A 60,948-nucleotide genomic window follows, 5' to 3' on the forward strand; every position below is an offset into this window, starting at 1 on the left:
GGGCTAGGTTGGGGACACCTCTGGTATAGAAGAGCATCCCTACTGTAATGGCCAGTGTAGACATGCTGGGGCGCTTAAGCCTTGCTGGGGGGCCCCTGATCTCCACTTCTTCCCCCACTTGCCGGGCCAAGGCTTGGGGGTAGCCACCGGGAGATGCTCCGGCAGTGGCAGTGCCAAGGGCCTGCCCGGACCCCCAGAGAAATGTGCAAACCTGCCAGCTCAGGGGGGGGACAGCTGCACACGCCTCCTCCAGCCCTCCTTCACTTCCTTCTTCAGGGGCCTGACCTCCGGGGTTCCCGCTGGCATAGTAGGGAATTCTGACACAAGGACTCGATGCAGTCCCCTAAATGGGTTCATCAGGCACATCAGAATCCTTGAGTTGTGCCATCGGAAAGTCCCCTTGATGCAAGCAACACAAACATGGTCTCAACAGGTGGCTAGCCTGGCCTTGCTTGAACACCTCCCACGACGGGGAGCTCACTACGTTTAAGGAAGCCCCTTCCAGTTCTCAATGGCTCTTATCAGAAACATGTTCAATTTTCCCCCATAGCGGTTTACACATCCTTAGCACAGCCCACACCAACCTTTAGGTTTTTCCACGAAACATTTCAGCTGCTAGAGAACAGGATGCACATGGACCCACCGAAGCTGCAGTCACATCTACATGGGATATCGCTCATGCCCCGCCACCCGCATGGGCATGGGACCCAGCATTTACTCCTGTCCCTTCCACCGAGCGGGCCCAGCCCCTCGCTCCAGCCTCCAGGCCTCCTGGGCTCATGGACCCACTTGCTGTCCCCCAAGAGCACTTCTGTCTCCTTTTTAAGTCCAGAGACATCTGTCTCAGTTGGTAGAGTCTGCCAGAGAGTCCTTGAAGGTGACCACCACCACAAGTCCTTTGGCAGCAGGATGTTGGGGGCCCGGGCTATAGAGCCCACTGGCCAAGGGATGTTGGGGCCAGAGCTGGAGGCTCCTGGCTAAGGGGTCTACTCGCCAAGCCCCGTGCCTGGGGGTGCTCCCTTCTAGAGCACAGGCATTCGGCTCTCAGCACCAGCTCCAGCCCTGCCTGGGGAGTCAGAGCATCTCTGAGCCTCAGTTTCCTTACCCGTAAAACCACGTGAGTGGTGACACCTAGGAGGTGCTCAGAAATATTTGAGTAAATAATGAACCAGCCGAAGGAAACCAGCTCACTGGGCAGCTGTGAAGCCTTGGTGGGCTAACACGGGTGCTGACACCACACTTGGCACCCAGGAGGTACCTGACACATGATCATTTCCTTATTGCACCTCCTTCTCGAGGTCAGAAGCAGAAAGTCCTGCTGCAGACCCACTCCTTTACGCACAGATGCCCCGCTTTGGGGGTCGGCCTCGCATTTCTTCCTCTTTCTACATGGTGCTCTGAGCCAGGGCCGACCAGCGGGGCACCTGGTCCAGGGCTGAGCTGAGCCACGGCTGCTCGCGGAGGCTGATCCGTGTGCGGTTGGTGTTCCGTGTCCGGCTGGCTGTCCTGGCAATGGGCCCCGCCACACCCACCCCATCTCTCAGTGGAGGCGATTACAGGCCGTTGATAGAGGAGGCAAGTTAGTCAGTGGCCCTGCCAGCCGGCAGCGGCAGCAGCCTGTTACATCACAGCCCGCACGCCCGGCCGCCTGTCACCCACCCAGCACGCTGGCCAACGCCCCAGCCCGGTCCCGGCCAGTGATGCATCATGACGGTAACTCCCTGCTGCCTCCCTAAACAGCTGGCGGGCCCCGTCTTGCCTTGGCACCATTGGCTCCTGTTCTTACCCAGATCATTATGGGGAGTGTGGCGTGAGCAGCCTCTCTGTCTCCTGGGGTGAGGTGGCTCAGAATGCTTGCACAGGCTCCGTGGGATCTGGGGTTCTCCCAGCAGGCCTCTGGGACCAGCCACCGGCGGCCCAGGAGACAGCTTCGGATGGTCTTTGGCTTAAGTGATGCAAAGGGACCGGGTAGGGGGTGCATGCCAGCTTGGGAGTTAGCGTCGCCACTAATGAGCTGTAACTCTGGGTGTGTTTCTAGCATCTCTGAGCTGTTCCGTCAGCTGTAGAACTGGGAGGATGATGGCAACTACTTCACACAGCATCTCAAGTTAAATGAGATACTGCTAGGGAGCCCTCGCACCACGTGCCCGATGCAGAACGAGAGCTCATTCATGAGATCACTAGCACCAATTGCCGTCGTGACGCTCAACCATTCTTTCCCTTTGCGATCGGTCAGATGGCCAAATGCAAATGTTCTTTTCAGTGACCTATAGTCATGTGGGGAAGAGAAAGAAAAAATCAGCTTCATTTTGAATTATTAAAAAGTCCTCAGGTTGGGGGGCCATGGGTAGCAGAAGGAGGGAAGCGGAAGGAGGGAACAAAGATGATACCTGTGCGAGCGAGGCAAGGGGCACACAGGGTCCTCTCACCATTCTGTCGACTCTGTGTATGTCTGATATTTTTCATAGCAAAATGGTTAAATGAATGAAAATCACAGCGTGTGAGTCAGGCCGACACTGGGGTTGGTTCGGGATGCTCATGCTGACCGACGTGGGACAGATTTTCTGAGGACTGATGCCGTGGCAGGCTGCGGAGATGGAGATGAGCATTTCCAGTGTAATAGAGGAGAGACACGTCCACAGGCCATTTATTAGGGATGAGCACAGAAGGGGGGCCTTCCTAAGGAGATGAGGTCTGCTCTAGGTCTGAAGCCACGCTCAAGGCAGGGAAGAGCATTTCAGCAGTGAGCACAGCCTGTACGAATATGCAGGGTGCACGGTGGGCCCCAAGGAGTTCTGGAAGAGGGTGACCTGTGACACCATGTGTGGCAGATGACAAAGCCGGGCAGGTGGCAGGCAGCGGGCGACAGCTGTGGCTGCCTGTGTCGCTGGGCATTTATCTGGATACAGGAGGAGCCCCGGGGCTCCCATCATCTAGGAGAAGGACTTGCAGTGAGATGTTTTTCAGAAAGTTCATTTCACAGCCATGGCCAGAAGATTCGAGGGAGCCAAAGACCAGCTGGAAAGGTAACATTCGGGAGAAAAATCAGCAGGACGAGGCTTGGATCAGATGGAGGTGGGGGCCAGGCTCTGGGCACCCCCAACCTTGATTCTTGCCTGGGATGATTTGTGGAATCTGAATAGCAGGGAGGAGGGCATGTGGGATGAACCCCAAGGCCAAGTTTGGCTCCCAAAGGACCTGCTATTGAAACTTTCCAGGAGATGGGTGCATCAAGCTCAGTGTTGGCAATGTGAGTGGAGAGGTGATAGCCAAAGCTGATGGGTCACTCAAGTGGAACCTCCAAAGTGAGAAGAGTGGGGGTCAAGTCAAGGGCTCCAGAACATAAAGTGTGAGTGGGGCAGTAGTGGGAAGGATGTCATGGAAACTAAGATGGAAAGAGGGTCTGGGAGCAGTCTCCACGTCAGATGGGGGCTGGCAAGACGTGAAATTTGCTCAACAGATTGACAACACCACCATTGCTGGAGACTTCTGCCTGGATGGAGAAGGCACTACAGCTGAAACACCATGTAGCACACAGGAGGCCAGGTCATGGACCTCATGATGGTGTAGGTGAATCCCGCAAAGAAGGAGGAAGGGGAGAGGGAGGTGGAGCAGGTGGGGCCACAGTGGGGTTTATTTGGGGTGGGCTAAGTTTCTCAGAGAAAGCCTCACCCTTCTGCAGGGGACTCTAAGCCTCTCGTCCTAACCACAGGCACACCCACGAGGCCAACGCCAGCCTGGACCCAATCACAACATTGGGCTGTTCACTGGATGCCCAGTGACTCAAAGGAGGAGCAACAAGTCATCGAAGGAGGTCACAAAAAGTGTCTAGAGACCTGGATCCTTGACACAGCTCCACCAAGCCTCAATTTTCTCAACAGTGAAATGGGCAGTAAGCGCATTGGGTCATTACCAGGCTTGGGCAAGGTCTCACAGGTGGACGTTCTCCACGTGTGGTAAAGTCCATATATGTGTAAGGGAAGCCTGAGTCTCGCTAGGCCGTGCTGGCCTCATTTCCATGGGGTGCTCTGCAGGGCTCCATCCCTTGAATAAATCTCAGTGTGTCAAGGGTCAGTCTCCATGATCCCACTGTGAAGGGCTACAGTGGTCTTCTTTGGGCTGTGGTGAGCCACCAGCTTCAGGGACCTCAGCTGCCACACGGGCGTCTCCAGGACTCACCCGAGTCCACAACACTGTCCCACATTCTGCAGAAAGTAAACACTGCTAATCCCGATGGCTCCCTGAATGGTTTCCAGGTGAATCAATGAGACAGTGTACACATCCTGTTAAGTAATCATCCTCGTTCCTGGGGGTTCCCCTCTTTCCAGGATGTCTCTGCTCCCTCTGCATGTGCCCCATCCCAGCGTCATTGCCTGGGTTGCGCAAATAGCCCGTGAGGAGTGCAAACAAAGGCCAGCTGCTGAGGTAGGCACTTCCAGTGAAAGGTTACGTAGGGCCCAGCCCAGGTAGGACACAAGTTCCTGAAACTGCCACTGGTGGTTCTGGCCCATGTGCTTTATGGTTATCTGGGTCTCAAAGAGCCAGCCCCCAAGGGAAAGACAGACACTGCCTCTGAACCTACAAAGTCGAGTCATTTCCAGGATGAGACATCTGTTCCTTGCAGTTCAAGGGTTCAGTACCTTGAAGACAGCACAAGCTTTAGGGCCTAGAGGGGGAAATTCACGAGCAGCTGGACGCAGCAAACATTGGACGAAACACCTGCTATATGCTCATAAGAGCTTCTCTTACCCTGTCATGAAATTGTAGTGTTTTGTGGTCAGAAAGGACTTGTACGGTCGTCTGGTCCAACCCTGCCTTCCAAACCTGTGCGCGAATTATCTCTCTAGTGGCTCAGCCAGAAAGTGGATTGACCCCTGCCTTGTTAAATCCCTGAGTGCCAGGGATCCCTGGGTGGCTCAGCGGTTTAGCGCCTGCCTTCGGCCCAGGGTATGATCCTGGAGTCCTGGGATTGAGTCCCATGTCAGGGTCCCTACATGGAGCTGGCTTCTTCTTCTGCCTGTGTCTCTGCCTCTCTCTCTCTCTCTCTCTCTCTCTCTCTGTGTGTGTGTCTGTGTGTGTGTGTGTGTGTGTCTCTCATGAATAAATAAATAAAATCTTAAAAATAAATAAATAAATAAACCCTTCAGTGCCAAGGAACTCACTACCTTACAAAGAGGTCAGAACTGTCTTATAGCAGCTTACACTGATAGATTTTCTTATTATGTGAATTTTAGTAAATCACCCCGGATAAAGTAAATCACCCCAGAAGGTCTGTTTGGTCCTGCACTGACTCTGTGGAGCCATGGGGCCCTCATCCATCTGCTAGCCCTCCAGGTATTTAAACACAAACCCTTTGGCTGCTGCTTCTCCTTCTCATGATTTCTCTCCAATATTTGGTATTGTCTATTTTTAAAATTATAGCCATCCTAGTTGGTGTGAAGTGGTATCTCATTGTGGTTTTGATTTCCACTTACCTAATGGCTCATGATGTTGAGCATCTTTTCATGTGCTTACTGGCCATTCATATATCTTCCTGAGAGTAATAGCTATTCAAAGCCTTGGCCAATTTTAAAACTTGGATTATTTGTCTTTTTGTTGTTGTTGTTGTTGAGTGGTAAGAGCTCTTTATATATTCTGGATACTAAACCCTTATAAAATATATGATTGCAAATAGTTTCTGTCCTTCTGTGAGTTTTTTTTTCTGTGAGTTTTTTTTTAACTTTCTTGATAGTATCCTCTGACACACAAAGATTTTATTTTATTTTTCCAGCTCTATTGATGTATGATTGACAATAAATTGTAAGATATTTAAAGTGTACAACATGATGATTTGAAAAATTTTTAATTTTTAAGGCTTTATTTTTTATTTTTTAAAAGATTGTATTTATTCATGAGAGAGAGAGAGAGAGAGAGAGAGAGAGAAAGGAGCAGAGACACAGGCAGAGAGAGAAGCAGGCTTCCTGCAAGGAGCCCCATGTGGGACTTGATCCTTGATCCCGGGATCATGCCCCAAGCTGAAGGTAGATGTTCAACTGCTGAGCCACCCAGGTGTCCCAAATTTATCTAGTTTTTTGTCTTTTGTGTTTTTGGCATTACACTTAAGAAACCATTGCCTAATTAAGCTCACAAAGATTTATAGATAAGGGTTTTTTTCCTAAGAGTTTTATAGTTTTAGGTCTTACATTTAAAAATCTTTGATCCATGTTGAGTGATTTTCTGTATATGGTGTGAGGTAGGGGTCCACCTTCATGCCTTCACATGTAGCTATGCATTTGTCTGAGTGCGTTTGTTGAGAAGACTATTCTTTCCCCATTTAATTGTCTTGGAACCATCGTTGAAAATCAATTATTCATATGTATATGGGTTTCTGGTTTCTTTCTATATTCTTAAATTTATCCCATTGATACGTCTGTCCCTTACTAATAGCTTTGTAGTAAGCTTTGAAAGTGGGGAGTGTGAGTCCTCCAGCTCTGTTCCTCCTTACCAATATTGTTTTGGCCATTCAGCAACCCTTGTATTTCCATATGAATTTGAAGATTAGCTTGTCACTTTCTACCAAAAAAAAAACCCCAAAAACAAAAACAAAAATCTGCACCTGGCATTTTGATAGGGATTGCACTGAATCTATAGATCAATTTGGGAAGTATTGCCTTCTTAACAATATGAAATCTTCAAATCCTACTACTAAAAACATCTACTAGGATGTTTTTCTATTTATTTACTTAGATTTGCTTTAATTTCTTTCAACAATGTTCTGTCCATCTTTCTGGCCCCACTGAAACTTTTCTTCCAGCCAAAAAACTGCAGTTCCTCCAGGTTACACATACAACGTGGGTATGTATAAGCCCCTCAGCCTCCTGGCTGGTCCTCTGAACGTGTTCCTGTCTGTCCAAGTCCCTCTGATGGTGTGGAGCAGAGAATCCCTGAGCACAGTGCTCTCAGTCTGGCCTGCATGGCAGGGGAACAGGACTGCTCCTCTGGGAGCCCCTTGGCACCCTAGGATGCCATGCTGACCTCCAATAATGCACCTGCTCCTAGGCACCGGCATGCTGATCCTCAATGTTGACTCATCTGCCTCTCCAAGGACACTGTGAACTAGTTAGAGGCAGTAACCCAGGCTCAGTCACCTCTGTGTCTCCACGGTCTGACTCCAGGGCTTCCGTTAATGTTTGCAGAACAAGGCAGCTCCCTTGTTCTGGATCTAGACAGCCATGGATTCCACCAAAGAGTACACTTGGAGATGCTCCAGGACACCGCTGATCCTATGGCATGTCTGTGAGTTAAAATCCCTCTCTCTCGGGAAACCAAGCAATCTGAGCACTATTGGAGATTCCCATCCCTCTTCTCTCATTCCGTAGCCTACTTCAAACTGAAGACTCAGGACATTTAGCTCTAACTTGGGTTCTTAAATAGGACCATTGTTCACTTTATGAGTACCCAGAGGCTCAGAGATGGAACACTTTAAATGTGATAAATAATAATAATAATAATAATAATAATAATAATAATACTCTTTTCTCCTGGGGGCTAAGTCTTTAAATTAAATGTTTGGTTTGGGTGGCGCCTTCCAACGCCTGCAGGCAACATGCAACACCTTCAGATTGGAATTGCAAATAGTGAGAACCATGACTCAGTCACAGGAGAGACTCAGGAGAATATTAAGAGTGCTGTTTCTGAGATACAGCGTCTCAGGGGACAGAAATAATCGGAAGTATCCCCAGTAGAGCAGAAATAAGACCAGTCAGAACAGAAGACACTGGATATGTTGTAAACTAGATCCAGAGACTGAATGAATGAGAGACTCCTTGGGGAATCAAGCTGTGAATTGTCTGAGATTCTGTCCATGTTCCTCACCTGAGAGGTTCTCACTGAGTTAGGCTACCTAGACAAATCCCACTGGCCAGGTCACTGATGCCCTGTTGGTCTCCAGATACCAAGTGGGTACAGCATGTTCTCTTTTGACTAACAGAAGAGTCTGGATCCTCACTTTATGTTGCTGGGGTGATTTTACTCACCCAATGGAAATTCCAAATTAGGTGTCACTGGCACTACTTGGTCTGGTCCTACATTGTGGAGGTATCTTCCTTTCTTAGAGCACCCCAGAAATCTGGATTTTACAAACATCATGTTTTGTGTGAATCTGCTCTCATATGTTTATTGACAGATTGGCTGAGGATCACACTGTGGCCCTGTGGCCATGCTCTAAAATGGAAAAAGATGGCGAAAAGCCCCCAATTGTATCTTCATACCTCATTGACTTTTGGAATTTCCACCAGTAAAGACCTAAGGATATGCACATGGTTGCCCCTCCTCAAGAAAAACCTAGGACAATGACCCTATAGCCCTGTCTACATGCCAAGGGCTTCTCCTTACCATTTCAGCACCTCAAACAACCAAGGACCCAGGACCTGGAAATGCAGAGACCCAAGCAAATAAGGCAGAAGGAGTAGTCTGTGCATGGAAAAGAAAAAAAAAGTCATTCTTATTAAAATCCTGAGACAGAAATATTCATCCCACTCAAAAAGAAGCAATGACAGAACGCTTGATAGAAGGATGAGAAATTTAAGTTTAGGAACTCTACTAGGAAGTAAAACAAAAGATAAGTGAAGGTACAGGAAAAAAGAAACAAAACAAAACTAAACTAAACTAACAGCCTAGTAGAGGAAGCCAGTTACAATAGAATAGAATACATTCCAGAAAGAAAAGCCAAGAAAAGAGGAGAGGAGGTAACCGACAAAAATAATTCAAGAAAAGTTTCCCAAACTAAAGGCCCGAGTGTCCAGAATGGCACAGAAGTACAGTACAATAAATGCAAATGGACCGATGACCAAGGCTTTCCTGGGAAGATGGCTTAATTTTATTTCTCTGACAAGTTGTAAATAGTCATTTTGCCCTTGAAATGTAAGAGAAGAGAGTTTTGGTGGGTGAGAAGGCTTTGCAGATGGAATTAAAAGGGAGGCTTTGCATGCCTGCCACTCAGGCACAGCACCAGAGCCTGTGCTCTGGGGGCCCCCTAGCAGTTCTTGAAGCATACTCCCTCCTTGAACCCCCCTGGAACCACCTGAGATTTCCCTTGAAACCAAATGTCACGGGAGGAAATGTTGGACTGGAATGGGATCTAATCAGTGGAGAAGTTTACTAAAGAGAAGTGAAGTCCAGCCTGGGCACAGGAACTCCAATAGAGGTCCATGCCCCCTCAAAACCCACCCACCCCCCAATACCTGCTAACTCCCTGGGGACCTGGAGAAAAGAACCAGATTCTGGAACAGGGGCATCAGGAACTATGGTGGAAAGGGACCTTTGAAGACTCCACGGTCAAACTGTGATGGGGTGGGGGAGGGGTGCTTTAAATGAATTTTGGCTGAAAGAACAGATGATACCATGGCATCATCCCTGCCCCCCCTTGGCCTCCTTAAAACCTTTCATCTGTTGTCACACCTGTATGTGAAGCAGTGAGAATATGTGTTTCAGAGCAGGTTGAGCAATCCACCCATACTTACTTTGTGGTTGGGTGTGAAGAGACACCAAGGCAAGGATGAGAAGGCTGAGGGCCTTTCTCCAAGCACAGGATTGATCTGTGATCCCTGAGTCACAAGTGGGTGAATGGGAGAGGCTTTCAAATCGGGGCGTTGGAGAGAATCTCAGGTTATGTAATAGAAGCATGGTGAGCTGTTCTTGATATGATTACCACTCTCAGTAATTATTATTATTATTTGACCTACTCAGATAAATCCAATTAAATAGAATTATTTTGCAATCAATTGTTCAGATGATGGTAAAGAGCTCTCTCTGTGGAGGCAAGAACAATCCCTTGGGTTTGTACTACCCTGGGTGGTGAATAAGACAGCCCCAGCTGTACGGTCTCTTCTAGATTTTGATCCATACAACCAACTGTACAAAGAAGACCAGGTATGATTTCCCCTCTGTTTTATGAGCAAGGAGTTATTTTTTGACTCAGAGATGCCAGGTGACTTTCCCAAGGTCACACCAGGAAAAGGACAGAGCCAAGACTGGGCTGGTCTCCTTGATTGAATCTCAGACTTAGCTCTACCATTTCAAGCTAGGTCGTAGAGAGCCTCTTACCAGGTGGCAGTTTTGGGTTGGAGAGTCAGCAAGTGCTGGAATGAGCAGGATCTCTGGATTAAGTAAAATACTGTAATTTGGGTCTCTATAATGAAACCATTGTGTGGTAGTGAGAGATGGTATGCCCCTGAGCCCTGCAGATCTGTGAGCCTCAATCCTTCACTGAGCTACAACCAGGCTGTATCATGAAAACCCTAGGTGCTGTTTGCACCTGAAGGAGACATCAAAGTCTTGCCATTGTCATCTCAAAATTAAAATATGGTTTTCCTTTTGATTATAATGACAAGACAAGTTTATTGTAGAAGATCTTGAAAATCCAGTTAACTATAAGGAACAATATAGAAATCATCCGTATTTCTACTAAAATTATGTATTTCCTTCCGGAAATTTTTCTTATATAGATGAGTATGTCTTTTTTAAGGAATTGGGATCATGTTGTGTAAGGTTTTGCATCCTAGGGTTTTTTTTCCCCACTGTAACTTATTTCACAATTCTCTCCCCATGACATTAGTCTCTGAAAATACCTTTTGCTTGACTTTTGTCTGTGTTAAACCATACAAATGAATTAAAACAAAGAATGAGAAACAGGATATATGCCTGGGTAAATTTCTAAGCATCAAAGTCTGTTCTTGAAAAACAAAGTTTGAGCAATTCAAAGAAAATATCACCAGCCAGGCATGGCTATTTAAAAGTTTAAACTAATTAAAATGAAATATAATTATAAATTTGATTTCTTGGGTTGCCTGGGGGGCTCAGTGCTTGAGCATCTGCCTTTGGCTTAGGGCATGATCCCGGGGTCCTGGGATCAATTCTCACATTGGGCTCCCTGCAGGGAGCCTGCTTCTCCCTCTGCCTATGTCTCTGCCTCTCTCTGTGTGTCTCTCATGAATAAATAAATAAAATGTTTTAAAAAATGTATTTGAAAATAAATTCTTAAAAATACCAACTTTTTGAGAGGTGCCTGGGTGGCTCAGTTGGTTAAGCATTCAGCTCAGTTTGGGGTCAGGTCATGATCTCAGGGTTGTGAGCTCCAGCCCCATGTCAGGCTCCGTGCTCAGCGTGGAGCCTGTTAAAGATTCTCTCCCTCTGCCCCTCCCCTGCCCCCCCCCAACACATATGTGTGTGTGTGAGTGCACTCTCTCTCTCTTTAAAGAAAAGGAAAAAAAGAATACCAACTTTTTGAAAAAGAATAGAGGAATTTGTTTTTTGGGGTTTTTTAAATTTTATTTATTTGTTCATGAAAGAGAGAGAGAGAGAGAGAGAGAGGCAGAGACACAGGCAGAGGAAGAAGCAGGCTCAATGCAAGGAGCCCGCCGTGGGACTCGATCCTGGGTCTCCAGGATCACACCCTGGGCTGAAGGTAGGCGCTAAACCACTGAGCCACCAGGGCTGCCCAGGAATTTGTATTTGACGACATACTAGAAAGCCACTCTATTCAAATAAATATGGTATTGGTATAGGAAGAAAACATTATATCTAGAACAAAATGAGAAAGTAGAAATAGAAAGCAAAAAGCAATATAAAAATATAATACATGAAAAAATGGTCTTTTACTAATGGAAAAAGATAAACTGGTCTTCTACTTTACAACTTTACAATGACCTATTTCAGATAAAGACAAATATAAAAAGAAAGACAATAAAAATCTCAGAAAAAATATCTTATTTCTTTTCTTTTTTTAGGAAGCTACATAATAATTTAGCAATAAGAAAATTTTTTCCAAGAAACTCAGAAGCTATTAAAAGGAAAAAAAGAGGCTCATTTGTTAATATTAAGCCACTTAAAATTATTTATGCCACAAGATAGCTTAAACAAGTTGCCAATTATATATATTTGCAATTCAGAGAACAGACAGTGGCTTAGTATCTATTACATAGAAATTGATGAGAGATGATTACCAAGTAAAAAATGGATCAAGAATATGGAGACACAATTCATAGAAGAGCAAATCCAAGTGACTAACAACTGTTAATAAAGATTCTCAAAACTCTCATAGTATAGAAAATGCAATTTATATTAACTGAGATAATTCTCCAAAATGGTAAAACTAGCAAAATCTAAAAACAGCAATCACACCTTTTACTCTTGGGGATATGGAAAAATGAATACTCAGTGACTGGTTACAGCTTAATTGAGAGGCAATGTCATAACTTCTGTTAAAATAATACATATATGTCCTTTCAGCCCAGCAACAATCCCATGTCTCAGAATCCAATGCATAGAAATAAAAGTATCAGCATATTAGGCTTTATATTCAAGAATCGCAGCCCTGAGGACACCTGGGTGGCTCAGTGGTGTGATCCTGGGGTCCTGGGATCCAGTCCTGCATGGGGCTCCCTGCAGGGAGCCTGCTTCTTCCTCTGTCTGTCTCTGCCTCTCTGTGTGAGCCTCTCATGAATAAATTTTTTAAAAAATTAATCTTAAAGAAAGAAATCCTGGAAAAATGTGGGAACAAAGTGAATACAAATCTGCCAATAAGAGAGGTTGAATAAAGCAGAGTAATTCTCACCTTAGAATATAATATAACCATTAATAGGGATCAATTAGGGCTATAACTGTTGACATCTTTGAGAAAACTAAGGAGGTGCTAAAATCTGTATAAAGTAGGACCTTGTTTTTGTAAACAGTATGATTAAAATCTTGTATGTGCTTTTATATTACTATATGAGCAAGGAGAATATGTATTTAGGTTGTTAGCATAGACATTCTGGAAAGTTGCTATGGGTAGAGTTAGAAGGGGCATGGAGGGCTGGCAGAAAAAAAGGAAAGGAAAAAAATTAGCACCCCAAAAGAAAAATAAACGAAAGGGTGGGGATGGTATGTTCTGGGCCTTTGCCCTTGGCCTGAGCCCAGGGGAAGTCCAGTGAGATTTGCCATATCTCACAATAAAGACCCAGCATGGAGGCTTTTCCTCTCAGATTTAGCAAGTGGAAACTGGGAGACATAAGCTTATCGGCTTATGCTAGTATGACTCAGACTGGTCAGTACATTCCCACTGTAGCTACCTTAGCAGTAGACAGGTAATGGAAAATCTCACCTCGTCCCTCCCTCCTAAGAGTGAGCGACACCGTGAACCCTTTCTTGGATAACCTCGTTCTCCACAATGCCTGCTGCCCACAAGGACCCCCTGACTTGGGTAGCTTATCCACTGGCAGCTGAGCCAGGCCAACTGGAATCAGGGCGAGGGTGGAAACTGAGGAGACACTAGGGCCAGGCATTTGGTGTTTGCAAGCTTTAGCACTGAGACGTCATGTTGAGCTGGGGTTGGAGTGACTGTATGGGGCTGAGGAGGCAGGATTGCCAAGAGCGATGGCACCTGACTCCAGCCCCCCATGGGTTCTGGAAGAGCAAGGGTCGTGTGCCTCTGATGTCTCCTTCCTCGAAGAATATTGGTACAGAACAGACTCCTGCTGGTGCCGGATACGGCAACAGCCTGTGTCCTGGGCACTGCTGTCACCCTTTCCCTGGAATGTGACATTCATGGATATGGGCTGCAAGGCTCCCATCTCAGCCTTGTGCTTACGAGCTCTGTACCCCAGGTGGTGCTTCATTTGGCTTTCTCATCTGTTAGCTGGTGATCATGACCCCCCCACTCCATGGGCTCTGCTGAGGGGACATGTCTTGGGTACTTAGCACATGGTCTGTGAGTAGCAAGCACTTAGCAAGTGCTCTGTGAACATTCTGGTTATCGGAAGTCAAGTCAGTGCTTGTTTGTTGACCAAACAAAGTGATGAATTGGTTTCCACGACACTGCACATTTGTGTTTATCTGTCTTTCCCCGCTCACCAATAACCTTCACAGGAACTAATAGACTTTAGATCACGTTATGCTACTAAAGGGTATCATGATTTGCTACAGGCAGACTTGTGGGTCAGTCAGCAATTGCACTGCTAGGTATTTACCCCAAAGATACAAATGTAGTGATGCCAAGGGGCTCCTGCACCCGGGGTTCCATAGCAGCCATGTCCACAATAGCCAAACAATGGAAAGAGCCCAGATGTTCATCGATAAAGAAGAGGTGGTGTATATACACAACGGAGTATTACTCAGTCATCAAAAAAAATGAAATCTTGCCATTTGCAACAACGTGGATGGAACTAAAGGATATTAAGTTAAATGAAATGTCAGTCAGGAAAAGACAATTATCATATGGTCTCACTCATGTGGAATTTAAGAAACAAAACAGATGAACATAGGGGAAGAGAGGGAAAAATAGAACAAGACGAAATCAGAGAGGGAGGCAAACCAGAAGAGACGCTTAATCATAGGAAGCAAACTGAGGGTCACTGGAGGGAATGGGGTAAGGGAGGAAGTGGGTGATGGACATTAAGGAGGGAATGTGATGGGATGAGCACCGAGTGTTATAAGCAACTGATGAATCACTGACCTCTACCTCTGAACCTAATAATACACTACATGTTAATTAATTAAATTTAAATAAAATAAAATTTTTATAAATTTATAGGTCATTTCACCATCTTGAAAATGCTGATAAATGCTTTCAAGTGAGTATAACTGATGCCAAATTGAGTGGAGTTACAGGCCCCAGAACTACTTAATATTGGTTGTTCTTCTTCAAAAAGTCAAATATTGGGACACCTGGGTGGCTCAGTGGTTGAGCATCTGCCTTTGGCTCAGGTTGTGATCCTGGGGTCCTGGGATCAAGTCCCCCACTGGGGTCTCCCACAGGGGAGCCTGCTTCTCCCTCTGCCTATGTCTCTGCCTCTGTGTGTGTGTGTCTTTCATGAATAAATAAAAATAAAATCTTTAAAAATGAAATAAAATAAAATAAAGTAATTCAAATATCACCTTTAATCAAGAGGAGGCTTAACCTCTGTATGAAGGAATTTATGTGACCATCACTGTTAGCTCTAAATACAACTCGCATGTAACCAGAGAAATTTATTTCTACTATCTTGAAGAGAATCTCCATTTTTCTGTTCACAAAAAAAATTAGTGATTTTTTTTCAATGGAAACTTCCAGGAGAACATTCCACAGGCACAAAGTTTATGACCTTCACACAGTGGCAACATTTCCCTTTCATCTCTCATCTCTGATTTCCCACCTCTTCTTCATTTTCCCGCCATTACAGAGTGGCAAGGTCAGGCCAGGGTCAACGGCCGTCATGAGAAAGGTAAGCAGAACCCTCCTCATCTCTTGCTAACAGGAAGACACAGGCAAACACATTATGGTTTCTGGTGGGGTTGATATGTGGGGCACACACCCACACACTACTGTGTGGACTTGTTCCCACGAAATGAGTCTTTCATGGTGGGAAGGGAATATTAATTTATTTGATTGGATGACTGTTAGCATTGTTCTAGACAGAAAATGCCAGAACTGCACCAGCAAACAGAGTCATGACAAAGCATCAGCTGAACAGCTTCCCTTTATTTACCTTAGCGTTTCTTCACCATTACTTCTTATTACCCTGCATACTCCAACTGGATTCACTCGCTCATTCATTCCGTACGTACCCAATATCTTCCGCGCATTGAGGATACACAGCGAACCTAGGGCCCCACCTTGAGGAGCTCGCAATGGGGGGAAACAAAGGACCAGTGCCCGGAGTCTTGGAAGAGAGGAGCTCAGGGAGCCTGGCCAGTTTGATGGACAGGTAGGCCACTGACTCAACTTGGGACAGAAGGAGGCTTCCTCAGGTGAGTTGACACTGCCATTGGGTCTGGAAGGATGGGTAGACCTCATCAGGAGAAGAACCAGCAGGTACAGATGTTGAGAAGAGGGGGAAGGCAGTGGGCTCACACTCCTCCAGCAGTGGGGTGGACCGGCAGCACCTAGACACACAGAAGAACCCTCGTTGTTTGTTAGGCTGTGTGTCTTGCCCACTGGACTGCGAACTTTAGAGCACAGATGGCCACTTCCTTCCTCTGTGGCAGCTCCAGGTCCCCACGATGGCTTGTTACAGGCAGGGCCACTCAGTGAATAGAGAGTGATTCAAACAAAGACCTTCATCCAGCTGGTCCTGCCTGGTTCCATTTTGTCCTGGCCCAGAAGGGACTTAGCATCCCTTCTGCTTTGGCAGAGCCTGAGACTTGGGATTCAGATCTGAGAGCTTCATGGGTCCCTCAAAACTCCACGATTCTTCCTCTCTCTGTACCCATTGATAGAAACAACAGCACAAAACAACAAAAAATATTACAGCATTTTTAAACCTGACTCCGAATGCTAATGCCATCTCTAAAACCGGGATTTTTTTTTTGTCCTCCTTTTTGGTCTATCAATTAATGTCAAAGAAAGACATATGGGTAGAAGATCATACCCTTTGAAAAAAATTAATTCCTTGATCAAAGAAGAATGTTTGGTAAACTTGCCCAGAGTTAAACTAATTGGTTTGGAAGCTGATAGAATCTTCCTGAGGTGCTCTGCTGCTAAATTAGTATTGGTCAAGATGTTTGAAGTTCAGAGGAGAGCGGATTCTCAGAGGAGAAGCCCATTTGAATAATTGGCATCACGTGGTGCTCACAAACACAGTCTTCCAGCATCCAACCCTCCTGGAGAGATGAAAGAGGCACTTCCCCTATACCTGACCTGGCTCCGATGCCAATGGAGATGCTCTGGAAAACTTTGAAGAGCAAGTGGCTTACCTGCCCTTGAAAACGAAGTGTTCTGGAACACTAACAAGCAAAAAGAGAAACAGAGGGAGGGCCTCCTGTAGTGTCTGGACCACAGTGGGTTTCTCACTGAACTGTAGCGGTGCTGTTGACGTCAGGGCCCGGTCATTCTTCATTGTGAGGGCTGCTCTGTGCTTTGTGACACATGTGACAGCATCCCTGGCCTCTCCCCAGGGAGACGGCAGGGGCACACCCTACCCCACTGTTGTGACAACCAAGTGTCACCAGACACTGCTGAATGTCCCCTGGGAGGCCAAAATCACCCTCAGTGGAGAATTCCTGGGCTAGACCCGTAGTCTATTCTTTGGCTCTAAACAAAGTTTGGTCCCTGGAGCCTCAACTCTGGAGACTTCCTTGGTCAGAGAGTGATCCCTCCTCTAGCTAGTTGCTGGCCTCCTCCTAGCCTGTAGTGGGGAGACAGAGATTGAAATTACAAGGCTGCCTGGGTGGTTCAGTTGGTTAAACTTCTGCCTTCAGTTCAGGTCATGATCTCCGGGTCCTGAGATCAAGCCCCATATGGGGCTCCCTGCTCAGAGGGGGGTCTGCTTCTTCCTCTCCCCCTGCTTTGACCATGCTTGATCTCATCCTCTCTCCCTCTCTCTCGAATAAATAAAATCTTTAAAAAGAAAAAGAGAGATTGAAATTCTAATTCTCCGTGGCTCAATTGCAATGTTGTGCCTAATTTGCAGTTATGTCTCCTCATCCTGGGACCTTAGGCAAGCCGCTTCGTCTCTCAGAGCCTTGGTTTTGCCATCTGTGTACAGAGGATGCCTATCCCATGTGGATGGTGGAGATTCAGTGAGCTAACATAGGTGGCGTCCAGCACAGAGCAGAGCTTAATAAATGGTAGCTTATCTCACCGTGTCTACCCTTCCCTCTTCAGCCGAGGGAGGATGGGGCCAATCCCAGGACAAGAGAATCCAACCTGCTACGAAGTCCTCTCGACATTGGCTTAACTCGTTCACAGCCTGTCTTACACGTTTAGAAGGAGCCAGGAGGCTATGCCCTCTGTGACAGGGACTAAGGGCTCAGGGGAGGAGCATGGGCCTTGGGGTCAGTCAGGCCAAGCTCCATCTCTGGCCTCATCATTGCCCAGCTGGGGCCAGGGCTGGGTCATTTAGCCTTCTCACACTCCCCCACCTCCCCTGAGAAAACAGAGCCCATAATCTCTACTTTACAAGGTCTTGAGGAGGAGGGAGTGGGGAGACAGAACCAGGAGACGTCGGCGTAGGGTTCCAGACTATGGCTCTTCTTTAAGAAAACATTCTTCCAAACTAAGCCATTAGCTCCCCTGAGACTATAAAACCAGCAAAGGCAGTGCTGAGAGCTAGAGGCAGGCGGATGGCGGGATTTGGTCAAAACCTCTAGAGTCTCCCCAGGGAACCTTCAGGTTCGGAGACACACAAGTCTAGAAGCACTTACTTCACGGTTTTGGATTTGGCCTGCAGTTTGCTTCCCTTTTTTTCTGACTCTGAGAACCTTGGTTCTCAACAGCATCGACATGGATCCTACCCCATGTGTTCACGTATGCAGTCATTCTGGAATAACAGAGTCCACCTTAGCACCTCAAGGATGACCACTGGATGTAGTCTGGACCCCTTGGGGTGCCCTTGGCGTGATTGTTAACACCAGCATAGCAGTGTCAATGGAAACCATTCTTCTCTGGGCGTTTGTGCTACCAAGTTCATATACAGACATTTATTTAATTAGTGTTTTATTTTTTATGGATTGCTTTGTGGTTCTTTTTTGCTTACTTTTGGTTTTTTTTCTTCTTAATATCATAAGTTTGTGCAGTTTCCAAAATTAATACAGAAAAGCAAGGCACATCTGGAGAGGTCTGGCTGCCATGCCCGTGCCCCCTCTACACCCCCTCTGTCTCCCTCCGCTGACAGGCCACCCTTTAAAATGAGTGTTTGGCTCACTCTTGTACAATTCTTTGTGAAACATGAGCAAATATATCTCTTGAGTCTATATATTGAATGTGCATCTATATCATACTATGTATATATACATATTATATCATACCTATACATCTTTTATTTTTTATACTTATAATTGTTAAATTAGCATGATACATATATGCACCATACCTCTCTTTCTTGGAACATCTTAAAAATCTCTTCCTTAGCAGAACATCAAAGGGGTTTTTTTAGTCCTACAACCAGCACCTACAACGCTTCTGTTCTGACAGGTAAGGATGCTGAGGCCAGATTCCTGTCTGTCCACTGAGCCCAGTATGTGGGGGCCGGAGAGACCACAGGTCCAGCCCAGGACTTTTTCCATTATTCACAGAAGGATGGAGTTTGCAGGGCCCACTGAGGTGAACACAGGTCTTCCCAAGGCTACAGGCTGGGTCATATGGGTGCCACCCTCTGCCTTAGGACAGAGGAGGGTCAGAGCCCCCTGGGGACCTCATCCAGGCCTCATCGTCCAGACCACGGGCCCCAGAATGGTGGCTAGAAAAGACTTAGGGTATCCTCAGCCCCCTCCACAGACAAGCAGCCTGAGGCTGGGAGGGGTAAGTGTCCAGTCGTGGCCCATCATCCCGGCCCCCCCACAGACAGGGATGGACTATGGGGCTCTGCCTTCAGGGGGCAGGGGACAGGGGCAGTGGGGACCTGGCTGAGGTCATGGCTCTGCCATCCCAAGCTGTGTGCCTCAGGTGACTCACCTGACAGCGCTGAGCTTCAGTGCCCTCCCTCACTGTCAGGTGGGAATCCCCCTGCACGTTCCCCTGCAGGATGGGGCAAGGTTGATGAGAATCGAGGCGAGTATTTCCTGCACACGATGGGCGGGCCTGCCTCGAGCAGCAGCACTACGTCTACCAACGTGGCCTTTCGGGTGCAGCCACCCAAAGGTGGAACGCCAGCCGATGGAAAGGGGGTGCAGGGGGTGGGGGGAGCGGATGCAGGCCAGGGAGCGGGGTGATGGCCCCGACCTGCTCCCTCATCAGGAACAGGACTGTGTCAGCTCAGGGCCAGGTGCTGGGAATGAACAGAGCCATCAGCAGAGGAGGTGAGAGAAGGTGACAAAGTCCTGACGAGGTCCCAGCAGCCCCTCAGTGGCCATTTCTCCAGGAGCAGGCCCAGGAGTACCAGAGCCCCCTCTCCGTCATAGATGATCCCCGCGGCCCTCGCAGCCCCCAGGTGGCCTCTCCACCACCCTGTGGGGCAGGCAGGGGAGCTGTCGTTACCCCAACTTTGCAGATGGGGAAGCCAAGGCCCGAGAGGTCCCCCAAATTATAGAGTCTGTGGGAAATGCAACCAGGGCACCCTGACCTTCCCTGTCCAGGAAGGGCACGTCCCCTACTTTGGTACCTTAGGAAAGTCCCCAGGCCTCTGAGGCCCAGCTTCCTTAACTGTAAATTAGACTCTCTTGAAAGTCCCTTGATGCTTAGTTAACTCCTCAAATTCCAAGAATTGGGGAAAAAAGGATTTCCTCCTTCTGGCTCATCTGTGCCAACCCCGCCTTGGGGGTCCGAGCCGCGTCTGGGTGCCCATATATGGTGGGATCGCAGCCCCATTGGCCTGGTCTCCAGGTGCTCTCGCTCCCTGGCTCTTAGTCACCTGCCTGGGAATGCCGGCACTTGTGGGAGATGACAGGGCGTCTCTGCGCCTCTGCCTGCCAGGTGCTCTCCAAACGCAAGCTTCCTGCCCACGTCCTGGCCAGGAGGCTGCTGCGTGCGCTCTGGACACCAGACAGGGATTCATGCCTGTCCCGGGACGTCTCAGCTTTTCTCTTGCTCTCTTTCTTTACGAAGAAGATTATTTCTTGAAGGTAAAATTAAGGGGCTAACACTTGACCTCATCAAAGATTCCTTGAAGGGAACCGATGAAGTAAGGTTTGTAAAAGCACATCTGGCCAGGAGCTGGCCCGGACCGGGGCGCGGCGGGTCCTTGCGGGGCGGGCACCTGTACGCGGGCGCGTCCCCACGCGCTGACCCTTTGAGCCGTCGCAGCGCTATGGGGTGGGAGGTGCGGGGTGTCCCCGTTCTCCAGAGAAGGAAACGCCCAGAGAAATTAAAATACTCCTGAAGTCACAGAGAACGGGTGGTAAAGCTGACGTTTGTAAAAAGGGATGAGGAACAACTGGCCCTTCATCGCTTGTTGCCCAGAGGAAGCAGCGTGGGTGGCCGTGACCCTGCCGCCGGCCTCAGAGGTCTGCCCTCCCAGGACCCCGCTTTCAGGTTCGCCTCTACGTGCCCCCCGCCTTGTCCTTTCTCAGCTTCCCCCTGCCCTGCAGAGACCTCTCCCCAGACATACAGGGTCCTGGAATGAGCGAAGCGTCTACACTCTTTTCTGTTCTGTGGATGCTCATTCATTTTACAATTTTCAAGTCTCTGTGTTTCTTTTTTCTTAATTTGCCAGAGAAGCTGTGAAATCGTATGACTACTCTGCTTACCTTGATTCTCCCATTTCTCTGCGCATCTAATACACAAAAGAATAGGGCACCTGAGTGGGTCAGTGGTTGAGCATCTGCCTTTGGCCCAGGGCGTGATCCGGGGGTCCTGGGATCGAGTCCCGCAACGGGCAGGGAGCCTGCTTCTCCCTCTGCCTGTGTCTCTGCCTCTCTCTCTGTGTCTCTTATTCATAAATAAATAAAATCTTATAAAAAAAATTTTAAATATACAAAAGAATAATACTTTCTTTTTCAAGATCGGGTGCTTTACAAGCACTGACTACTAGAACCAAGTGCTTAGCCTTCACCCTCAAATCTCACAGCCGATGGGGGCAGTGCTGGAAACGACCTAGGTGTCCTCAGACCCCCAAGCCTGAGGCTACCCCACTCTGCCTCCGCTTCCCCCAAGAAAGAACCAGCCCAAGGGCCTGGATTTGCCTGCCCACCTGCTCCGGGGCTCCCCAGCCTGGGGCTTAATTGCACACATGCAAAGTCTTCAAGTGGAGATGAAAGAACCAGCAATATAGAACTTTCCACACACAGGCCTCTCATTTGAAAGCCCTATCTATCTATTTATCGTCTATTAATGTTTTTAAAAGAAGGTAATTGACTCTCCCAACACAGCTGAGAGGCAGGAGGAGACGGTATTTCCTTTTTTTGCTCATGAAGCAAGTAGCCTAGAGGTGCGGGCTGGGCAGCTTTCTCCCAGGAGGGGCGTTTGAACATGAGCTGGGAAGCCGAGTGGCAACAGCTCTGTGTTCCCGGCAGGAACCTGACCCCCGCCTGTCTCTGTTTCTCTTTGTGGCGGTATCTCAGATCTGCTTAAAGACCACCTGCCAAGGGGAATCAGAATGTCACCAAGGCCTCCTCCCAGCTTGAGCAGCAAGAGCAGTGGCCCAGGCCAAGAGAGGATTCTAGAGTTTGTCCTGGAGTCCTCCCCCGGGAGGATGATACTCCCCTCGTGGGATTCCCAGAGATGACTCGGAGAGAATCCCTCACCCAAGGCCCGGCACACATAGTAGAGACACTTACTGTTACGATGTGCTGGCCTCGGACTGTAATCTATAATTATCATGCTGCATTGATTATTGGCAGGGAGCAAACATGGTATAATTTTTAAAAATTATATAAATTATCTTCTAGGCTTTTTTTTTTAACTTTCTATGACTATATCTGCCTTTGTTTCTGCTTGTATGGAAATTAAAATTTTGCCTTTTCCTGCAAAATTATCTTTTATAGCCTACTAGATTATGATAATAATACTTTGTACTTTTGTAGGGCCTTTTATCCGGGAATCTCAAAGCACTTCATAAACTTTAATTAATTCTTGCAGCAAGCCCCGTGAGGTAGGTAAGCATTATTAACCCCATTTTACAGATAAGGAGAGCGAGACATTGAGAAGTTAAGTAATTTGCCGAAGGCCCCAAAGCATTTAGTAGCTAAGTCTGAACAAGACCGCAAAACGCCTGTCTCAGGCCTTCCTTGGCCGGCTGGGGCTACCCCGCCGGTCTCCCCAGAGGCCCCCGGGCGTGATTGATGAGGAGGCCTCAATTGATTGCAGGGCCCATGTTAAATACATGTTGCTGGGCTTACAGGCGTTATGGGGAATTAATGCAGCTGACTCATGTTTCGCCCCTGGGTACTGGCCTATCTTCAGGTGAGCTGGGCAAAGCCTGCAAACCCACTTCTCAGATCAGAATGCTCCTCTGCTACCAAACCGTCGCAGCCAGTAGACTCCCCATTTCCCCCCTATTTGGACTCATCTAAGCATCTGCTGTGTGCCCAGCGCTGGGATGGAGGCTACTTTACCTGTGGCATCTCCTCTAAATGAATTCTTATGGCCATCCTATGATGATGTTGTGATCCCCACCCCCTTTTACAGATGAGGACACCAGAGGCTCAGGAGGTGGAGGGGTATATCCAAGATCACACAGAAGGACCAGAGCCCCAACTGGGTTCTGGCTCAAAGATGAGTGATCTTGTTGCTCAAGCAGCTGACAACTGGCATCCAGCTGTGTCACAGAGGAAAGGCTGTGGCTTTTCCAAGGGGCATCAGTGGGTGAGTAAAGAGCTTCTCTCTCTCTTTTTTTTTTTTAATTTTTCATTTTATTTATTTATTTATTTTTAAATAAATTTATTTTTTATTGGTGTTCAATTTGCCAACATACAGAATAACACCCAGTGCTCATCCCATCAAGTGCCCACCTCAGTGCCCACCACCCAGTCACCCCCACCCCCCACCCACCTCCCCTTCCACCACCCCTAGTTCCTTTCCCAGAGTTAGGAGGTTTTCATGTTCTGTCTCCCTTTCTGAGTGGGTGAGTTAAGAGTTTCTATTGTTATTGTAAGCTAATAGGTCAAGCTAATAGCTTCTCTCCTTGGATGTGTGAATTATCAGGGAACTCTCCTAGGGAGGTCTCACTACATGCAAGATTTCAGGAAGGGGGGCACCTGGGTGGGCGGGCTCAGTGGTTGAGCGGCGCCTTCAGCTCAGGGCATGATCCCAGGGTCCTGGGATTAAGTTCCTCATCAGGGTCCCCATGGGGAGCCTGCTTCTCCCTCTGCCTGTGTCTCTGCCTCTCTCTCTCTCTTTCATGAATAAATAAATAAAATCTTTAAAACAAAAAACAAAACAAAACAAGATTTCAGGAAGGGACATGGTTCCTCCAGAGGCCCTTCCCAGAGGATGCCAGCACAAGGCTTTTATTGCCTGCCCCCACCACCCCCTCCTTCCTCATTCAGTGACCTCTCAGCACCAGCAGCAAAACTCCTTCCCTTGGGCTGGAGACACTGGGATGGCTCACCATACTTCACTCTCCTCCACCATCACTCTTGAAGTTGGACAAGCCTGGATTTGAATTCCGGTTTTGTGCTCACTTATGGTTAATCTTGGGCAAGTCCCAACCTCTGCACACCTCAGTCTCCTCATCAGTAGGAGGACGTGTTGCCAGGATTAAATGAGTTGATGAACACAAAAGCCCACGGCACAGGGTCTGGCATATAGTAGGTGCTCATTAATGTCCCCTCTCCCCTCCTCTTCTTGCTGGGTCGTTGCCTACATTCTACCATCGTGGAACTGAATGACTCACACCAGTGCCACCCAATTCTTTTTCCTTGTCGGCTTTGCCAACATCCTGGCTCAGACTCTTGAGGCCCTGGCGTACCTCACCCAGGTCATTGGCACACCCACCAGTGGTCACAAGAGCCTCGCTGCAGCCCCCTGTGAGCACCCGCTGCCTCTCATCTGAGATGGATGCTGCTTTTGCCTCTTGCAGCTCCTGAGACTCAGACCCTCCTCCCTAAATTGGAGCGTTGGACTCAATGAGCTCAGTGAGCTTAATGGGCCAGGGCAATTAAGATGTGTCCCTATGTCCCAGGATCCCTTCTGCCCCAGCCGTGTTCGAGCTGCAAGCTAAGGCCAATGCCCCTGGGTGAGGGGTGGACACTTGGGTCCAGTCCCACGGCCTGAACGCTCCGACTTCTCTCAGGGGTGGCAAATCTGAGAAAGCCAAACACAGTTTCCTATTCACAGTTTCTCTGAAAAATAAGAATCGTCACACAACATTTAAGGCTTGAACAAGTTCTAGAATACCCGCCTTACCTTCTCTCTCTTCTTTACCTGTGGGCTCCTCTTAGTTCTTTTAGGCTTAACTGTTGAGTCTTAATTTATCACAAGAGACTCTTCCCCTGACACATCAAGGTCTTGGTCAGCTTGATACTCAGACGTCGTCCTGGACTTGCCCTTGCTCTGGCCCAGCCACAAGCAGGCTGGGTGGCCTGTCCTGTCCTCCACCACACGGAGCAAAGCCAACCTGCACCCAGAGCCTTTGGCCAGGGCCCCCACGGGAGCTGGCAGGGGCAGGGCAGCTTTGAGGCTCTAAGGTGCCTTGAGGAGGTGGAGGGGCCAGGTGGGTGGGGGACAAGGGTCTGGCAGCAAGAGTAGGGAGGCCCGTGAGGAGAAGGGTGAGTACTTCCTCCTTGCCAGAGGGGGGTCCGGAGTCAGCATTGCCAGAGGCACCCGAAGAGTACCCCCCCAATACTGAGGCTGGAGCGCAGGCCACCAAACACTGCCTTGAAACAACATTAGGCAGGGGCGCTGGAGCCTCAGGGTGGCCCGGAGCCACCAGGCTTCCTAGGCTGGTATCCTGGGCCACCACCCTGCGGTCCCCCTCACTAGACAGTGGGCGCAAGAAGGTCAAGGCTTGGAGGGTGTGTCCTTGTGCACCCAACCTTGCCCAGGGTGACCTATCCAGTGACAGAAGGAGCCAGAATCCAGATGACCTGCCCCTCAGGGGAAAAAAGTGAATACAGTTATCATGCTGACCCCCATGTTTGCCTGTGGGATTCCCCAGGCAGCTTCTGACAGAGAGATGCCCCTCGCCGAGGAGAGCCACCCGCCCTGCACCCCACATACCCACAGCTGCCTCTGGTCCTCTGCTCCCTGGTGGGTCTGCCCACTCCCCCACCCCCTTCCAGCATGGGTTGGCCTGAACCAGCCCCTTGAGCCTTGACAGTGGGGAGCTTCTGGGCTGCAAAATCAGAGACCTGGCCCTGGCCAACCCCACCCAAGTCCACCCCCCAGGGTCCTCCCCGCCCATTCTCTGGGCCATCTGCACTCTGTGACGGCCTTTCTTATTAAATAGTAGCAGAATTAAATAAATATTTGCAAAGCCCTTGTGCCTAGACTGGCCTCGTGAACTCCCACACTGATATCATGTAACCAATCCTTCCAGTCTGATTCCCCAGGTGTCCAGGGAATCAGACTTCTTTACTGCAATGTGTCCTTCTAGAAGTTTCTGGACAATCATGAAGAGTGAGGATGGTGCTCATGTGTGCACATGTGTGTGTGTTTTTGTGTACATACACACCTGTATGTGGCCCCCGGGATCCCATGTGAAGTATCTCATTCAAACCAGATTACAAATATGACCCTGAGACAGCAAAGCCCAGCCCAGCCCAAGGGCCAGGCCTCTCCTCTCAGATGAAGGGAGTGAGGGAGTGAGAAGGGAGATGGGCTCATCCTTGGTCTGGCTTGGAAGTGCTCAGATCCAAAAGCAACACTGTTTCATCTTTAAATATCGGCCCCTGGCTGGCTCAGTGTTTAGAGCATCCCACTCTTGTTCTCCCAGTGGTGAGTCTGAGCCCCACGTTGGGCAGGAAGATTACTTCTGAAAAAACTCACATTTAGGGGCACCTGGGTGGCTCAGTGGTTGAGCGTCTGCCTTCGGCTCAGGTTATGACCCTGGGGTCCTGGGATCTATTCCCTCATCGGGCTCCCCGCAGGGAGCCTGCTTCTCTTTCTGCCCCTCTCTCTGTGTCTCTCATGAATAAATAAATAAAATCTAAAAAAAAGAAAAACAACCCCTCACATTTAGTACTTACGATCGTAAAAGTTACAACTTGATTGTAATAGAAAATTTGGAAAATACAGAGAAATATGAAGAGAAAAATTCAGATAATCTGGAATCCCTCCATCTGAGGGTGATAATGACGGTAACATTTCCTGAGCTCTCCGGCCTGGGTGGGTGCCTGGTCCTTGGGGACAGGTGAGGCTGGGTGGCAGGCTGCAGGCAGGCCCGGAGCCCCCTCCAAAACGATTTATATTCTATGCTTTTCCTTCCAATGTAATCTTCTTCTCCACCCCCACCTTTTCAACAAAATTGGGCCCAAGTGGCATTCATTTGTATCCAACTTTCTGTGTTTAAACACTATATTAAACTTTTTTCCCTGGTCTTGAAGCATTCTTTGAAGCCATCCTTTCAGTCACTATGCAGGATTCCAGCCTCTGCAAACCTCTTCCGCCATGTATTTAACCATCCTGCCTGTGGGACTTCGGGGGCAGGCCATGGAAACTTGGTGCCCTCACGAGGTACCCCTTCATGGGGCCTTAGCCAGTTTGCCTCCACTGGCTGGGGAGCCGGAGTGGTGGCTGCAGGTGGCTGGGAGGGGCTCTAGGGACACCCTCATCCCTTGTTGTCACAAGTCATTCTCCTCATTAAAACTGCCAGGCTGCCTAGTGGTTGTGAGGTTTCCTCTTGGGGAGACAAGAAGGTTCTGGAAGGAGAATAGCGGTGTTGGTAACACAACACTGCAAATGTCCTGAATGCAGCTGAATTGCAACTTGAAGATGGTAAATGTTGTGTGTATGTTACCAAAAACAAATGTTTTGAACTGTCCAACTGGAACAGTCACCGTGGCACCAGGTCTGGTTCCTGGCTCCTGCACACACACGCCCCTGCAGTTGCTCAGGCGGCCTCATTCTCATCAGCAGCAGAATAGAAGGAAGGCTTGGTGCATCACCGAAGGGTCTCAGATACTGTCTTTGGGGTCAGGCGTCAGCTGATTCAAAGCCTCCCAGCGATGGCTGTGTCCCCTCAGCAGAAAGTCTGCCCACCTGGGCAAAGCCACTGGGCATTGCTCACTAGTCACCAGGGTTTTCTGCAGCCACAAGTTCTGTTGCCAGGTCAGTGGTGATGTCACGGCACCTGATAAGGTGCAATGTTTATGGTTGTTGCAGTGGAGGGACTTTTGTACCCAACCTGGCCCAGGTGCTCCTCTTAGTAAATCTTTTCTCCACACTTGCTGCTGGAGCCAAAGCCCTCTGTCCTTGCGTCTCTGTCCTTGTCCCTTTCCACCCTGGGCTGCAATGCTCTCTGCAGAGCTGACCTCCCCTGCTAGATGGCAGCAGTTGTGGAGCAGAAACATGGCATCGGTCCCAGGCCGCCCCCAGTGCCTCCAGCCACGCAGGACTCATTTCTTCACACACAGTGAGGGGATAGTTAGCGGGGCACCGAGGCCACAGCGGGGGACCCTGTCCTCCCCACGAAGAGGCTTCCTTCCAATTAGACATGCACAGGCCTTCAGAGTGAGAGTGTGAGCCCAAGGACAGGAGTGGCCAAGCGATCAGTGCTAAGGAGACGTGTCATTCACACAGGTTGGTGGAAGTGGGGTCCGTGTCACTATTTTCAGAGGATGGATGGTGTTCTTTGCAGCGTGGACAGCCTGTCTGCGGCTTTTCCCTCCTTTGTAGCATCTCCTCCACCAACCCTGCCTTCTAGAATTTAGAAGAGGGAGCTGTGTCCTAAGATTTTATTTGGAAGTTAGTTATTTGGAATGTAAGGTGTATTTTACTAGAAACACTCCTGTGAAGGGTACCCTGTTGCCCAAAATCACCCCCAAGATCGAGTCAGCTCATATGTTTGCAATGCCATGCATTAGTCAGTAAAAAAAAAAAAAAAAAAAATAGACTATAATGGCCCTAGAACAGCGATGGTCCTAACCTCCTAGGGGTATAGGCAGGTGCAGAATAACAAGTACCTCCTTAGTAGCTCTTACCCCACCTGCTCACACGGGACCTCCAGCCCCCTAAGAGTGTCCCTTGCCCCGTATCTCTCTCTAGCAGACCCACACTGTGGGTGCTTTCATGCAAGATGGCTGGGGCTGCTGAGCCATAAGCCTACTGCCTGGGGGAGCCCTTGGGCAGCCTTGCCTTGGCACCATCATCTTGAACCTTGCGACCCCTTAGCCCACTGGACCCACCCTCACCCGTGGCCTCTAGGGAAGCTGGGTGGGGCAGGCAGTACAGTGAGGTCCCTTTACAGCTCACCCTAGCAGACTCCAGTCAGATCTGAAAGTTGGCCCACATTCATTGACAGGGGTGGATAAAGCTGGGTCTCACTGGGGGCAAAGGATGCCTTGGGGTGTCTGGTCATTTCTGCTGATGCCATCACAAGAACTTTCCAGAACTCAGGATTGGGGAACCAGAGAGTACCTCTCCCTACCCTTAATTTGTTTGTTCAGCCTATAGCTATTTACTGGGCATTGACCGTGTGCTTGTTCTTCAGCTATAGATCTGGAGAAGCATATTTGTTGGCAGTTATCTTAGAACAAAAGACCTGGATTCACACCCTGCTGTTTGACTAGGAGTGCAGGTTTTTCCCGGCTTTCACCTCCTCATTGTTAACGGGGCCGTGGCAAGAGTTAAAGAAGACCAAGAGCATGAAAGCTCCCTGTGAACTGGAAGGCGCTAGGTACCGGTCAAGTGATAAGTAAACAGGAAGAGTGTAGCCAGATTTCCGAGGTCTCATTGTTGGTTTCTTGATGGCAAAAATTAGTAATCACCCAAATGTGTAGATCCACTGCCGCCTCCAAATGGTGCCTCTCCCCTTCTAACCAAGATGAACTCAAAAAGAAGAACCAAAAATAAACAGACAAAAGACAGGCTTCTCATAATTTTTTTTAAAAATTCAGAAATATAAAGTGCACAAAGAAAATCCCCTCCTCCCCCCCTGCACAGGTATCCATGTAGTGGAATACAGAGATGACATCACAGCATGGGTGATTTCTTTCCTGTAGATCCTGGATGATTCTTAATTCTGGTTCAAATATGAAGACCTATTGCAGAGGTCCACTGCCCATCATTTGGGTGGGTTCCCAGGGGAGGCCCTGACCCGTGGAAGGGTTCACATGACATCACACAACAGATTCACTCAGGATCCTGCTCTAGATCTTTGTTTCCCAAACACCTGTGCGCCCACAGATCACCTGGGTCTTCTTAAAACACAGATTCTGATTCAGAAAGGCTGGGGAGGGACCTGAGAGTCTGTATTTCTACCAGGCCCCCAGTGCTATGATGAGACCATAGGCCTCCATCTGAAGGGCAGGGCTGTGGAGCTGTGGACTTGTCCCTGGCAGCACGGTAGGACCACCTCAGGGCTTTACAGGTCATGCTTGGGTACCACTCCCCTCAAAATTTCCTGCTCTCATGGTGGAGGTGGGGGTCTGGGCATTGGTGTATCTTGAAAGCTCCCTAATAATCAACTAAGGACATTTCATTTTAGGCCAGCAGACTTCTCAAACAAACACAATTTTTATTTTCTCTTTTTGATTAAGATAAAACATTCACTGAAGGTGTTTGGGAAGCACCTACAAGAGTGAGCATCCGGCACAGAGCTGTTCACAAAGCTTGGCCCACTGTTAATACTCAGGATGACATTACAAATAGTTAACAACCATACAACACAAAAACTGAGCCCTAATGTAGACTTTTAGTTAGTGATAATGTACCGATATCTCAATATTGGGTCATCAGTTGTGACAAATGGACTGCATGAATGTCAGATGTTAATAACAGGGGAATAATATAAGGAATGTGGATAGGCAGAGGGGCAGGTATATGAGAACTCTGTGTTTTACGCTGGATTTTTCTATAAACCTAAAACTGTTCTGAAAAACAAAACCTATTAATTTTTTTTAAATTAACAACAGTTATTATGCAGACACTGACCAGTCAGATGGGGTAGGGGGTTAGGCAGCAGCTCTTTCTTTGCTGAATCATGGGGGCTGGGGAAGAGGGTCCCAAGGGAGGGGCTGAGGGGCCAGAAGGCTCAGGACTGCAGGATTACTTCAATACATAAACAACTGGTGTGGTCTCAGCACCAAAATACCAACTCTGATAAATGCTAAATATTATCAGTTATTATATATGAATTAAAGGCAGAACAAAGGGCACCAAGAAGCGATAAGCCTATACAATGGATATTGTTATCCTCATTTTATACACGAGGAAGCAGAGGCACACAGAATTTGTGACTCGTCCAAGGTCACACAACTATTCTATGGCAAGCCTGGGAGCTGAACCCAAGCTTGGTCAGGTACCAATCGCTTGAGCCTGAGGGTAGATTTCTTCAGTCTGCCTCAAAACCTAAGCTCTTCTCCAGCTAAGGTCCCTGGTGTTTGGTGGACATAATCTAAGCTTTACCGGCTGGTTTACTTCTCTGTGAAGGTGGATCATGACGCTGGTGTTTGCCAAGTACCAAAAGTACAGCTCTGTTTGTGCACAGGAGGCTGGAGCTCCTGCCCAGATGGGCCACTCACTTTGCGGGGCAGGTCTTTTCCCTCCTTCTGCTTCGCTTCAGACCTGGACAAAGTCAGCATTGTAAAGACCCTAGGGCTCGTTGGTCAGTGGTCCCTCCCTCCCATTTTATAGACCGGAAAAGTGAGGCAGGGTACAGGTCAGAGCACTGTAATTCCCCCCTCTGCAGTCTTTAGGCCACAAGGCCGCTCTGTGAGCTGCGTTCAGTGATGTCACTGGGAGTTGTCCACGTGTGACTTCACAAGGGTGTGACAGTGATGCGAACACTTCCCCTGTGCTTCAAATCTGCAACTCAGCATCCTTCCGGATCCTTCATCCAGGCCAGTGTGTGCTTCACAAAAGTAATGGTTAGATGAGAGTCCATTTAGTGTAATAAGGGGTTTGGTTTTATAAGCAGGAAGACTTGCCTTTGTCCAGCAGCATGAAAAAAGTGGTTTTAAAGTTAAAATTATGTCATGGGGTGGCTCTCAGACTCTGGCATGTATGACACCTCAGGAGAGAGTTACAGGGGTGCTTTCTTCCAAAGGGAGATCAGGGCTGAGGATGCCCAGCCTGTGGCTCAGGGAGCCGTTCCCACTTGCTTCTAAAGCGCTGAGTCAACAGACTTTCCAAGGAATATCCTGTCCTGGGCCAGAGTCTCATCCTGAGAACACAGTTCCTGGAGGGCCAGGTTGAAAGGGGAGCATGGGCCCAGTAGGTTCAGGTGGTCTTCAAAATGCAAATGCCATTGGGTATTTTGCTATTTGTATGTCTGAAATCAACATTTACAGCTTTCGCCTAAGCTTCAGGGTCCAACGTGCTATCCACCAGCCAGGCATGGCTATTTAAAAGTCTAAACTAATTAAAATGAAATATGATTATAAACTTGATTTCTTGGGATGCCTGGGGGGCTCAGTGCTTGAGTGTCTGCCTTTGGCTCAGGGCATGATCCCAGGGTCCTGGGATCAATTCTCACATCGGGCTCCCTGCAGAGAGCCTGCTTCTCCCTCTGCCTGTCTCTCTGCCTCTCTCTGTGTGTCTCTCATGAATAAATAAATAAAAGCTTTAAATAAATAAATAAATTTGATTTCACAGTCACTCCAGTCACATTTCAAGAGCCGCAAGCGGCTAGCGGCTCGCCATCCTGGACAGCAGAAATACCCAACACAGCCATCATCACACAATGGATGGTACAGAAGTAGAAAGTGAATGCCATTGGCAGGAGGCAGTGCAAAGAACGCATCATTATAGACCCGGGGAGCCACTAGGAAGGCCCAAACCATAGGAGCACATGAGAAAGTCTGTAAGTCAAGATGTGGTCAGGAAATCTAGACCCGGGGACAATGACATCATCCTCCGGGGAGAAATCCACCAGCTACATCATGGTGCTGGATCGGTTCTGCCCAGAATGAATTCTTGTGTAGACCTCACGTGGTGGGGACACAAACGAATTACAGGCAGTCTCTTACTTTGCACTTCGCCTGCATTTTTGGTCCTAGAAATGTAACTATGGAGAGATGGTTATAAATCAAATCATGATCTTCCAAGAAAATGTTCCTGTTTATCCCTAGGACATGGTCACTTTCAAGAAGCCAAATCGATCTTGATGAAGCAAAGGGAAATTTATTCTCAGGAGCCTGGGAAATCACATGAGATCTGAGGGAGGCAGCTCTGCCCGACAGTGCTGGCAGTGGCCCCCTGCTAGCCCGAGACAACCCTGTCTCCCTCCTGAGTTCCCTTTGCCCTGCCTTCCCCGCACAGGGTCGTTGCTCTGTGCACAGAGACTCCTGCAGTTTCCTCAGCAGCCTGTGCACAGTTGATCCTGGCTGATCAGACTCCAGGCCTTCTAGCTCTGTTGCACCAGCACTCGTGTCAACACTCTGGGCAGAGGGAATCTGGCCTGGCAGGTTTGGGTCAGGTACCAATCGCTTGAGCCTGAGGGTAGATTTCTTCCAAGGCTGTATGGAAGGCACAGGTGCTCTGGAGAGGGTGGAGATAGAGGAAATAGCTGTCTCTCTGGTACAAATTGGCATGAGATAACTCAGAAATCCTCGGCATCGTCAGAAAAGAGAGAACAAAACGGCGAACATCTCTATGATCTTTTAAGTGATCGAATTCAGCTGGAAATTCAAGACATGAGCCTAAATTTATAGTGTCCAGGTGTTGAGAATGGGCCATGCTACACAAAGCGCTCAATGAATATTTGTACACTGAGTGGATCCACTGAACTATAAGAGGGACACAGAGTAGAGGACTTCTGATTTAAAAAGGAAAAATACCCCCTTACTTCCATGCCTAAAATGGACATAAAATTTCCAGTATCCTTCTTTTAAGGGGCATCCACTAAAACCCTACCCTGCATACCACACTGGAACCTGGCAATGAGACAGACCCCAGGCCCCCTCTCTGGGCTCAGTCTGGTGGGGAAAACACAAGTTAAACAGGCAACCATGCTAACATATGTGCACATGTCCCAAACTTGACGAAGGAAATCTAAACTCACAATTCTTTACTCTCTTGATAAATTTCACTGTGGCAAAAATGGTTCCAGAGTACCGTAGGCAGCGCTCACATGCTATTTTGAAAATGAAGATGGCATTGCTCCCATTAGAAAGCATTTGAAATATGTTTTAAATCAACAAAGTAATTAGCCTGTTAATTAAAAGTTTGATAATATAGGGGCGCCTGGGTGGCTCAGTTGGTGAAGCGTCTGACTCTTGATTCTGGCTCAGGGCGTGAATTCCGGGCGGTGAGATTAAGCCTCGAGTGGGGTTCGCACTGGGCATGGAGCCTGCTTGGGAGTCTCTGTCTCTCCCCCTCCCCTCCTTGCACACACTTCCTCTTTCTTAAAAAAAATGATAATATAGAATAGCATAAAAAAAGAATAAAAATTCCATCTATTCATATGTATTTATATACAGTGATTGTTTTGGTGAATGGTGGATGGTGAAAAAGTTCTGGAAATGGAGAATAGTGATGGTCACACAACCTTGTGAATGTACTTAATGCTGCTGGATTGCGCACTTAACAATGGTTACAATCGTAGGCTTTAGGAGCTACATTTTGTGCCACAATGAAAAATGAAAAATAATTCATACCAGATACACAGTTTTATGGAGCTGTTCTCACTTTATCACATAGCACATTTCTCCAAATCATTAAAAACATTAATAAATACACTTGTAAAGACTGAGTACTGTTTTATCTACAGCCACAGCATAATTTTATCACCCTTCCACTCATGTTGGATATATATTTTTTAAGATTTTATTTATTTAATCATGAGAGACACAGAAGGAGAGGCAGAGACACTGGCAGAGGGAGAAGCAGGCTCCCTGCAGGGAGCCCGATGTGGGACTCCATCCCAGGACCCCGGATCACGACCTGGGCCGAAGGCAGATGCTCAACCACTGAGCCACCCAGGTGCCCCTCATGTTGGATAATTGAAGTGTTTCCAATTTTTAAAATTATAAATGACATTTTTCATGAATACCTTTGTGACTAAAACGTCACCTGCTTTTTAGAGTATATCTGTGGCTAGATAAAGCCCTACAAGTGGGTTTGCTAGATGAAAGGTGCAACATGTTTAAGGCTTCTCATCCTTACTATGGGATTGTGCTTAGTAAGTGTGATACTGATTTGTACTCCTGGCTGTACGAGAGAGCCACGGTCACACCCGCAGCCCAAACAGGTTCATGGGCAGAGGGAATCTGCCCATGGCTCTCCCCTCCTCCTGCTCTCATCTTGCTTTCAATCTCCAAGCGCTGCTTTTGGCTGAAAGCAGTAACAGTGCCCAGGCCGCTGGCTCAGACCCGTCTGAAAGGTCATTGGCAGTCGAACTCCCAGAATCCCAGAGATGGCAGGTGCATTCTGGAGAGAGACAGTGAAGGAGGAGGTGAGTGCCCATGAGGTCATGAGAAGACTAGGGAGACAAGGCGAGGATCACCTAGAGGGAGGGGACAATGAGACTTCTCAGCCAAACCAGGACACGAGAGAAGGGAACACAATCACTCATTATGTGGGAACAACAGCATAAACCAGAGCTGACTGTCCCAGGCAAACCAGGATTTACACCCACCTGACACGTCATCTGGGACCACATATCTACCCTAAAATCAGCACCAAGAGTCTGTATGGAATGTGACCTCAAACATCAGAAGCGAGGACCTTATCAGGGACTGTGGGTGTTTGGTTTCTAAAGGGAGGCAGCAAAGGGAAAACATGGCCTCATCGTCCAGGAAACATGCGATTCCATGGGGTGACAGGCCAGCAAATGCACCTGAATGCTAATACCCCGCCTTGTTAAAGCAGCAAAGACCAGACAAGACCGGATACGGCCAAGGGACCCGGGAGAAGGGCAGAGGTAAACAGACCTGCAGGAATGTAGTTCCTGGGGTTGCACTGATTTGAGATGAGGCAAATTGCAATCAGCAAAGATCTAAGAGTAAGGCATTCTGGGACGGGAACTGGCTGGGGTAGACATGGAAGCAGATATGAGAGTTCTCAACTGTTGGTGGTTGAGCCCCTCTCAAATGTCAGGGCCAGAGCCAGGCAGGCACCTTATGATCTATGGAATAATTCAGTAACCAACAACCTCGCAGATTCCTACGTCCAACCACCCCACAAAATAACAGCTAGATGCCCCCACTCACAGACGTAGGAAAGACTTTCCCCAAGAGCCCAGGGGCAGCTGTAATGTGAACTAAAGTGTCTGCTCACCGGGAGCTGTTTCAGACGGGACGGACAACCGAGCAGCTGCCCGCTCCCCCTCCTCCCCGGTACAGGCAGTAGGGACCTGCAATGTCTGTAGGCAATTTGAAAATAATAATAAAATGGACCAAAAGCTGCCTTGTTTGTCGTTGTCCCTGGGCCCATCAATTCTATCCGAAGTCACAGATGAAATACTCTTCCTTGAAAAAACTCCTTTGTTCTAAACAATCACCACGGTTACAATTGAGTTTTAAGAATACGTTCATATTTTCATTGCTTGCCCGGTCGTAAACGTCCTATTCTGCACCTAGGTTCATTTGGAAAATTCTCTGTTCTATAGTTGGCCCCTGATGCACACAGACGTGACTGCATTGTGTTTGCTCAGTTTCTCGTGGTTTGCAATCCTCCTGGAGGCTAACCAGCCGGTCCCCGATCGCCCAGGACTTTGCTGCTTTTGACAGTGAACATCCCTGCCTTTGAGCTCAGCTCCGGAACAATTCATGTCTCTAGCTCCCCTGACAGATTTGAAATAACAATGTCACAACGTTGTGAATGCAAAGGAACAGAGCTTAAATTATTTCAATTCTATTATTCTACTTGTAGTTTCCTGGTGGAAAGTGTAAGCGGTGGAGGTGCCAACTGCACGATGTGATACTTGTGTCCTGTGGGTACGGATTTTAGTTCATACGTGAAACATTTAATCTCGTTTGAATAATACCTGTAGAATTGAAGTTTCTTCTTTTAAAACTATTTTTTGTTGTTGTTTTAAACTTAGAGAACAAATCAAGAAAATAATAATTGCTGCTGGTTTTTACAGACATTATTAGCAGAAAACAATTTTGTTGTATCAAGGAAGAGGGTGTTAAAAAGTTTTCCATTTCAGGTGTCAAATTCAGTAGATTGGTGTTGTGCATAAATCATCTCATTTAATCTCCATGGTAACCCCAAGACGCAACTTCTATTATTTTCCCCATTTAGAGATGAAAAGTCTGAGATTCAAGGTAATGAACCAGGAGGGCTGGGATTCTCATGTGTGTACTATCACCAGGGTGCACTCTGTGCCTCCTGTGCTAGACCCCCAGCTGGGCCCTTCCAGAGAGAGCTGCTCACCAGGGTATGCAGGCCTACCCAGCTCCAAATATTTTTTTTAAAAGATTTATTTATTTTAGATGGGGGGTGGGGCGGCGGGGAGAGTGCATCAGTTAAGGGAAGGGCAGAGGGAGAGAGAGAATCTCAAGTAGATTCCTTGCTGAGCCCAGAGCCTGACATGGGGCTCGATCCCATGACCCTGAGATCATTACCTGAGCCAAAACCAAGAGTCAGACACTTAACCAATGGAACCACCCAGACACCCCACTCAGAATTTTTTTGTAAGAATATTATAGCTGTCTGTTTCAGTTTTATATGGCTATGGGGGCTTTACCCCCAAACTTTGCTGGGGGTAACACAACCATCTATTACATGTGCAGATTTGGTGGGTCATGGACAGTAGGGCCAGGTTTGTCTTTGCTCTTCGATGTCTGGGTCCTCAGTGGGGAAGAAGTGGCGGCCAAGTGACTCCCTGGCTTGGGGCTGGATTGTATGTGTTGGCATCGGCTATCCGCTCACTGGGAACCCAGCTTGGCTGTGAGCAGAGCACCTGTACGTGGGTCCTTCACCTGGCCTGGGGTTCCCCCAGCGTGGTGGCCTCCAGACAGCTTCCCACCTTTCAAGGTGACCCAGGGCTCCAAAGGCTAGCATCCCAGCTCGCAAGGTGGAAGCTTCCAGCTGCCCTGCCTTTGCCACATTCTGTAGGTTTAAACAAGCCGCAAGGCAGCCCAGATTCCACTTCACTCTTGAAGGGGGGGCTGACACATTGGAGCCACTGCCTTTGTAAAAAAATACAATCTGTGTCACTTCTCTTTTTTCTTGTCCAGCTGGTTCTGACTCTTCCCAGCTCAGCTCCCAGCTGGGCTCTTCCTGGGACTTCTGGCTTCCTCCAGACCCAGGTCCTTCAGGTGGCTCCAACCCAGACAGCATTTTCGGGTGTGCCCTGCGAGAGGCAGCAGATAAGAGACACATTTCTAGTGCTAGTGGGTGAATAGAAATCAGTTTATTTATTTATTTTTTTTTTTTAGAAATCAGTTTAAGTCAACCAGGAAGATCCCACCCTCCCTCCCTCCTAGAGATTGAGAAGGTAAGAGGATGTGATGACCATTCCACCCAACAGGACAGGAAGGGAACTATACTCGGGAGAGTTGTTTCTTGGCTGAAGAGAGATGGAGGAAGAGATGCCCTTTCCCTCTTTCCACGTGCCTTTGCTTTATTGTGTCTGATGCCTGGAACCAGGGCAGCTGTCGAGAACCATGAAGGGAGCTGGGTCCTCACTCTGGGCATGGAAATGAGAAACCAAATAGGACTTGGGTCTTTGGTGTTATTCCTAAATTTCTCAATGAATGAAGCTGGAGCCTCCCTTCCTTGAGACTTCTTGGTATGTGAGAGGATTACTTTCCCGTCGCTGAAGCCAATAGGAAGCGTGATACTGGGCTTACTGGAACTCTTCTTAGGAAGCGTCCTTCAAGTAGGCAGGAAGAAGATTTTGATACCCTTTGGAAAAGGAACTATGCCTGTCATTAGCCTGCTTGGTCTCACACCCGTCCCCCGATCCCATCAGGGCCGGGCTCTGTTTCTTGGGTGGATGGAGATGGGGGGCTGAGCCCCAAAAATCGCTTGCCAGCTCTCTTGCCAACTAGGAGGCCCTAGTAAGAGAATGGACGAGGGGAGAAGATGGGTTCTTCTCTTCCTGTCTCTCTGCTTTGAGCAGCGTCCCTGGCATTGGCTGTTTTCTCTCGGTGGTTCCAGGCCCCTCTGGTCACTGCCTCTCTGGACAGCCCCCAGGTGGCCACAGCTCTACTGGGGGCCCTTCCTCCCTTTTATGTCGAGCCCTATGGGTGGGAGGAGCTTTGTGCAGCTGTTAGATATTCTGTTATTTCTGTAACTAGTTCCCATGTTGAATGCACCCTGCTGAACTGCGGGCTGGGGCCCTGCTACAGGGCATGGCCCGTCACAGGGGAGTGTTTAATACCTGCCTATGGTGGCTAGCCCCTCTGCCCACCCTTCGCCCTTCAAGATCCCTGGGTCCTGTTGTCAGCAAGGATCTGATTGGGCTGATGGGAAATGCAGATGGAGGTCAGTGCTGATCTGTCTACACAACAAAGGAGAGGGCCCCTGGGGGTCAGAGGCTGTCCCCAGAGTGAGTCCCTTCATGTAGCCCTCAGTTCTCTACCCGAGTGAAGCCAGCTACATGGATGGTTACCTCTCTATGAGCCCTTATCATGGGTGCCCTCGGCCCCTCCCCAGCTCAGCCCAGCCCTGGGTGAGCTTTTCCAAGCCCACGTTTCTCTGTTTCTATTACCCAGAGCCTTCTTATGCCTTTGTCCTTGGGCCCCCCCGGTGGTACCCTGTGTGGCCACTGTCCTGGTGGCCAGACATACATAGTGCAAGCCTGGGAGCTGGCCTCCCTCTCTGACTGAATGCCCCTTGAGGACAGGGACCTCTTTGACCCATCTCCTCTTTGGCAGCTAGAGGGGGCCTGGCCTAGAATAAGGTTTCACAGATTGTTTGAAAGGGGAGAACATGAAACCCCTTGAGATGCTCCTATAGGCTCTCCTGATAAGCCCAGACACCCATTGCTTTATGCCTACGGACCCAATGGCTCAGCCCAGTACAATACTGTTGGCCCTTCAGTCCTGAGTCTGACTTGGCTGGAATGTGGAGCTCACACCAACCCCAGGCAGAGTACATGCTTTCCAGAAGGCCTGTGTGGTGCAAGGCCCCTCCACATGCTATTTCCTGGCATGAGAGGAAGAACTCTGTGGGCTCTGGGGCTTCCCAGAGGTGGGGCCCCTCTATGGTGGAACTCCAGCAAGAAGTAGGCCAGTGGCAAAACCCAGCACAGGTTCTACGACATGTGCGGTCAGAGGCAGTCACCTGAAGCCTAGGAAGAGATCAAAAAAGGCAGTGGGTAAGGCCAGGCCCTTAGCAAGTGTGCTGAGGTGACCAAGAACCCAGCCCAGAGCTGCAGCTCGTGGATCCTCCCTCACCCAGCACATCAACTGCATGTAGGAGACACTCCAGAAAAACACATATTGAGGGGATCCCTGGGTGGCTGGGGATCCCTGGGTGGCTCAGTGGTTTAGCATCTGCCTTCCGCCCAGGGCATGATCCTGGAGTCCCAGGATCGAGTCCCGCATCAGGCTCCCTGCATGGAGCCTGCTTCTCCCTCTGCCTGAGTCTGTGTCTCTCATGAATAAATAAAATCTTAAAAAAAAAAAAAAAACACATAATGAATGAATGAATGAATGCCCGAAGGAAGAGTATTCAGAATCTTCTCTTCCTCCAATTTTTGACGGCACATAGGAAGAAATTCTCATGAGCTAATCTGTCATGTAACCACAAGTCACAGATTTCTCAGGGCAGCCCTCATTCCAACCTAACAATGTTGAGTGACTTCCGCATGCCAGGTACTAGAACCTGGACGTATGGAGATAAGTAAATTGTGGTCCTGACTTCAAAGGGAGTAGGAAGGGGGAGAGGACAAGACCCAAGGTGCCCATACTGTGTGATGCATGATGTGATGACAGGAGGGCAGAGTCCACAGAACCAAGCAGTTGAGGACAGCTGGAGCACAGCCCAGCGCAGGAGAGGAGACTGGGAAAGTGAGCGGACCTCTGAGGGTCCTGCGTGCCAGGCTAAGGCGTTCAGACTTTCCCTTCTGGGCCAAAGGCCACCAGTGAAGAGTTTTAAATAAATGAGTAAATAAATGAGTCAGATCTGAAAACTTGTGTGCTGCTGTCAGCCCACATGGGTGGAAGGAGGCCTATGGGAATGCGGGCTCAGCACACGCGTCCCGGGACTCTGTCTTCAGGCCGCTCAGAAGGCAGACTGTGAGGGGCAAAGCATTGCTGACCTCAATTTGCCAGTCAGATGAACTCCTGCTCCTAACATCTGGACAGGAGCCACCTTTTCTCCGCAATGTACCCTGTGGCCACCGACCTGCCATAGGGGGCGCTGTTGGGCTCTGGGGGCGGGGAGGGGCTAGCCCACTTCCGGCCAGATGGCCTTTGTCCCAGCAGCTTCCCAGGGAGCCACACCAGGGCGGGGGCAAGGTGGGGCAGTGATACAACACTTTATAAAACAAACGTCCTGGGACTTCCACATGGGTGTCTTTGGCTTCCAACAGAGGCATTTGGAGGTGCTCCCTTTCTCTGATGATGCCTGTGTTGCTCAGAGCAAGGAGGGCCTCCCGGAAGCTGTCTGTGCCCGGGGCACATCATTTGGATATTGGCAAAGATGGCACACGTTCCACCTTGGAGGGCGGATTGGATTTTTGGAAACACCTCAAGCGATTCAAGGGCAAGGCTAGCGTGCTGGTGAGTGATGGAGCTTCAGAGCACTATTTCTGGCCCAACATCCACATGTGACTAGAGTGTCCCATGGCTGCTTCCCAGGTGGCCTGAGTGATGGCGCCCTGGAAGGACAGGCCCTACCATCTCCCAAGTCCTCATGGACCTGGATGCTGTGAGCCTCACTCCATAGTCAACTCTGTGTTTCTGGGAAGAAACTTGGCGCAGTAGCAGATGACCCTGCACATGCGGACAGGACACAGACTCATTTTCCAGGAAGCCCTCAATGCCTAACGTTCCAAATTCACTACATGGATATGTAAATGTTTGCTGAGTGTTCTCCTTGATGTTATTTAATTATTTCCAATAAAGATGCCTCCTTAAATTTGCAATCATTATATATACCTTTATAAACCCTTTTGTGTGAGCAGCTCCTTCTTCAGATGTGTTCTCATTTTTGGTTCAAAAACCATATACAACAGATTTATCCATAAGCCTCGTTGTAAAGGGGGAGTTATGGATTCTCAGAAGATCAGAGAGCAAGAGCTTGCATGTTTCTGGATTCTGATCTAGCCAGAGAGCGCTTTACACAAAAGCCTGAGACCCAGTGAGGGGAAGGGAAGCCCAGGGCTCCAGAATGAGCTTGGTGGTGAGGGTAGCTAAAAAAAAACGGGAGTTGGTCCCGGAACTTAGGTGGGATGACTAAGGATACAGCTCTTACTGGCACATCCGACGTGGCTTTTGACGTATTTGTTTGCTGCCATTACCTTTTCTGCACCAAACACAAAAATCTCACCTCCACGTTAGGTGGAGGCCACCACGTAGTTTACAAGGATCTGTTGCTTCTGTCCAAGGAAAGGAAATAGTACCAGAGACGACAGAGTCTACCGAAAACATGCAGAAAGACATTAGTGCCATGCATATGAATAAGGCCAGGTTTAGTCATCACCGATTTATCTTCTCAAATCCAGGTTAGGAGCTGGGTTTAATGACTCAGGCCCTGCTAACTCCCAGACCCAAGGCCAAGGGCCTCTGTCCAAGAGCTTCCCTGTAGCCAGCTGGGCCAGTACTCAAGGAAGCGGCACTGCCTCCTTCTCTTGCTTCTGTTTCTCTAACTGGGTCAGATGGATCATCGGGGCAAGACGTGGCTTCCCCAGAGGAAAGTACGGCATGTGGGCAGGAGTTTGCATGTTCAGTGTGGGTTAGCAGGAGAGGCAGCATATATGGGTGACCTGGGTGTGAGCAGCACGTAGGTACAACAGAGGGACAGACTATCTGGCTTCCTCCATCAAGACATTGCCTCTAATTTCAGTTAATACCTCTAAATCTAAAATATAATCACACAACTGAGCTGAAACGGGATCCTAGATCTGGCCCCAAACTTTCCCTTAATGGTTGGAGAAAGAGAAGCTCAGAGAGTCAGGGAGGCGGCCAGGTCACACTCACACGGCAGTAAGCTGCTGGCAAGATGGGGACTGACTGTCCTTCCCCCCCAACCATGCCAGGCCGCTACCAGGATCCCATGTGTGGAGACATCCCGTCCCCACTGCCTGGAATGAGGCTGCAGAGCCGGGACAGTGTTCATCTCGCAGTGACTGGCTGATTGACATGCCAAGGAGAACTGGGGGTGTGGGCACTGATCCCTGTTTGGCCGTAGTGCTGGGCAGGGGAGACTTCTGGAATGTGGGAAAAACTCTGTCATTGGGACAAAACGTTTCTTCACAGAGAGGGGGGACAAATCCTTGTGTTCACCATGATTCTAGAGCTTGTTGCATTTAGTGTCTGGGCTGTAACGTTCTCTGATGGGTTCTTTTTTTTTTTTTTTTTTTTTTTTTTATGATAGTCACAGAGAGAGAGAGAGGCAGAGACACAGGCAGAGGGAGAAGCAGGCTCCATGCACCGGGAGCCTGATGTGGGATTCGATCCCGGGTCTCCAGGATCGCGCCCTGGGCCAAAGGCAGGCGCCAAACTGCTGCACCACCCAGGGATCCCCTCTGATGGGTTCTTAATCTCATCCTCCATAGGGTGGAGATAACTCCCTTTCTCTTGTCCCTAGTCCAGTGGTGCCTGGCACCCACCCAGTAGCTGCTCAAGGACTATGTAAAAATAAAGTGTGTGCCCTAGGCCTGCGGGGACACTGCAAGGGAAGCTTTTCAAAACCTGACAGGCTTTTTGCAGCTGCAAAGATCCTTGGGTCATCTAGTCAAACCTCTTCCGAGGCCCAGAAAAGGGAGGTCATTGACCCAAGATCACACAACAAGTGGGCACCAGGGACAGGGGAGAGCGCTGAGCTCCTCTGCAGCCCCTCTGCACCAACGCCCCACCTGGGCCAGCTTCACCCATCCTTTCCATCCTCACAGGTGGCCCTCAGGTAGGTCACACCCCACACTCTAGGGTGGGACGCTGAGTGTTGCATTTCGCCTTCAAGGGGAAGAATGGTAAAATGCAAGACAGGGAGGCCCCCCACATTCCTTCTCCCCTCCCTGGGGCCAGCGGCGGGTGCCTGCCCCCCAGATTGGTGCCCCCCTGCACCAGAGGGACACGCTCTAAGGGACAGCCGATTTCCCAGGGTTTGGGGTTTTTTGTTTTTGTTTTATGTATTCATTGTGCACTCTTGCTGAGCTGGGCGTACACGGGCCTCAAAGCGAGGCAATCGCAGCCGCCCTCGGAGACTGCCACTGGCGACCCGTGGGTGGGGGCAGCGGAGGGGTTCGCCGGCTTGCAGCCCCTCCACGTCCTTCCCCGAGGCCCTGAGACAAGTCTCCGGCCTAACGCGGCGCGAGGCCTCGCGTGGCCGCCTGCCCCCGGCCGGGGCACACGGGGGTCGGGAGCACAGCTGACCGGGCCAGGCGCCCACCACCTGCCAGGTGGCCCTCAGCACGCGCGCACCTGCCCCTCCGTGGGTCTGCGCCCGGCGGGGGCGGGGCCGGCGGGGCCGGAGTCCACCTGGCGGGGTCCACGTGGACCTCGGGGCACGAGGCATTTACCGCCAGGCGGGGGTCAGTGCTGCCCGGCGCGGGCGCGGACGCGGGCATCGGTCCGCCGCGGGCTCCACGGTCGTGCGGCGGCCGCTCCCGCCCCAGGCTGAGGTCCTCCGCGCGCGCGGCCGGCGGATGGCGCCCAGGGCCGGGGACCTGCGGCGTCGTGCGCGTGCGCGTGCGCGGCCCGCCGCGGGGCCGGGAAGGGCGCGAGGCCGCCGGGGAGCCCTGCGGCGTCGTGCGCGTGCGCAAGGCCGCGGCGGGGCCGGGAGGGCCGCGGGGGGGGGCCGGGCCGAGGGGCGCCGGGAGCCGCTGACGTCGGGTCGCCCGCGCCCCCCCGCCCCTCCGTCCGGCCGCGGGTTGGCCGCCGCCGCCGCGCTCCGCCCCCTTCCTCGGAGGACGCCCGGACGGAACCGATCGCGGCTGGTTTGAGCTGGTGCGTCTCCATGACGACACGCGCGGCGCTATAAGTAGCGGAGCGCCGGCCGGCGGCTTTGTCAGTCCCCTCAGCGTCCGCCGCCGCCGCCCCTCAGCCAGAGCTGCGGCGCCACCTCGGGCCGGCGGTCCTCCGCGGGAGGGAGCGAGGCGGCGGGCGGCCGGCGGACGGGGCGGCGGGGCTGCGCGGTCCTGCGCGCTCGGCGGCGGCATCTCCATGGGACTGGCCCGCGGCGCCCGCGCGCTCTGAGGTGAGGGGGCGCGTCCGGGCGGGGGCGGGGGCGGCGGCGGCAGGGACGGGGCCGGCCACGTGTCCCCGCGCGCCGCGCCGCGCCGGAGGCCGGGAGGACCCCGGGGCCGCGGGGGACACGTGGTCCCGGCGCCGGCCGCGGCTGCCGACCCTGCGGGGCCTGCTCTCCCCCCGGAAGCGGGGAGCCGAGCCCCGGCCCCGGCCCCGCGAGCGCCCGGCGGCCCGAGGGACTCGGCTCCCGCTCCCGGACCACGTCAGTGGGGCTCGGAGCCGGAAGCTGTCGGGCCGGCCCGTGGTTCCTTCAGCCGCTATAATTTTTTTTTAAGACTCGTGTGGCAGCAGGTGCAGGAGAGGTAGGAGCGAGCCCGTGCAGGTCTCGGGCTCCCGTCGCTCGGCCCACTTGGGCTGCATGAGGCGGACCTTCTGCCTCCCCGCGCGCCCGGCGGTTTCGCTCCTCTCGGTTCTCGCACAGAGGACGTGACCCGACCTAGAAGTTGGCCCGAGCGGAGCTAGATGACGGCCGGACCGGAGCCGTGGTGATGCCTTCTCCACCAGCCGCGGCTCGGAACGGTCCGTGGAAGGGATCTTTGCAGGACTCAGGTTTAAGCAAGGCCTAGACTATTGAGAGCCCAGTTCGGGAGAACAGACCTACACGTAGGAGGCAGCCCTTACGGGTTTGCAAAAAAGGAAAAAAAAGAAAAAACTGATCGTATTGTGGTCGTTTGAGACCCCCCCCCCCCCCAATAATTGGTGTAAGTGTGGGAAGCAGAACCTCTCAGAAATGTTTGGGGAGGACAGAATGTGTTGGCTTTATTTAAAGCTAAAAGTGGGCATCATTTCGCTGCCTCGTGACATTTTTTTAAGTTGGTCCCTGTCTCCGGCATAATACTCCGCACTTGGCAGGAAGGGATTTGGTAGCAGAGGAGCGCTGTCTTGTGTTAACCGCCCGTGACTTTTAAGTCAACTTCGCTATACAGGGCACTACAAAGTGGAATTGCTCTGTGTTGCAAGTTATTCAAATGAAGCTTTAAGAGGTACTTAAGAGCAATTTATTTCAAAGTGGTGACAACTGCCCAAGTTTAAGCTTGAACGCTGCCCTGAAAGCTATTTGACAAGACCCTAACTAACGATCCTGGTCTGTCACTGCACGAGCCTGTGATAAGTGTTAATTATATAGACAGGAAGGGTTTGCTGTCCCTTTAGTCTCTCGACTTCCCCTAGAGGTGCTTCAGGCAACGCAGGAGGTTAACTGCGCCAGAAAGTCACACTAGATCAAGTCTTAAAACGAGTTCTACTAGGGGCGCCCTGCTGGCTCAGGCGGGAGAGCACGCGGCTCTTGATCAGGAGGCTCTAAGTTCGAGCCCCGCGATGGGTGTAGAGATTTAAAAGAAAGTTTTAAAGTCTTAAAAGTCACACAACATCAAAAGACCAATTCTACCACGCATGGGTTTGGATTTATGGCAGGCTCGTCCCCCTGGGCCTCTCATAGTGTCCCATGCCAGAGCAAACCGTGGCCCCGAACCATTGCCCGGCCTCTGTGCCGTAGGCTGCAGGCACTGAAGCGGGTCGCACAGTGGAAAGAAAGTCCTGCCTAACAAATTAAAAAGGTCATAAAATCAATAATTTTAAGATAACTCATTTACCAACGTCACGTGTAATAAAGACCGAGGACAGTGGCTCAGAATGTTACAAGCTTTATTTTTGCTTATTCATAATTCCTGTTTGCTTTCTTATTTTTGTTATTCATAAAGTTAGCCAAAAATCATTTCCATGTGATTATTGTCCTAGCTAAGCAAGGATCAGGGTGCCGGTAAGGACAGATGAAATTTGCAGAATCACTGACTTGACGCCCAGCCACGCTGGTTTAAGAACGCTGATTTCTGATCAGATCCCACAACTGTATACATTTTGTTGATGTGGTGATTACTCTCTGGAAAAATACGTGCGTGGCATGAAAATAAAATAGCATAAAAATTAGCTCGTGAAATTCTTAAGGAACTGAGGAGTGCTCAGTAAGGTTAGCCTTAAGACATTTCCATGATGCCAGTCAGTCATTAAAGATTGTTCCGTGTAAGATTTAGTGACAACAGGAGATAGCAAGGTGTTTATAAGGCATCTTTCAGAATTACTGAAATGATACTTTAAGGTTCTAAAGAGCTAAAGCTTCTCTGAAATCAAACTGACCATTAAAAAAATTTCCTGTTTTAAAGAACTAAGTGAAGATTCTGAAATGTGCTTTCTTTTTTTCTTTTCTTTTCTTTTTTTTTTTTTTAAGATTTTATTTGTTTATGAAAGAGGCAGAGGGAGAAGCAGGCTGCCTTTGGGGAGCCCGTTGTGGGACTTGATCCCAGGAACCTGGGATCACGACCTGAGCCAAAGGCAGAAAGGCAGACGCTCAACCACTGAGCCACCCAGGTGCCCCTGAAACATGCTTTCTATAGGTTTTTTAGCATGAATATTTAAAATGCTTATTTTGCGATATTTAAGTACTACAATGGGATTTTAGCGTGTCACCTTGAGAAAGTTTAGCGTTAAATCTGTGGTGTCTTTAGATAGTGCAGAGCTTTATGGAATCCTGTGACCTATCCCTGGAATAATGGGATTCCCAAATCCAGTGAGTGAGCTATCTACAGAGTGTGTGTAAGTGGCCTTGCTTCCTGTGTATGTGCAGTCAGTGCCTGATCTTTCAATTTGATATGTTCCTAAGGTGGACAGCAAATTCTCTGCTGATCAGGACATTTTCACGGCGGCCCCAGGGACACACGCATTTTCAGTGGGACTTGGAATTCCAGAGAATTGGCTTTTGTGAGAAACTGGCAATAATTTCTTTAAATTCCATCTCCTAGTTTTCTGTGTAAGTATTTGTGGTAGTTTGCAGGTTTTTGTTATGAAGTACTGGGTATGGCTATGGCTTCTAAATACCTCCATCCTATTTGCAGTTTGTTAGGTTTCGGGGGAGCATCAAGAAACCATGAACAACTTTAATAATGCAGAGTTCGACTGCCATTTCCTCGATGAAGGCTTTACTGCCAAGGATATTCTGGACCAAAAAATTAATGAAGTTTCATCCTCTGTAAGTATCTTAAGTCCATGCTGGCCATGCAGCTTTGAAAATGCTGGGCAGATGACTGAGAAACTTCATTGGGATCCTCAGGAAATGTAATGGAACTCACACGGTTAGGGAATACAGAATTTATTCGCTGTGGATCATTCCATATGATAGTGACATTCGTGTCCATGCCCAGGCTAAAAACTTGAGCTTCCGTGGAGACTGGTGGGAATGAGAGTTGAGGCTGCCTGTGGGATGTGAGATTAGGCAGCCAACAAGTTCCCTGTACCCACTTTTGCTGTAGGATGATAAGGATGCCTTCTATGTTGCTGACCTGGGAGACATTCTAAAGAAACATCTGAGATGGTTAAAAGCTCTTCCTCGGGTCACCCCCTTTTATGCAGTCAAATGCAATGATAGCAGAACCATAGTGAAGACCCTCGCTGCCATCGGGACAGGATTTGACTGTGCCAGCAAGGTAAGCAAAAACAGCAGGACTCCAAAATGATCTGAAATGGCCCTGGTGCTCCCAACAGGGCAGATCAAAATTGTGTTTCTTGGGCAATAGATAGTAATGAAAATTGGGGGTGGGGGGGGACTGTGAACTCCAGTGTTACTCAGTTTCATTCATTGATGAACTATGTATATATAATATACTCTCATCTTTTTCAGACTGAAATACAATTGGTACAGAGTCTCGGGGTGCCTCCAGAGAGGATTATCTATGCAAATCCTTGTAAACAAGTGTCTCAGATTAAGTACGCTTCAAATAATGGAGTCCAGATGATGACTTTTGATAGTGAAGTAGAATTGATGAAAGTTGCCAGGGCACATCCAAAGGCAAAGTGAGTTACTCCTCCATTTAAGGGCAGGGTCACATACGGGACCTGCATATTGTCAAATTCAGATTTTCAGTTTTGAGATTCCTGTGCTTTAAGTAAAATATAAAAATGTCCTGGGTCAGGGACAGAGTAGAAAATCTTAAATCCTCTTGATGAATAAAACTGTGAGATTCCAACCATGGGGTATCAGAGCCACGGATTTTTATCTTAATCATGGCTGTAAGTGGTCTTCTGTCATGGGAAGTGTAATACCATTTTTCCGATTCTAGGTTGGTTTTGCGGATTGCCACTGATGATTCCAAAGCAGTCTGTCGCCTCAGTGTTAAATTTGGTGCCACACTCAAAACCAGTAGGCTTCTTTTGGAACGGGCAAGAGAGCTAAATATTGACGTCATTGGTGTCAGGTGAGATCTTGGTGGTGGCGTAGAGGCTAAGATACTAGACAATGCATGTTTTACAAGTTTTCTCCTGCTGTAAGTAGTAATTTTCAAAAATAGCATATTCTCCTTTCTTTGCCCCAGCTTCCACGTGGGAAGTGGCTGTACTGATCCTGAGACCTTTGTGCAAGCCATCTCTGATGCCCGTTGTGTCTTTGACATGGGAGTGAGTATATAAACTCAAGCATGCTGGGGAGGGGGCCCAGGGCTGACAGTAACTAGGCTGGGCTCTAGAATTCACCTTTTGCAAAAGTCATTCCTTATGCCAGAGGATTAAACCCATCTGTTGCATACATTTTCATGACTTGTTATCAGTCTGGCTATCCGATTGACTTCATTTTCTTGACTCTAGGCTGAGGTTGGTTTCAACATGTATCTGCTTGATATCGGTGGTGGCTTTCCTGGATCTGAGGATGTAAAGCTTAAATTTGAAGAGGTAATTTATAACAAAAACCTGTAACAGCTATTTTAGCAAATTCCATTTTGGAGTATTTCAGAACTTAAGTGTTTTAACTAATTTCAAAAGAAATCGTACAAACCTAGAAATAGTGTCTTGATAGGATATTTTCAGTGAGTTCTGTGTTATTTAAAATTGTATTTTGGGATGTCTGGGTGGCTCAGTGCTTGAGCGTCTGCCTTTGACTCAGGGTGTGATTCTAGGGTCCTGCAATTGAGTCCCAAGTCGAGCTCCCCACGAGGAGCCTGCTTCTCCCTCTGCCTCTCTCTGTGTCTCTCATGAATAAATAGTCTTTTTTTTTTTTAATGTATTTTAATGTGCTTTGGCATTCCAAACTGAAATGAGTCTCTTGCCCCCACCCAATCGTGGAAAACAATTGATTACTTTAGGAAATGTTGCTGTGCAAAGTGTGCGGACTTCACCATATGTCGTTACCCCAAGTGTGCTCTTCTAGATACTGTATTTTCCTTTAAACATTTTAATTATGAAGTTTTTTTTTTTTTAAATTACGAAGTTAAATACTTCATATCTTATGAAGTGGACCCTTATGTGGTGGTTGAATTTATGAAACAGATCACCTTCTTACTGAGATTTTGTGAGATAGACAAGAATTAAGAGTTTTATCCTGTTGGTGTGAGTTTGATAGGTTAAAGTACTTGGAACCTTGATATCTCAGTAAGAGGTGATTTATTGTTGGGGAGAATCCTACGCATAACATCTTACAAAGGAGGGGAGGTATCCAGAGGGGAATCTAAGTGAAACCACAGGGTTTTTTTAGGGAGATGCTGGTTTGTTTTTCTTCTGTGGTTGCTTGATAATAAACCTCCCTGCTGGTGGCTGCTTTCAACGTTTTTTTATCCTGTCCTATCACAGCACTGGTTTCTGCTCTTTGCTGTTAGTTCCTCCTGATAATGACTGTCCTTGTCTGTCTCACTCTTGTAGATCACCAGTGTTATCAACCCAGCCCTGGACAAGTACTTCCCGGCCGACTCGGGGGTAAGGGTCATAGCCGAGCCTGGCAGATACTACGTTGCATCAGCCTTCACGCTCGCAGTTAACATCATTGCCAAAAAACTAGTCTTAAAGGAACAGACAGGTTCCGATGGTACGTATAAAGGATGAATCACTGCACACATAGTTGTAAGTTGGTACAGAAAGTGGTAATTGAGACTACTCTGCCTTTCTAGATGAAGATGAGTCGAGTGAACAAACCTTTATGTATTACGTGAACGATGGAGTGTATGGATCATTTAATTGCATCCTCTATGATCATGCCCACGTGAAGCCCCTTCTGCAGAAGGTACCTTCTGAACATAGTATATGCAGCAGTTAAGATGTGTGGTCATAATAACAAGGGTAACTAGTTGTGTTTCTCTCTCTTCGAATGTAGAGACCTAAACCAGACGAGAAGTACTACTCCACTAGCATATGGGGACCCACGTGTGATGGTCTGGATCGCATTGTTGAGCGCTGCGACTTGCCGGAGATACATGTGGGTGATTGGATGCTCTTTGAAAACATGGGTGCTTACACTGTTGCTGCTGCTTCTACTTTCAATGGATTCCAGAGGCCAACTATCTACTATGTGATGTCGGGGCCAACATGGTTAGTGATGGCAACACGTGTTTATGGTTTAATAAGAACAGATTTCCTCAGGTTTCTGCTGGCTGTTGTCTGGTTTAAAAGGAAATTGTCTCGTTTAGATTTAAACACTAACCAGGTTTTTAAAAATAGTTTCCTTTCTGCCTTAAGAATATATGCTGTCGGGGATCCCTGGGTGGCGCAGCGGTTTGGCGCCTGCCTTTGGCCCAGGGCGCGATCCTGGAGAGCCGGGATCGAATCCCACGTCGGGCTCCCAGTGCATGGAGCCTGCTTCTCCCTCTGCCTGTGTCTCTGCCTCTCTCTCTCTCTCTCTGTGACTATCATAAATAAATAAAAATTAAAATAAAAAAAAAAAAAAAAAAAAAAACAAAGAAAAAAAAAAAAAGAATATATGCTGTCAAATTCAGAAAATACAAATGGAAAGAAAATCCTTCTGGGAATACTGATCTGTATTTGGTTTCAGATTTTTGCAAAGGTATAATTATTTTTTAAAAAATTAGTGTATTTATATATAAATAGAATAGTTTAATGAATGCACGTGACTTGTGGTTTCCCTGTGACGGAAATGATGATCCTGAAGAAAGGCTTGCTTTAGAAACATTGAGTTGCTTCCTGATGACCTAGTAACCAAGGAAGTAAATAGGCTCATTTATAAGTGATTCTTGTGTGAAGCTGCCCAGTTACAGGGTGACTCAGGGTTTCTGAATATGCTACTTCTGTCCCTCAGGCAACTGATGCAGCAGATCCAGAACCACGACTTCCCGCCCGAAGTAGAGGAGCAAGACGTCAGCACTCTGCCAGTGTCCTGTGCTTGGGAGAGCGGGATGAAACGTCCCCCCGCTGCCTGTGCTTCAGCTAGCATTAACGTGTAGGTGCCACTCCTGTAGCTGTTAACTTCGAGTTTAGCTTGAATTGTGGGATTTGGGGGGACCGTTTAACTTAATTACTGCTAGTTTTGAGATGTCTGTAAGTAGGGTTGGCATGAATGCAACAGTATGGAAGACTAGGAGATGGGGTCACTTATCTGTGTTCCTATGGAAACTATTTGAATATTTGTTTTATATGGATTTTTATTCAATTTTCAAACATGCTACTAAGGAGTGCCCCTCAGCTGCTGAGCAAGCATTTGTAGCTTGTACGTTGGCAGAATGGGCCAAAAGCTTAGTGTTGTGACCTGTTTTGAAAATAAAGTATCTTGAAATAATTAGGCATTGGGGAATTTTTAGTGTGTCCATTCCAGACGGCTCACCTTGAATGTGTTTTGTAAGTGGAGATTGTCCCACTGGCTGAGAAAATTATCCCAGAGGACTTAGGAGTTGGTGGTTTTCAATATTTTGAAAATCCATCAAAATGCCATCATCCTAGTCAACATTTTTATTTCAAGTACACGAGTCTTGTACAGCGTTTGCTGTGGATTCTCACAGAGCACAGTGAATTTAGCCCACATGTAGGTAGAAGGAAAAGCGAGGATGAGACAGGCCATACCCCCTGCTGCTGTCCCAGCTCAGCCCGCCCCGAGTGTCCACAGAAGTGGCTGTGATGGAGTGCTCAGGGCCCTTTGTTTAACTGCCTTGTGTCAGGGCTGGGGCCTAGGGAAGGCCCATGGAGCCCCCTGAGTGCTGCCTGCAGGACAGATGTTCCTTCCCACTTGTCTTCTCTCCTGGACAAGTTGCATAGCTGCAAGTTAGGAATGTGGTACAACATTTGGCAGTCAACTTATTTTAATAAATTCAACAATAATTATCCTGTGTTGTAGCTCTCTACCTTCTTTGACTTTGACCACTGGCCTTTTACGTTCCCTTACTCAACTCCTAAACCCACTCCCCAAAACAGGACATCAGGCTCTCATACTGTGTGTAACCCCAAAGATGAGAATGTCAAATCCCTGCAGTAGCTATATGTGGGGAAGGCTGGCCGTGCAAGAGCCGGATGTGGTTCTAGGAAGCCACTGGTTACTCACCTGTTTGTTGCTGCGCGGCACCAAGCGTCACCAGCTACAGTACAGGGCCAGGGAAGCCCGTACACAGTCCAGCTGGGAGGGAATGCTGCGGCTCCTTTCACCTCGGGGAGTAAATGGAGCCAAGTCCTGCCGCTGGTGCTGTATTCACTCAGCAAACGATCTGAGGGGAATGACTGCGGTTTCTTAAGCCACTTTTCCCTCCCAACACCTGAATTGCACATGACTGACTCCATTGCTGTGATCACGGAATTAGCTCGTCCTTGGCTGCTCAGCCAGACTCGGGCCCGGCACGTCACCAGTTCCGCTCTCCCCTCCTGGATCTGAGAATACGGTTTTCCTTGCCGTAGGTGAACGTGGTTTCTCAGGAGCTATAAACAAAACAGGTCTGACTGGAGCGGGGGCCAAGGGGAGGGACAAACCTCTGCAACTGACGGTTTGTCTCACTTCTCTGAGCATGTCCTTTTATGATTCCTCGGGATGTTCAGAATAAAGGAATTGGTGAGAGACGGGAGCTAGTCACCACGCTGCATGTTGGCGAATGAGGCCTACTTGAGCAGGAAGGGAAGGGGAGCTTGGAGAAGAGGCAGGGAGCTTAGACGGGGAGGAAGATGGGGGGAGGTCTTTTCCACTCTGAATGCCAAGGACTTGGAAAGAGCTCTTCCCTCCGCCAGTTGGGTGAAATGCAGCCTGCCCAGCTTTCCGTGCCAGGGTCCTGTCCCCTCGAGAGCCTTCTGCAGCACCTGTGAGTCCCCAGTGTCTGGGCTTTGCCAAGGCCACGCTTGGGCCTGGAGGGGCAGGTGGGCTGGCCCAGGCCAAATGGCCTCTGGTCCTTACACCTGGGAGTGAGTTTAGTCCAAGAGGATGGAGAGCTCAGATGTTGGGTGTGTGTCGACGCTCCTCCAACACCCTCTTAAGTCCTAGTTTGCCGTGTGCGGTTACCTGTTGCCACTGATAAGGTTGGCACTGCCTTGGGGCGCCTGGGTACCTCAGTTGACCTGGCTCATTATGATCTTGGGGTGGAGATCAAGCCCCACGTTGGGTTCCCTGCTCCATCGAGGAGTCTGCTACTCCCTCTCCCTCTGCTGCTCCTCCTGCTGGGTCACTTGTGCTCTCAAAAAAAAAAAAAAAAAAAAAAAGGCATAGTCTAGTCATTCACAGAAACCTGACACTTCCAGGCTTACTGTGTGAAGTGAGCGACTATGGCTCTGGGCCTCCACCAAGGAAGGCAGCCGGTGAATTTTCCCTCCTGAAGGTGCTGGAGACTCCAGACAGGGCCCCTGGTGGGGAGGGACCTGGGGATCCCAAGCTATCGGTCCAGGATGAAGGCAGCGGTCTCAGCCTGGCAGGCTCTGCCTCAGTGCACTCAGGGAGCATCTCGAGCCCAGATGGCAGGCGCACCCCCTGCTCCAGAGACCGGGGTGATGTGGGGAAGGCGGGCAAACCTGGAAAGAGCCGGGGCTCCCCAACTTCTGATGTGATGCATTGGAGGTCAACGTTGGGACAGAGCAGACTGCAAAACCGAAATGTGACGTTAGGGCAGCCCCAGTGGCGCAGCGGTTTAGCGCCGCCTGCAGCCCGGGGTGGGATCCTGGATACCCGGGATCGAGTCCCACGTCGGGCTCCCTGCATGGAGCCTGCTTCTCTGCCTGTGTCTCTGCCTCTCTGCCTGCCTCTCTCTCACTCTCTGCCTCTGAATAAATTTAAAAAAATAAATAAATAAAATAAAAATAAAATAATAAAATGTGATGTTAAAAAGGTAACAGGGAGGGACACCCAGGTGGCTCAGCGAATGAGCGTCTACCTTCGGCCCAGGGCGTGATCCCAGAGTCCCCAGATCGAGTACTGCATCGAGCTCCCTGCAGGGAGCCTGCTTCTCCCTCTGCCTGTGTCTCTCTGTCTCATGAATAAATAAAGTCTTCAAGAAAAAAAAAGTAACGGGGAACCACAGGAACAGGGCTGACCGTTCATGTTAGAAGAGCTCCGGTCAATAAAAGGACAACGTGGTAGAAAGTAGGCAAGACAGGAACACGGTTCCCAGAAAGGCTCTTTGAGCATGAGATTTTCAAACTCGAGAAAGGCACCGCGTCGCATGTCAGGGAGGCAGATGGAGGGGTTCCGAGGTTGACGGCTAAGCAGGCCTGCTCACACCCCAGACGCCGACGGGATGGTGGGAATAATCTGGAGGCAGCTTGGCAACATTCCAGATCATCCAAACTCCGACCCAGCAGTTCTAAGAATTTTCTGACCCAAACCCCCTTACAGGCTTCCACTGTGCACCTAAGGGCACACAGAGACACCCCTCGGGTCCATCGAGGGGACTGGCGAGATGATCCCTGGGCCGGACTGTGGCCGCTTGAACACACCTGCAGGAACCCACGGCCCGGCTCCGGGCTGCGGGGAGAGGAGCTGGGGAAGCGCGTGTGTGCAGGCACGTACGCCCGTGTGCACAGAGCCTTTCTGGAAGACTGACAAACTGGGGGCACGAGGGGAGTGGAGACTGCATAGACACGTCTCCACGTGTCCACATTACTGATTGTAAAGAAATTCCAAGCCTCCCAAGGGAGGAGAGAGGCTCCGAAGTAAATGGCTCACGTCTCATCCCACGGCGGAGGGCAGCGGAAGGCCAGGGGCTCCCGCACCTGCCCCGTGCTTCTCCTGAACTTGAAGCCAGAGAGGCCAAGAGACTCGACTGGGGGAGGCGGGCGAGTCAGGAGGACCTGAGAGTACGTAGGTCTCTGCTTCCCTGGCCCGTCTGTGCCCCTGGAGGAAGGGTCACTGCGGGAATGAGCCTCCTCTCCCAGCAGGGGCAGGGACGGGGCTCCCAAGCCCCGCACAGGGGTCACCCGCTAGTGGGCCTCCAGCCCCGAGAAGCGAGAAGCGAGAAGCGAGGCCTTGGACTCCCTCATGGGTCGCGAGGGAGGGTCGGAGAAGCTCAGGATTTAGTGCCGAGGGGAAGATCTGAGAAATCCTTGCTGCCTCCATTTCTGGAAGTGGAGGCTTTTTTTCCATCCTCGCTGCTGACTCTTGAATGGGGAGGGTCGTGACCGGACGTGCCCCGGGGGCGGCCTGGGAGGGGGCCTGGCGCCTGCAGCTCTGACCGGCCCGGGGACTGTGCGGGGACTGTGCGCACTCAGCTCCCTGGCTTGACAGGTGGAGGTGCCAGGCTCGGCAGATAAAAATAGAAGATACTGCAGGGCCGAATACCTGCTGTGTGTCTGAGCTTTAAATTTGGGCAACCATGGAAGGGCCTCCGAGCCCTGGCTGCAGGCCCCGCCCCGCCTGGACGCCGCGGGGCTCCCCGGACCCTCGGTCTCCCTACGGCTCCAGTGCAGCAGGGACCGGGGGCTCTGGGAAGCGGCCCCACCGCTGGGCGGCCCACCTGGGAGGCCTGGGGACCCGCGCGCCCGAGCCGGAGCGCCCTCCCGGCCGCGGCCACCAGGGGGCAGCAGCACCCCGCGCGCCGGGCTCCTCGGCCAGGTTGGGCGCTGCGACCAAACTGGCAGGTCACAGGGTCACTGAGCAAACGCGTGGCCAAGAGCCCTGACTGTGCCAGGAGGGCCGTGGGAACAGGAGCATGCTCTGGCTCAGACGGAGATCCAGGGCCGGCCACAGGGGCTCCAGGCAGCTGCGGCCACCACCAGGGCCCTGCTCCCCATAACTTCCCGAGCCCCAGCAGGTGGAGCCCCTCCTGCCTCACACCTGCTGTGCCAGCCAGTGAACAGCCTTGCGGCCCTTGCCTGTCTAGAGGGGGTAGCACCCCAGCCACCTCCGGAGGGGACCCAGTGACCCTGCCCGCTTGTCCCTCTCTCCCTGGACGCCGTCCACAGCCCGCACCCTGCCCTGGCAGCGCCGGCAGGCTCCCCTGAATGTGGGTGGCTGTGGGCAGCAGGGGGCGCTGCTCCCGTGGGACCCACACCCCCACCCCACCCACTGGCTATCCTTGAAGCCCGGGTCCAGGTCCCACTGGTCTCCGTGCATCGGCACCTATGGCACCAGTGTCGCCCTGCCCCATCCTGGCATGGCCCCAGGCCCATGCTCTTCCCCCACAAGAGCTGCCCCCTGGGGGCGTCCGGTCCTAACCCTGGCTCTGGCCCCCGTGACCCCACATCTGGGGGATCGAGGAGCCACTGAGTAGCCCTCGCTCTGAGCTGGAGAGCCTACGGGGCAGGTGTCGACCCAGGGGGGTTCACCCTACCCCAAGGCCCTGCAGCCCTTTCCTCTGCAGCTGACATGCAGGGCCAACGTCACAGTCCTCGGGGAGGACAGGGAGGGCCTTGTCCGGGGCCACAGGGCTCACGAGTGGCCGAGCTAGGACTCATACCTCTGCCCCCGTGTCCAGGGCCGTTGTGGGTACGGATGGCCCCCTGCTGACTCTCAGTCATCATCCCCCCAGCAGCTGGGCCTGTGCGGGGCCTGGCACTGGATCCAGGGGCAAAGGCGACTGCAAGGAGATGAGTTGACAATATAAGGTCAATATGAGGGCAGCGACGCTTGAGTGAGGGGAGCGTGGGGCTATAGCCACTCTCTGGGGAGAGGCGGGGGTGGCTCTCTGGAGGAAGGGACGTTGGCACGTCGTCTCAGAAAGGCCCTGGAGTGTGGGTATGAGGTTCAGGGCGGAGGCCGGAAAGCCACTGTCGCTCAAATTGGGGACGGGAACAGGGTGGATGCCCTGCTGCTGGCAGCAGAGCTGGGCCGGCTGAGGGCCAGGGGCAGGGTGGTCTCCACCGCACCCACCCAGCAGGGGCTGCCAGGGGCGCCACTCAACACAGCCTCTCCCACGTCTTCAGGAGCCACCCGTCGCCAACACGGGCCCAGATGCATCGGACTCTGGATGCCGCGTCTCTGCGTGGAACGTGCCTGGATGTGTGTCCGTGACACCCCCACCTAGGACAGACACGCTCTCCAGACGACCTGCCAAATCCTCATCTGCAGAGACCCAGGCTCGGTCTGTGGTCCCCAAGCACACCCAGACCCATCCCCCCACCACGTACAGACAGACACACAATGTGTGCACGTGCACACATGCACACACATGCACACACAGTGCAAGGGGCACGGTCTGGGGGTCCTGATCTGGCAGGTTGTGATTCTGCTACTGACTTCCTGGGACCCGAGCGAGCCTGAGGGGCCTGGCTGATGGCTAGTGGAGTCCTGGGAGGTGGGGGGTCTGCGGGGCCGGTCCCCTCCCTCCCCCGGGCCTCTTGAGCCTGCAGGTGGAGCAGGATCAGCACAAAGGCCCTTGTAGACAAAACAGTCCTGTATGAGCGATGACCGGAGCATGCAAGCTTGGAGAGTGTGTGCACGGGCTATGGGCACACGCAGCCACAGGCAGGGGAGACCGGCCAGGATGGGCCCAAGGGAGCCCTTTCGTGGACAGCAAGGGTCAGGTGGCCCACAGGTCCTCAGAGATGACTCCTCTTTGGGGCTGAGCCTAGGGACGCCCACCCCCCAGCCCAGCCTTGGAAGCTGCTAGAGCGAGCCTCAAGCCGATGGAAGAGGAGAGGACCACTCTTTGCCCTCCAGGGGCAGCTGCTTTTCCTCCCCTGGACCCCGCGCTGGTCAGGTGGCCCCCACCCCGCCCTACACTCCCCCTGTGGCTCCTCTGGCCCCTGGTCCTGGGTGGTGTCCTGCTGGGCCATGGCCCAGGCTCGCGCCCTGGGGAATGTCTGCTCCATAAACTCACCTCCCTTTAGGGCCAAGCTCACAGGGCTCCTGCACCACTGAGTCCACCTTCACCCCTTCTCCTCTGAGAGGCCTTCTGGATACCTCCCAGGCCACGGAGAAGGCCGTGCCATGGGACTCGGACTTCGAACCCCCACTGCACCCAGCCCGAGGCGCCAGGCCTGCTCTGCCCGCAGCCCCAGGGATCCAGGACCCCGCCTCCACCTGCCCGCACGGGGCCCACTGAAGTCCAAGCCCAGCACCAGCACAGTCAGGCCGCCCGAGGCTGGTGGCGGGTGGGAGGCCCAGTTGTGATCTCGGGGGGCTGTCTGCCTCACAGGCCGAGGCCTGCCGCTGCCCCTCCCGGCGGCCCGCTTCCCCTTGGCCCCTGAGGGGCAGTCAGCCCAGTTCGGAGCCGAGGTCTCTTCTAGATGCCTGGGTCTCCCCTCGGGCCAGTGGGCTCCTCGAAGACTCTGTTCACTGCTGGCCCACCACCAGGGGTGCATTCGGATCCTATTTTCTGGGCAGAGTCATAGGAAATGCAGACCAGCCCAGGGTCATTTTCTTGAAGATTTGCTTGAGACACAAACGTCACTAGGTGTGCAGTCTAGAGTCTAAGGGATACATAAGAAACCCCTAAGAACATTAGCCAACTTGAGGTGCCCATGCGGGATGGAGAGGGTCTGGGCTCCCAGGGAGGGAGAAGGCAGGATGAGACCCTTGTAGGAGGATGGGGAGCCGGGAAGAAGGGGCAGGCCCAGGCCTATACTGTGAATCACCAGGGAGGGGCAGGAGACTCAGGGCAGCTCTGCTCCAAGAAGGGGACTCCCGCTGGGAAGCTGGCTTAGACCAGGCGGTTTTGAGTTCAAGTCTAGATTCTTTCCTCCTCTGATGAGCTGAGCTTTCCTGGCACATGGATACCACCTTTGGGGCTGCTTCGTCTCCCTCTCAGGCAGCAGAGGACTCCCTAGGCCACACTGACCTCGGTGAGCTCTGCAGGGGCAGGGTCGACTAGGACCCCCAGATCCACATCTACCAAGTTTGGGCAGAAGCACTTGTGATACTCTGTTTTTGTTTTGTTTTTGAAAGATTTATTCATTTTAGAGACAGAAAGAGCATGCAGGGGGTAAGGGCAGCGGGAGACGGACAGAGAAACTCAAGAAGACCCTGTGCTGAGCGTGGAGCCTGATGTGGGGCTCGATCTCACGACCCTGAGATCATGACCTGAGCTGAAAGCAAGAGTCACTTAACCGACGGGGCCACCCAGGCTCCCCCCTCAATAGCTTTATGTGCCATTTTGACTGGGTCATGGGTGCCCAGATATTGGGTTAAACACGATTCTGGGTGTGTGCACGTGGGTGTTTCTGGATGACATTAACATTTCAGGGGGTCCAGTAAAGCGCGTGGCCCTTCCCAGTGTGGGTGGGCCTCATCCAGCCCGTTGAATAGAACAAGACTCAGGAAGGGAAATTCTGCTCTGAGGGTCTTGAACGGGGATGTTGACCTCTTGCCTTCAGGCCCGTTCTGGAATTGTGCCTTCCGCTCTCCGGGGCAGAGCTCCAGCTTAACGGATCTTGGGACTGTGCAGCCTCCAGAATCACGGGAGCCAATTCCTTAGAATAACTCTGTGTGTGTAGAGCTTATCGAGCTCCTATCAGTTCTGCGTCTCTGGAGAATCCTGCGAGGACAGTCGCCTCCATTCATGCCTCCCCATTCCTAACACGGAAGCCCTCCCCCACAAGCAGTATATGCATTTAACCTATTTTTGTAAAATTCAAGTCCCTCCCTGAGTGGGGGGAGATTCCCCTGGGCCAGGCCGAGTTGCCAAGGCACCCTCTTGCCATTTTGTAGCAATGGAGGGTGCTGCCCACCAAGGCCCACAGCTGTGGCTGCATGGGGAGCTGCACCGCCAACTAGGCCCTGGCAGTGCCACCGGCTCAGAGGGCACTTACAGACGGCTCGTTGTTTGTGCTCGGAGGCGCGGGCCTTGAAAGATCACTAAATTCAACAAAATAGCCACAGTCCCTGACAGCCTGTGAGGCGGGCTCTGAGCTGCGTGCGCGGCCCACGTACCTTGACCACCTGCCTCTGCGTTGCACCCCCTTCCACTAGTGAAGATCCTGAAGCTCTGAGAGGTCCCGCAGCCCACAGCAGGGGTGACAGACACACGGAATGCCAATCCTCCTCCCCCCTCCCCCACCACACCCTTTGGGGAA

At 50.3% G+C, this 60,948-nt stretch overlaps 2 protein-coding genes and 1 non-coding gene across 3 annotated transcripts; 2 read left to right on the top strand and 1 right to left on the bottom strand.

Annotated features, from left to right (window-relative positions):
- Nucleotides 1–43,829: 43,829 nt before the first annotated feature.
- On the bottom strand, nucleotides 43,830–44,687 carry LOC121491896 (proline-rich protein 2-like). Its single transcript, XM_041757021.1, has one exon. It carries the CDS (start codon nucleotides 44,685–44,687, stop codon nucleotides 43,830–43,832), a length of 858 nt encoding a protein of 285 aa, XP_041612955.1.
- ODC1 (ornithine decarboxylase 1) lies at nucleotides 44,552–52,854 on the top strand. Its single transcript, XM_041757297.1, has 12 exons — nucleotides 44,552–44,725; nucleotides 47,432–47,578; nucleotides 47,664–47,797; nucleotides 48,078–48,251; nucleotides 48,446–48,618; nucleotides 48,885–49,019; nucleotides 49,137–49,218; nucleotides 49,405–49,488; nucleotides 50,452–50,614; nucleotides 50,697–50,809; nucleotides 50,900–51,114; nucleotides 51,839–52,854. Exons 3-12 carry the CDS (start codon nucleotides 47,696–47,698, stop codon nucleotides 51,981–51,983), a joined length of 1,386 nt encoding a protein of 461 aa, XP_041613231.1. The 5' UTR covers nucleotides 44,552–44,725; nucleotides 47,432–47,578; nucleotides 47,664–47,695; the 3' UTR covers nucleotides 51,984–52,854.
- Nucleotides 46,166–46,300, top strand: LOC121492288. Its single transcript, XR_005988184.1, has one exon. It is a non-coding gene; the product is annotated as a small nucleolar RNA SNORA42/SNORA80 family (small nucleolar RNA).
- Nucleotides 52,855–60,948: the final 8,094 nt, after the last annotated feature.

The sequence above is a fragment of the Vulpes lagopus genome, chromosome 5 (genome assembly GCF_018345385.1).
Source record: "Vulpes lagopus strain Blue_001 chromosome 5, ASM1834538v1, whole genome shotgun sequence".
In the NCBI taxonomy this organism is placed as follows: domain Eukaryota; kingdom Metazoa; phylum Chordata; class Mammalia; order Carnivora; family Canidae; genus Vulpes; species Vulpes lagopus.

Coding starts and splice junctions, on each gene's coding strand:
- LOC121491896 (XM_041757021.1), bottom strand. CDS start 44,687: ATGCCGCCGCCGAGCGCGCAGGACCGCGCAGCCCCGCCGCCCCGTCCG.
- ODC1 (XM_041757297.1), top strand. CDS start 47,696: ATGAACAACTTTAATAATGCAGAGTTCGACTGCCATTTCCTCGATGAA. Junction 49,219..49,404: donor GTTGTGTCTTTGACATGGGA/GTGAGTATATAA, acceptor TCTTGACTCTAG/GCTGAGGTTGGTTTCAACAT. Junction 51,115..51,838: donor GTGATGTCGGGGCCAACATG/GTTAGTGATGGC, acceptor TCTGTCCCTCAG/GCAACTGATGCAGCAGATCC.